Here is a 72,089-nt window from a genome sequence, read left to right on the forward strand (position 1 = left end):
ACTATCTAATTAGTACCACTCAACATCTACCATTAAAGGCCATACATATTAGTTAAAAACAGTGCAAAGTGCTTGTGCATGAATAAACAAGTATACAAACAATACATGTTAAATAATAATCAAATAGGAGACTTCATGTTAAACAAATCAAACTCCATATAATAGGTGACCTTTTAAAAACTATACTTATACTGGTATAACATGTAGATGCTTACATAAAAATAGAAATATACAATATTCCTAAAAAAGTAATACATTTAAAAATATAAAAATAACTTTTATTTTATATGCAGAAACATTAATAATAATAATATATATATATATATTGCATTACAGAAGAATGAGCAAATAAACCACATGAACACATTTACAATTTAGCGGCCCTCATTCTCAATATAGGGGCAATGGAAATGTGTTCATTAAGCCCAGGGAATCTATTGGCTTCTAAAAATAATTGCCAATATACTTCTCTTACTTCTATCCTATTCTCCCATGGGCCTCCCCTAGTATCCTGATGCACCATTTCAATTACAAAAAAGCCCCACTTAGCATTGGGACATAACAAGATATGCTTATATAGTGCATTATTACCATCCTCCGTTCTTATGGCATTTAAATGTTCGTAAATTCTCCTTTTTAGTTTTCGTGTAGTTTTGTCAATATAGAACGCACTACATTCCTTAAAAAGACCTAAATAAACAAGCCCTTCGGTGTTGCAATTAACAAAACTACTACTTTTAGCCAAATAATGCCTGTCCTTAATATATACTGAATCCTGTCTAAGAATAAATGAGCAGTGAGCACAAGATCCACAACTGTATGTCCCTGGTTTTCTTCCTTTCTGCTCCTTGTATTTATTCTCCAACTCCTTGAGATTCTTACCTTTTTTATAGGTAAATTTCACTGGGTTCTTAAACAAGGTCTGTAGTTTTGAATAACTACTGAACCTACCCCAATGTTGTGTTGTAACGTTTCTAACCTTATAAGTATTCTGGTAATAAAACATCACATAATTGCTCGTAAAGGTCTCTCCATTATTCAAGACCAACCCTGTCCCATCTCCTTTACCATCTTCTTGGCCAATTATTGGTATGGCTTTCCCTTGCTGTCCCTCCATTCCGTCTGCACCTAAGATGGGGGCGAATCTAGAACTTCTTCCATATTTCACTTCTGCCATAACCTCTTCTATTAAAGCAATGGGATACTTCCTGACCAGAAACATGTCCTCAACCTTCTGGCTTTCCTGTTCATACTCATCATCCCTGGACATCATCCTGCAACTACGAATAAATTGACCCTTAACAATACTCCTCTTTTGTTTAAAGGGGTGTGAGATGTTAAAGTACAGGTAGGAATTCGAAAAGGTATCTTTCCTGTATAGCTATGAGGTAAATTCCTGTTTTAAAGGATCATTTTTAATAGTGACGTCAAAGAAATTAATCTGATCATGAGAAATATGGTGAGTGAATCTCAAAAATACTGTGGCCTGATTCAAATATTGGATAAATTCCATTAGTTTGGCCTCAGTCCACCTCCAAAAAATGCAAATATCGTCCAGGTAACACTTGTAATATACCCAGTATTGTGCATATTCTGACTGAAGGACGAACTTTTGTTCCCATACCATCAGAGCTATGTTAGCATAGGTGGGGGTACAACATGCCTCCATTGCCACTCCTTGTCTCTGCTTAAAAAATTTGCCTTCAAAAAATTCTGCTCCAAAACCAGGTCCATTAATTCAGTATATAGCAGGAAGGTGTTGTGGTCTAAATTTCCATTTTAATTAATAGCTTCCTGGAACCATTCAGAGCCTAAACCATGAGGAATTACATTAAATAAATCTTGTATGTCCAAGGTAACAAAATAATAGAATCAGAATACATATTCTTGCCTATATTCTTTAAGAAATCCCAGGAATCCTTAAGTATGCCACTGGAATTTACCCAGATGTTTTTTAACCTTGAGTCTAAAAACTTCGCCAAGGGATATGTTTTTGATTCATTCGCGGCCACTATGGGTCTCAAGGGGGGATCCTGTATATTTTTATGCACTTTAGGGATTCCAAATAAGGCAGGAATCCTAGGTTTTTCTACACCAAGGTATTTGTAAATTTCCTGATTGATTAATTCTTCCTCCAACATATCTTTTAGTGCAAAATCTATTTTCCGGTAGGCCAGATTTATTTAATTCCTTGACACTCTGATATATCTTGTAGTGTCATTCAACATATTCATCATCTTACTGGAGTATAAAATACTATCCATAAATACCACCCCACCCCCTTTATCCAGTTGCATCACCCTATCCATCAGAGGAGGGTATAAAAGCTGCTTCAATTTATGGTTTGATGTTACATCTGATGAAGTCTAGTGGATGAAAACGCTTTGGAGATTGTTGGCATTTATGCATTAAACCTATTGTGACTGCTACACGTTTACTTCGTGGTTATTCTGACACCTCCAATTGGTATCTTTTGCTACTGTTTTTGGTTACCTAGTAGTTTTGTGTTGGAATCTGGAGAGATAATGGTACCATCACTAGAAGTAATATTGAAAGAGTCAGTGTCTACGTTGGATTTATTTGTTTTGAAGATTAGTAGTTTGGTCTTTTTTGAGTTCAGTAACAAGTTTTTACTGAGAAACCAGGCTTTAGTGTTATTGAAGACCATTTGGGTTGTGGAAAGGAGTGTGAGGGGGTTGGTGGCTGAGCAGACTAAGGCTGAGTCTTCAGCATATTGTATTACAGTTGCATCTTAGGTGATCTTATTCAGATCATTGATGAATATGGAAAATAATAGAGGGCCTAAGATTGATCCTTGTGGGACTCCAGTTGTAATAGGGACCAGTGTGGAAAGTTTGTTATCCCATCTGTCTGCTTGCTATCTATCTATTAGGTAATTTTGAAACCAGGCCAGTGAGTTAGTGGCTAGACCAAGGTCAGAGAGGGACTCAAGAAGTTTGGGATGGTTGACCATGTCAAATCAGTGGTGGCTGGTGACTTCAAATTAAAGGAGGGCTGCAGGAGACAGCTGAATGGGTGGGGCCAATGGGCAGGGGTGTGGCCAACCAGAAGGGGTGGAGCTATGCTCAAAACCACAACAATTGGAACTTTAATTAAATACGCTGCCCTGGGTGCCAAACAGTCATTACGAGAGTCCAATTAAGACAATATGAAGTGTAGAAGACAAAAATATTTCAATGCATTGGCTACATGACAGCTTACTTAATATCCAGATGGAAACCGGTTGTCAGGCATGAAAAAATACATTACTTTTTAAATACATTACTGGAATGCCAGTCAAAATCAATTATAAAAAAGCACAAAATCAAGTATAAAAAAACAAGCAGCACTCAACTCAAACCACTACTCCTTGCACTGCAGTTCTAATTATAATTTATATTCAGCTTTATAAAATTACCAAGTAACATGCTGAAAGTAGCAATCTCTGTGATACCCCCACTTGTAAAAATGTTTCTTATCTAAAAAAGACCTGCTGCCTGACACAACTATCTACTTGTTTCATGAGGAAGACATGATCAAAGTAAAAAATGAACAGCAAACAAGAAACAAGCTCAAGATAAATTGCTTAAAGGATTCCTGCAAAAGTTATGGACCACACATGATAGATTGGTATTCTGTTTAGTTTACGGGTAAGTCTGCAAAGATGACTGCAAGTCTCCAACAAAAGATGACTGCAAGTCTCCAATAAATGTAATAAGCTTCTGAAAATACTGTAATCCTGTCCTTTTATTACAAATACTGTCATATGCATTTCAATACCCAAGGCTTATACATTATCTAGTTATGTAAATATTCTCTGCATGGCAACAATGAAAAGGCTTTCAATGCTGGTAATTCTTTAACAGTATGCTTATTAAAGCTTACTTGCATCTTACAATCTCTGACAAGCTTACCTGATGCTCATTAAATCATTGCTACTTAAACAGAGCAACAGGGCACTGTGATAGCATGCATTTCCTGAATAATAAGAAGCATAAATCAACAGTATAAAAATCTGACAGAAAACCAGAACATTCTGCAAAATCAAAGACAGATGAAAAGCCACGGTCGTACTTGTGGTCTACCTTGGATGGGGGAATACTCTGCACACTTACACTGAATAACTGCTCCTTGCCTTCCTTGGACACATCCAGAGCCACTACAATGGGGAGTGGGGTGCAACAAGTATGTCACAATTTGAAATGTCTCTGGCTGGCAGTGATGGCTCTGACACTCATACCTCTCAACTTCAGAGCAAGAAATCTGGACAAAGCCATACATAGAACTAGAAGTGGGACACAGGCCCAAAAATAAGTGCAATTTTTAAATATTGCTCTTATTAACTTAGATAATAGAACAGTAGTAGGTCTTGCATTAGTACGAATTTTCTGAAGGGTATGAAATCTGAAACTCAAATGTCTGCTATTATTTTCTAACTCCAGTCTTTAATGACTTGCCACTAATTTGCCAGAAAACCACAATTTTATGAAAAACAGACCAAAAATGTGATGCAAAAATATAAAGTTGCCACACAATACAGCTGGGAACCTGTCAAAAAGGGACACCTTTTTAATATTAACACTGTTAACTTGAGCAGCTAACAAAATAAGAGCATCTACATGCATTTCTGAAATAAAAGTAATCTATAACTCTGATCATTACAGTTATATATAATTGTAAACCCTCCAAGTTTTCTTCCAAAATTGCCATTTTGAGGAGGGATTATTAGGGGAGAGCAACATTTTGAGCCAAAATTGGGGACAATTGAGAGGTTTGAATTTGCATGTACCTCTCAACCTCTTAATGCAGGAAATCTGGACAAGGCCAAATATATTGGGGGAACATGCAAACACTACTAAAAATTGCACTTGTATAAACTTAAGACAGTTGATAGAATAACAGGTCTTGCATTAGCATGCATTTTTCTGAAGGTTATGACTTCTGAAACTCAATGTCTGTCATTTAGTGACTTCATTCCTAAATGATTTGCTAGAAAACCACAAAATTCATGAGGAACAAACCAAAAATAAGAAGCAAATATCTATTCCTTCTGCAAAAATATGGACAACTGAGAGGTATAGTTTAACCGGGGCTGTCTTGAGTTTGCTACCCTTCCCCCCTCACAAAATCATGATCAAATGGAGCCTCCCACCTGCAGCCATTCCAACGTCCCATTTCTTGGTTATTTTGCCCCATTTACCATAAACACTGTAATGTGCATATTGCTTTACTTCTGTGATGATTTAGATTTCATTTGAAAGTTTTATTTTGCATTTTACAGCACAAATCCTAATAGATATCTGTTAAACAAAACAATGCAGTCTCACACTGAAAATAGACTTAGCATTAAAACTTCTCTGCCCTTAAAACTCACATGCATTGAAACAGCATTAAAACTTTTCTGCCCTTAAAACTCACATGCATTGAAACAGCATTGAAACCCACATTCAAAGAAAATACACTTTGCCAGTTGCAGATAAAGATTAACTCTGGGCTGTTTTCAAAATCATAGGCCCCTTGAACATGAAATATACACATGTTCTTTGATATACCTTCCTGACTGTATTACATTATATTGCTTGTACAATACAGTACAGTTGTTAGAGGGCATTTTAAATTTATTGTTTTGAACATTTTTCCAGTAAACAATGAAACAAAATGCATGCACCAATGACAAAACTGCCCAATCATAAAAAGTCTACTCAACCTTCTATAGTCCTCCGATATCAGTAAATATGCACAATCTCTGAAATAGTAAAATCCACATTAAAGAAATTTGTAACTAATAAATAGGTTGCTGCTAGCAAACAACTTTATATGTCATTGTTTCATCTAAAGTGCCTGTTGCCCTTGAAGAATAAATTGCCTATGTTGCATGCATTAAAAAAAATGATAAGCTAGTAATACCACAATACGGAATGGATGGCAAACTGATAACAGGTTCATAGTTACTAGGTATCTTTGCCAAAAAGGACTGCAGCATCCACCCCCTTAACACAGTACAGTATCAGCAATGCATCTACCTACTGTGGGAGTAGACACCACAGCCTTCTGCATCAAAAGCAAGTACACTACCTGTTGTGCTATTAACAATGTAAGCAGTGTTAGCATAAGCAGCACTAAACTTTTGTTCCCCTGCAGCTCTCAGCTCCTTGTAAAACCTACTGGACACTCAGCTGTATCTCTGAACTTTGCAGCACAGGAAATCTGGAAAAAGCCAAAACTTATTGGGGGGACAAAGCCCAAAACCAGGGACACATTTTAAACATTGCTTGTATAATGTTGGAAAGTTGCTAGAATAAAATGCTGTGTTACCACCATACATTTCACTGCCATATCTTAAACCCAGGGGACCCTGTGCAAAACAGTCAGAGAAACATACCACTATGCCATATCAGCTGTTTTGTGAAACAGAGGAAGAATAAAACTTAAATGGCTACTATTTAGTGAATTCAGTTCTCACCATAGCTGTCAACCTCTTAGCAAAAAACACCTGAAAAAAGCCAATAATGTAGAAATACAGCTGCCAAACATATTCATTGAATTCAGTTCTCACCATAGCTCTCAACCTCTTAGCAAAAAACATGTGGACAAAGCCAGTAATGGGGGGAATACAGCCACCAAACATTCAGTGAATTCAGTTCTCACCATAGCTCTCAACCTTAGCACAAAATACCTGGACAAGGCCAATAATGGGGGAATACAGTCCCAAAAATATGGGCAAATTTCAAATATCATGTTATAAACTTAGACAATTGCTAAAATAAAAGGTTTTGTGTTACCATGTACTTTCTGTAGAATATGAAGTCTGAAATTTAAATGCCTGTTATTTTTAAACATTTGTTAACCAGGAAACTAGTCTGACTTGAAACAAAACAAAGCCAATGTTCAGCAGAGCAGGGAGAAACACTCCAGACACATCTTTGTAAGAGACAGGAGAACATGCAGACTCCACTCAGAAGGCACCCCAGCTAAGAATTAAACCAGAGAACTTGTAGCTGTCAGGCAACAATGCTACCAATGCACCACTGTACTACAGACCTTTGAAAGGAAATATGACGATACAGAAGCCACAGATTTTATGAGGAACAGAACAAATATGAGGCAAAAATCTGCATTTTTTTTTTTTTTTTTTACAAATAGTGGTGGGTAGGGAATTCAGGTCCTTGCCACCTGCATCCAAGGTACAGGGTTCAAGCCTGAGGATGTCTACCCACCACTATGTGTTAACTGGGGCATTTTACAGACACACACAATGTGTTAACTGGGGCATTTTATATACACACACAGTCCTATAGCACGAGCCGCCCCTGGATATAAGGTGTTTCAGCCATTTTTAATTTCTCCAAGTCTTTTGGGTTTTTAATACCATGAAGGGAATAGACCCCACTCCTAAGTCAAATTATGATTAAAGTTCATGAAATTAGTATTGTTTCACTCAGCCAAAAAGTCAGCCAAAAGTGCTCTTTGCAGCACCCACAATGTGCCTAGTAATGACTCCTTCTACAATTCATACGGTGTTACATGAATTGGTAACCTATCTTAATATGCTTGTTAATTATTTTTTATAAGACCTGTTGCTCCTACTACTATTGGAACTGTCTGGGTATCTTTCTTCCACATGGCTCTCGTTTCTGCCTGCAGATCCAGGTATTTTATGACTTTGTGTCTCTCTGTATGCAAGACACTGTAGTCACTGGCTGTGGTGATTTCAAAGATCAATGTCTTCTTTTCTTGGACCACTATATCCAGTTTTCTAGCATCTATCTTTTGAACTGTTGATATTGGGTGATCCCATGTGATATAAACTTCATCATTTTTTATGATTCTTTGTGGCTTTATGCATGTCCACAGCTAGTGGGGTTTGGCTTTTTTGGCCTGAATTTGTCCATAGCAGACTTAAAAAGGAACAAAAAAGTCATGGGCATTTAGAATTTCCATACAGCCGAAACACCCGATGTCCTTAAGGGGTAATTTGCATATATCCCATGTTACCTCTAATACAAGAGGTTTTAAGGAATCACACAGTGGAAAATCTAGCTTGGCTACATTTTCTTTTAGTTTTTAAGAATTCAGAAGCAGTAAATAATTATATTCCCATTAGGTGAAAATGGAACAAAAAAGTAATTAAAAGTGAATTCCTAATTGGTGGACAAGAAAATGTGTAAATTATATAAAAGGAAGATGTACACTTATGAATTTCGTAATGCTTATCTTACAAATATAAACAAAAATGATATCTGATCAAGCTACTAACAGCTTTGAGAATGTGTTGAAACAAATTTCAATCAAGGTGTGAATACCAGCTGATTATCCTTGGTGTGCTTGATAAGAAACTGATGTATAATTACTTCAATTCAAAACTTAACAAACTGACCAAATACTAATCAGTAATAAATCAGTAATTAAGGACAAACAATTATTCCTCATTTAAATTCACAGTATGCAAACAGTTTCACAAAGCAGAGTACCATGATTTCTTCAACTCACTCTATATCAAATACAATTTGTCACCACATTACTGTGTCGAGGTGGTATCTCTGGAATAAGCGTCTACACTAAATATACATATAATTGTTGTTGTTTGTCTTTTCAGCTTTTCATATAGTATTATATCTATACTCTGTTTAACATATTTGACAGAAATGTTATATTCTACCTCACTGATTAAATGTTAAAAATCAGACCTATATATAGGTGAGGTACAATAACTTGTGGAAAGATTAATCAGTCTTAATAGACATTTTATGTAATATTTACAAACATATATTACTATTATTTGAGTTTACTGGCTTATGAAAATGAATGCTCACATGGTATTTCTGTACAGTGACATGGAGTTACACTTACCAGATCCTGAATAATCTTATAAATATTAAAACACTGTGGTCATGGCATTAGTTCAATGACTCCGAATGTAATTCTTGTATCAGTATATGATAAAAGCCTTTGATGTCATTCCTCATACAAATATCATAATAGGTATACAATCTTCTAATATAAATTCATATATTAGCTACTGCATAAAACTATAACTGTCAAATGTGAAGCAGAAAGCTGGGATAAATTAATTCAGCTATGTATAACTAGAATTAATGACCAGAATTCTGCAGATTATACTGTTTAATTTCTTTTTTTCTGATATGTTATTAAAGCCAGACGTGTTTGATGAAATGCTCAAATGATGTTAAGAGATAGAAAATTGCTAACACCGTTGAGGATAAACCAAAACTGCAGAATTATTTAAATTATTTTTACTCCCGATACATGGAACACAGACTTATTTGCGATAATAGGTAGAGGCAAGTGAGACCTAAAAACTCCTTATTTTTCTCACATGTGATGACTCTAATTCTACCCCTAACCCTTACTTAATACATTATGTTACTAAAAAACGTTTCCCTAACAGAACCATTATCAGACTACTCTTGATCTGATTTTTATTTTTTTTTATTTTACTTACACTTGCAAAGGTTGGCTTAATAGTTATTGTGTTTACCCGACAGACTCCAGGTACAGGGTTTGATTTTCACCTTCCACAGCAAAATTAGCTAAGCTTAAATGGACTGCACTAACAATCAGCCTAGTAATTACCTATGAAGTTGTCGGTCTTTCGTGATACACTAATTTTAGTTGTCACTCATTTGTGTTGCTTACCAATGCTGATATAATCATAGATTGCATAGTATTTTAATGTGCTTGAAATACTAAGTGCAGTCTCAAGAGCTTTTGAAAAGAGATTTATTTTACAAGGTTAGGAAATAAGAAATGTTTCTTGCAGAACTACAGAAAAGAAAGTTACAAATATTCTTTCCAGCTTTCATTTCAATCCAGATAGCACAGTTTCAGGCTTTTTTCTAGACTTAGTCAGTAAACAAACAGAAATTAGCTTCATTCTAAGATGGGAAGAAAACAAACAATACTTGGCTTCTTTCTAAAGTCCCCCCCCCCCAAAAAAAAGGTACTTACAGATACCTTTCAACACACACCTCCAAACAGGAGCTGATTTTTTTGTATGTATTTATTTATTTATTACATTTGTTAACTGGGTTATATCTGACTGGGCCAGAAGCCCATTTTCAGTGGAGGCCCAGGAAGAAAAGCTCCACAAGCAGTAACAAAGCTTACAATAATTATAATTAATATAATACAGTAGACAGTATAGAAAACAAACAATAGTACACACATATACAGAGTTTGTAAGCTTATACAGAAATACTAATTACAAAGACAGCATGCACTAAATAAAATCAGAAAAGATACTAAAAATCACTTGACAGTCTATAAAAAACACTTCTCCATCGTAAAATAATTTCATAGAAAAAAGGCCACTTTCTGACATAAAATTAAAAAGTGGAAGTTTTTTTTCCACCAGAAGGGTACTTATCTGTCCAGCAATAGAAAGTGTTAGCCAACCATTGATCCTTGAAAGTCCATGAGACAAGGGGCCTCTTTGGGGGTAGGAAAGTTCTGAATGGCTTGGGACCCAAACCACTCTTCAGCTCAGCTTGAGCTGAGTAATGTTTTTGGCATATGGAAAGTGCCCTTGAAGCTTTAGAAGCTGAACAGCTGTTATATCCTTAGAAGGATATAACCCAAATAAGATAAGACTACTGCAGCAATGATCAAATGATGAACACTGGCAGTCATGGTGCCCTTGCAGAAAGGCAGTCCTTCTACTGACCCTGAAAATTACAAACCTATTAGTTTCACTAGTATTATTTTCAAAGCTATGGAATATACTATAGCTGAATGAATAATGATATATGTGATACTGTATCCCATTCAGAAGATCGACTCAACGGAAAGTTTAACATCATACAGTCAAGACCAAATGAGACTTTCCGAAAAGTTCAATGACGGAAAAGTACAAAAATCTACATTTCTGCAGGGGGGAAGGTAAGCCCCCCTGCACATTATATATGCTAACTCCGGGATCGTACTACATTGGGAAGGGGGGTACATTCCCTGATGTCACCATACCACAATCTCTGTTCAAATGCTTCAAATTTTCAGAAAATCAATCATATTGTCCAGACCACGTGAAATTCAACTTTCTGTTGAGTTGATCTTCTGAATAGGACCTGTTATATTACATCTCTGGATGCACACCAGTTTGGCTTTGTAAAGAGCAGATAATGCCTGCTCAACCTGGTTAAGTTGTTTGAAAAGGTCGCTGAGACTATGGATAAGGGGTATATAGTTTACTCTGCTTATCTAAACCTTGCCAAGGCCTGACACTATCCCCCCATGCTGGGATTACTGACAAACTCTCCCAATTCAACATTAACACATACATAAATCATTGGATTAATAATTGGCTGAGAGAGAACTCATACTATTAAGTTTGGGAATATTTACTCTACGCACACAAGTGTCACCAGTGGAATCCCACAGGGCTCTGTTATAGGTCCCATCCTCTCTGATATACCTTTCTGTGACATGAAAGCCAATGTCTAGAGACCATGGCTAACCAAGTTTGATGATGACAGCACACTGTAGGCAGTAATAACATCCCATTCCCATTCAGATACTAAGAATCTTCAGCAAGGAAATAACCAAACAAATGCTTAGTGTTAAGGGATACACTCATGATTAATAAACTAAGAAATGCAGCATAGTTTCCCTTGTTAAATCTAGCATCACAATTGCTTACAATATAGAAAACATTCCACTTAAATGTGACACAGTCATCATTAATCCGGGTACATACACTGACAACAAACTTGTTTGACCAATAATTAAAAAAATCAATACCTTGCACAACTCATCCTTCATGGTACAAATCAAGCCATCAAAAGATATTATAGTCCTGCATTTTCCATCTCTTATTATGCCAATAACCGAAAAGAATTATTAAACATTTAAACCGGCTTAAAAGACGTCAGTGTTTCCATACCAAAATGATCTCAGTCTTAGTACCTTTAGCTACTGGGATAAACTTAAAGCCCTTTCCTTCTACTCGCTGTCATGCAGACCTCCTGATGGGTGCTCTGACTATCCTTCCATGCAATGAATGGCCCACTCTGAACTTCGTCACTAATCAGACATAGTGGTAAACCAAACACCTGTTGCACAGACCTAAACTTATACTACCACAACAACTCTAAATGGTGTGATAAACACCTAATTCAATGTATAACCCATTTCTGGAATATGCTGTCCTTATCTATCAGAATTCGTCCTTAGCAACCTTTAAAGGCAGGATGGGTGACTAGATGGGTGATTGCAAATTTTCATAAGGGAATACGTGGAGAAAGTTGACATATTGGGGTACACAGTTAGTTTCTCCAGTATTGGGTGCTGTGGCTAAGTTTCATGATGGTTTCTTTTGGCTATAAGTTTAGCAAAAACCTATGAAACTATGTATATAGCAGAATGATAAATCTATATGATCATGATTCATTCCTTTTGCCATTAGTACTGAAGTGTCAGCTTCCATGCTTCTTGATACAGACCTAAACCTAAACAAACTTCAACTTTGCCACTTTATCCATCATGTCCTGTACCCTGCATTCACTCTTCAGGCCTGAAGAAGGCTGCTTATGAGTGGAACACACACAAAAATCAATGTGTACATAAACCACCTATGCAGAGTCCTCTTTTTATCAGGCCAAGGAAAGGTGGATGGCAATTTGAAAAGGATTACCCACAACCATGCCAATAAATCAATATGGAAAGTACATGGCTTTCCAATTTGCTGTGATCTGGTACATACTCATGACCACAAAAGCAGTCGCCTGAAGACTTCCTCGGTGGTATCATGAAAAGATTCCATGAATAATTGTGGCATCAAAGGAAGACCTGGAACAAAAAAGACCACATCCAGCTTCCAATGCCTTTTGAAATTATTCAGAAAGGTAAAGTTGCAGCAGCAGAGATGTCATCTAGGTAAATACTCTTAAAAGACTGAAACAAAAACAGCCCATATAGAATGAGCTGCAGGTTGGGCTTAACCTTTTGACATGATTTCCACAGCAGCATTCATATTTTCAAAGCCACTAAGGGAAAAAAAAGTGTTTTTTGATACTACTAATAAATTCAGTAAAAGGGTATCAGGGGAAAACAAAGGCTGAGATACTTTGTCTTGACCTGGTAAAAGCAAAGCTGTCTGTGCACATCTATTTGCCTTTACTGGTATAATTTTATTAATTGGCATATGTTTACCAGGATGGTTCACTGGGTCTTGGGAGCCCATTTTCAGTGGAGGCTCAGGGAGAAAAGCTCCAAAACAAGTAATAATATAGAACAATTAAAATGTATACAGGTAAGTTAACCTCAACAATCTCAAAGTACAAACAGAAGTGAATTCATACAAAAATGTTTACATACGAAGAGTGTGTGAAATAAACAGAGAAAGGAAAGTATACTTATAGCAAGGTTACTGTTGGCTGATAATAATAAAAGAGGGTGATTGATCGTATGTGTGCTCTTACACTGACATCGTCGGTGTAGAGAGGTCAAGAGAGGTCATGTGATCATGCACCTTATAATAAAGGAGGAAGCAAGAGTTTTCCCCTCTTCCATTTTTAACCAGATTGATTGCCTTCACGTGTTTATTTTTCCTCTGTAAATGTATGTTTAGCTCAGTTTTCCTACCCTTAAGATGATAGTGCCAACAGGTTATGGGCCCAGGAAGGAAGGAGGAAGCTGATGGCATAGATTATGTTTTGATGGAGATGAAAAGAATTACGAGTTGTGGGAGACAAACTTTTTGGCAGACCTGTGCTTGCTGGGGCTTAAAGATGCCATTTTGTGAAATGTGCAACAAGACGCAGAGGACGACGAGAATGATGAGGAAGGTGACACTGAGAAAAATGAGGAGGCCTATGCAGAACTAATACAGTTCTTAGATGACAAAAGTTTGTCCCTCGTCATGAGAGAAGCGGCAGATGATGGTAGAGAAGTGCTTCAGATCCTGAAAGACCATTATGCCGGGAAAGGGAAGCCATGGGTAATTAGCCTATACATTGAATTGACAAGCCTCCAGAAGGCTACCAGTGAAAGGTCACAGACTATATTATTCAGGCTGAAATGTCCATTACGGCACTTAGAAATGCTGGGGAAAAGCTCAGTGATGGATTACTAATTGCAATGATTCTGTAAGGATTGCCTGAAACTTTTAAACCATTTGCAGTCCACATCACACAAGATGATGATAAGTTGAGCTTTGGTGAGTTCAAAACAAAGTTGAGAAGCTATGAACATACTGAGAAATTTAGTGCCAACGTAAGTAATGATAATGTGATGAAAGTGAGTGGCCTTGGAGAAAGGGTAAAAGCAGAGATAACATGTTATAGCTGTGGCCAAAAGGGACACAAGGCACGAGAATGCCGGAGAGAATATAAAGGACAGAGACAGTGGTGTAGTTTGTGCAAAAACTCCAGCCACAAGGACAGTAACTATAGCTGAAAGAAGAAAGATAATGTGAAACATGCAACTGACATGGATGATCACACATTTGTCTTCAGAATGAATGAGCACCAGATTCATGGATTAAAACAGAAAGGATTAATGGTGGACACTGGCGCCACACACAATTATTGACCTGAAAAAGTTTAAATACTTTGATGCAACTTTCCAACCGGAGGAGCACATTGTGGAATTGGCTGATGGGACTAGAACCTGTGGTGTCACACAGAAGAGAGGTAATGTGGAGGTATGGCTGCTGAACACAGAGGGCTGCAAAGTAAAGGTGATGATGACTCGGGCGCTGTATATCCCGACGTATCCACAAAGCATTTTTTCTGTTAAGGCAGCAACGTCCAAGGAAGCCTCGATCAGCTTTAAACAAGGATGAGACCAACTCATCTATAAGAACGACACCAGGTTTGACATAATTGAGTATGATAGACTCTATTACTTAGACACATATGAAGAAAACAAAGTTGAGACACATTATGATGCATCTCAGAGCTGTTATGACATTCAAACATGGCATAAAATTCTTGGTCACTGTAATTTTGAAGACGTGTCAAAATTAGAAAAAGTGGTAAAAGGAATGAAAATTAAACGTAAAGTTGAGAGATCTAACCTAGATTGTGAAACCTGTACGCAAGGGAAATTTGTCCGGAGCAGAAACAGAGAACCAGTCGCAAGAGCAAAAACTGTGTTTGAACTAGTCCATACTGATTTGGCCGACCCAATTGAGCCAGTAGCAAAAGACGGATTTAAGCACACTTTAGCATTTACTGATGACTACTCAAATGCAATATTTGTTTACTTTCTGAAAGCCAAGGGTGACACAGGCAAAGCGACTGAAAGGTTCATTGCAGATGCAACCACTTATGGGAGGGTAAAGTGCATCAAATCAGATAATGGCACTCAGTTCATGTCAAAAGATTTTCAGTCACTTCTGAGTAAAAATGCTATAAGAAATGAAACATCAGCACCTTACTCATCCCATCAAAATGGGACAGCAGAGAGAAACTGGAGAACACTATTCGAAATGGCAAGGTGTATGTTGATAGAGAGTGACTTACCTAAAGAATTATGGACATATGCAGTAATGACTGCTGCTTTTATTCACAACAGATGTTATAACAGGCTTGTGGGGTAGACCCCATTCTTCACGCTAACAGGAAAGAAACTTTTTCTTTCAAGGATGAGAGAATTTGTATCGGTGTGCTATGCATTCAGACAAGATAAAAATAAGTTAGACCCAAGAGGTGATAAGGGGATCTTTGTCGGATATGATACAAACAGCCCATCATATCTGGACTATTATCCTGACACAGGATGGGTCCTTAGACATAGGTTAGTCAAGTTCATTACTAAGAATGTAGCTGAATGCCAAATTCAGACAGATCCAGAAGTAATGGATGAAGAGTTTAGTACTAGAAGAAGTGTGCATGTTAAGACAGAATCAAAAGCTGACAATGAAATCACAAAAGAAGTACAAGTAAATCACACTGAATCTACAATAGAGGACAAAGACACAAAAATAAGACAGGAAGAGGAAAGGCAGGATACTCACTACTCCAAAAGAGAGAGAAAAACACCTGCATACTTGAAGGGCTATTAGTGTAAAGTTGAAAGGGACGATTATGTGACAGTTAATGTCGACTATTGTTACTGACTAATATGCAACACACCGCAGAGCTTTAAAGAGGCCATGACTTCACCTAACTCGGAGAAGTGGGTCAAAGCTATGAAGGAGGAACTTAAGTCTTTAAAAGAAAACAACACATTCACTCTCACCACACTGCCAGAAGATAAAAATGCAGTGGGGGGTAGATGGGTTTTCACTGTAAAAGACAATGCAGATAATACTGAGACTTAACAAAACTAGATAGGTGGTAAAGGCTACAGTCAAGTTGCTGGTATAGACTACAATGAAACATTTGCACCAACTGCAAGTATGACATCTGTACGAAATCTAATGCAGATGGCAGCTCAGTATGATTTAGAACTGCACCAGATGGATGTACAAACGGCCTATTTACATGCTCCTGTTAATTGTGAGGTGTATATGGAGCAACCTGAAGGTTTTGAAAAGAAATCAAATAATGATGAAAAATTGGCTTGTAAACTGAATAAGTCATTGTACGGATTGAAACAATCTGTCAGTCATTGTAATTGGAATAAAATGTTGCACCTTTGTGAAAATAGTTTTGTCCAAAACCCAACAGAACACTGTGTATACACTAGACAGGCTGAAAATGAGAAAACGGTCCTAATTATATGGGTTGATGATCTCATTATAGCAGCTACTGACAATGAATCACTGAACAATGTAAAAGAAATGCTCAAAGTTAAATTTAAAATGAAAGATCTGGGAAAGCTAAGACATTTTCTAGGCATTGACTTTACCCAAAACAGTGGTGAGGTAAAGATGAACCAAAAGAGGTACATCACAAAAATTCTCGAGAAATTTGGTATGTCTAATTGTAAAGTAAGAAGTACCCCTTCTGAACAAAAAACAAACTTCGAATGTGACAGTGAATCTACCGACCAAAGAAAATATTGTGAGCTTGTGGGTAGTTTGATATATGTTATGACATGTATAAGATCTGATCTTAACTGGATTGTAAGTAAAGTTTCACAATATTTGTCACAACCGAGTGAATCTCATTTAACCATAATCAAACATGTGTTAAGGTACTTAAAAGGTACATTGGACAGAGAGCTGTGTTACAAGAAAAGTGAAGAGAAACTTCAGCTTGTAGCATACAGTGATGCAGATTGGGCAACAGATCAAAATGATAGGCGTAGTACAACAGGTTATTGTCTTAGTCTTAACAGAGACAGGCTTATTATTTCATGGAAATCAAAGAAACAACAAACGGTGGCTTTATCGACATGCGAGGCAGAGTACATGGCATTAGCAGCAACGACACAGGAGAGTTTGTACCTTGTGCAGCTGTTGAGTGGAATGGATGGAGAGTGCAAGTATGTGCCAGTAACAATATTTGAGGACAATCAAGGAGCAATCGCTTTGTCAAAGAATCCTGTAAGCCGTCAGAGATGTAAACATGTTGACATTAAGTATCATTTTGTTAGATCAGCACTTAATGATAACAAAATAAGCATTGAATATTGCCTGACAATGGACTTCGTTGCAGATATCTTTACTAAACCTGCTACAAAATCGAAGATTGAAAGGTTCATGTATTACGTATTTGGTCATGTGATCATGCACTTTATAATAAAGGAGGAAGCGAGGGTTTTCCCCTCTTCAGTTTTTAACCAGATTGATTGCCTTCACGTGTGTTTATTTTTCCTCTGTAAATGTATGTTTAGCCCGGTTTTCCAACCCTTAAGATGATAGCGCCAACAGTTACTGACTTTGGCGGTATAGCAAAATTATGAAAATGAAAGTCGTACATAACATTCAGGAGGTACATGCATAGAAGTAGAGGATAAGAAAAATCATTTGGGTGAAAGTGGTGAAAGTAAAGAGGTAGAATTAGAGGAAAAGGGGGATATGCAGGAGCATTTTGAGAGGGGGAAGTAGGCATGTATAGGTATAGAAAAGAGAACAGAAAAAACAGGGTGAGTGCAGGAAATAGAGACTAGAAGGGAAAAAATAGAATATATACAGATAAAGATAAAGTTTGTTATAAGAATATTAGTAAATAGATTACAAGATAGTTAGAGGCTAATTTAAGTTGGGTTAAAAGTAGGAGTAGAGAGTAAGGAATATGGTTGGGTTTTACATGCAGGGGGTGTACAGCAGTTACAATTCCAAATGGAAGAGAAATAGTTATGTAAGGAAGTTTTAAAAGTAGCAATTTGAGGGTTGGATCTAACAGTGAGAGGGAGGTAATTCCAGAGTCTACCTATTGAACAGTTTACCTTCCTTTGCATAAATATTGCACCATATCAAATCTCTTCTTCTCTCCCACGTCCATGTTTCTGTTTTATACCTTTCAAATATCACTGAGTTTTGTTCTTTATATTTTTGCACTTCTTCTGTCACTTGTTTTTCCAGGTGGCCCAAAGTTCATAGGTATATACTAGGCTAATGCCAATCAGGGCCTTTATAAGCTGAGTTGTGCATTACAACCCAACTGTGTCCCTGTATATCATGGACATTTATTAGGAGTGGCTATTTTAGGAAGATTTCAAGGTTATGTGTGTGGGGGGGTATGATAGTTTGTCATTACTGTCTGCCTCTGTCTATCAGAGAGATGGGGTTCAGACCTAGGGTGAATTTCCAATTTCCCATCCATTGGTCAAGGTTATTCTTAAATTGGGTTAGGGATGGACTCTGCTTCACATGAATGGGCAGCATGTTCCAGAGCATGGGGATCCTCTGAGACATATATCTGTCTCACCAACATGTCTTACTTATGTCATAAGCAAAATTTAAATCATTGGATCTAGTGGTTTTGATACTGTTCATTTTGTGAATGCGCAAAAGGTCCATCAGAGTTTGATCAGAGGATGACTTGTATGCCAGGCAAGGTTCACCTCTCAATGACCTGTAAGAGAGTATAGAGACAAGGCTTTATGGTGATCCATGTATAGCAATGTGTTTATATCTTGGATTCCCCTGGTAAAGAACTTTTGTGGAAATTCCAGTTGTTGCATATGTCCAGCCAGATACATGAAGAAGGCAGCACTATACTCAATTATGGGTTTGATAAGGGCCAAGTAAAGTGGCATTACGACTGCCTTGGATCTGGATATCATGCCCTTACATATAAGGTGGGCGACATAGAATGATGTTCTTATTACCTTGGACACATGTTGTTTAAAGGCTAGATTACTGTCTACATATGTTCTCAGATCACTGACTACTAGGTCAACACTTAGGGGTACTGATGGAGTAATTAGCCTTGGTGGCTATTTTCCCAAAAGGCATTTCCTTTCATCTACATATGCCTTTCATAAATCTGTTGTCTAATAAGTACAACCTTTTCTTTGAAGTATTTGACAGTTTTTCTTGTGCAGGTATTTTTCGTTCCTGTAATTTTGCTTTTAACCTTTGTCTGAAAACTCTGGGCTTCACACGTAATAGTAACAATATACAAGCTCTTCATTATCCTCATTAGTCCAGTTTGCCATTTTTGTGGCTCTTTTTTGGTGTGTCACTTTTTGTGTTTTTGTGGACGACTTACTTCTGCTACAGTAGGGAGGCTATCTGCATTTATGTGTGGTATGTCTGCAGAGGGTTTTTATCTTCACAGCCATAGTGATTAGTTTATCTGTTTTCTTAATGTCTTTACCACTGACCATCTGCAAGTAGGCTGTCCTCAGAGTGCAGACTTTTTTCTACTTTTTTTCTGTGTATAAATGGCATTGGCTTGATATCATCTCTTAAAAGTTTCAAACAATATTACAGGGACACTTTCTTATAAAGCATTATTAGATTTTATTAAGTGAAGAACAATACAGCATTTCTGCTTTGAATGTTAATTAAGAAACATTTAATGACATTTTTTGTGTCTCAGTATTAAAGAAAAAATGAAAATATAACTTTAATACAGATATGCATAGTTCTAGGACCAAAACCACAACATTATATATGCTTTGATTTTTTTTTTTTTTGCAACTCTGAAGAGAATTGGTAGCTAAACAAAGAATGGGCAGGCTCCAGAAAGATGCATACTATAAAGGAAGGCTTGTCCATGGAGCAGATATAGTCCACAAACAGTCTGATCAACAATCAGAGGTGAACTTTTTAACTTGTAGCTACACAAGGTACACCATGTTATTAGAAATAATGCATGGATATGAAAGGGTTAGCAGACAGTTGTGTTTGTAGTGCCATGAGCTGGACAGTCTCTGCAAGACAGAGAAGCAGGGAGAGTGACATGAGTTTGCACAGCATGATATGGGTTCAATGTCTGTGTTTGGGTTTGAACCCAAGACTCGCATATGACATTTTCTGAGTAGTATAACTGCACCAAGTAAACAGGAGTTCAAAAGTTGACAGCACTATCCATCTTGGATGGTAGATAAGACCCAGGAGTTCTGAGATTTCTTGATTGTCTTAAATACAGTAGCTCTTTACTTCTTTTCTAATTTCCCTTTGAACAGTTCTTGGCACCTGCTAACCTATTTGCTGTGTGGGTGCTTGTTCTCTTGTGTTTGTATCGTGCTTGTTCTCTTGTGTTTGTATTGTGCTTGTTCTCTTGTGTTTGTATCATGCTTGTTCTCTTGTGTTTGTATCGTGCTTTTTCTCTTGTGTTTGTATCATGCTTGTTCTCTTGTGTTTGTATCATGCTTGTTCTCTTGTGTTTGTATCATGCTTGTTCTCTTGTGTCTGTATCGTGCTTGTTCTCTTGTGTTTGTATCGTACTTGTTCTCTTGTGTTTGTATTGTGCTTGTTTTCTTGTGTTTGTATCGTGCTTGTTCTCTTGTGTTTGTATCGTGCTTTTTCTCTTGTGTTTGTATCATGCTTGTTCTCTTGTGTTTGTATCATGCTTGTTCTCTTGTGTTTGTATCGTGCTTGTTCTCTTGTGTTTGTATCGTGCTTGTCCTCTTGTGTTTGTATTGTGCTTGTTTTCTTGTGTTTGTATCGTGCTTGTTCTCTTGTGTTTGTATTGTGCTTGTTTTCTTGTGTTTGTATCGTGCTTGTTCTCTTGTGTTTGTATTGTGCTTGTTTTCTTGTGTTTGTATCGTGCTTGTTCTCTTGTGTCGTGCTTGTTCTCTTGTGTTTGTATTGTGCTTGTTCTCTTGTGTTTGTATCGTGCTTGTTCTCTTGTGTTTGCATCATGCATCATTAAGGCCTTACTTCACATTTGAAACTAAACAGCGAATAAACTCTATACTGTCCTTATTCATTTCATGGGTTTAAATTGGCAAGCATCTGAGAAGAATCTGACCATAGAGGCCTACTGTTTCATTTTTCAATGACCACTGAAGTGAATCTTCTTTATCTGTACCATCCACAAGGTTACATACCACAAGCACCTTGCCTACCCTGTTGTTATTGGGCTGTTTCATGAATGATCTATTCTTTCAGCTAACATGAAGCATGTTATTTTATATATATTTTGCTGACTGGATAGCTTCCACTTTGGATCAAAGTGGGAGGTACAAGTTGCAACAGTGTTTGCTTGTAGTGATGTACATGTCAGATGCTCTGGAAGTTGAGTAACATATGGATAGCCAGCAAGAGTAAATGTATGCAGATTTTGAGGATTTATACAAGAGCTTTGTAGGTGTTATTGTACTTTAGTAGAGACACTGTGTTAAAGAGCTTTATCGTAACTGCAACTGATAAGGCAGGTGCATAAGTTAAGGTAACATTCCAGGGGAAATTGGCGCTGTGACTATGGGGCCTTCAGAGGTTGATAGGTGTATACCAGGCTATGACATCATCAGACCATTAGGAGCTAAACCACTGCAATTCCTGTTAATATTCCCTGTATCCAGGAGTCCAAAGAGTTACACCAGAGCTGACTTTATTATTCACCATTCACTCATCCAGGCTAGAATTCAAGAGAGGGTTAGGGAAATACTTTGTTTGATATGGAGAGGAAGCATATTCTATATTTAGGGAAACCTGTGGGAGAGGTGTCTATACTACCAATAGGTTCTGTTAATATTATAATGCAGATTGGGTGTTGGCTATACTACCAGGTTTATGAACGTAAAAGGTCAAGCGGGACAGGTTCGTTTGCAGCCTTGTAAGCTCAACAGAGGTTGCTACACTGAGGCGTGTAGGACATAGAGAGGAGTGACAGGGCTTTTATAGGTTCATAGGTTCATAGGTTTATACTAGGCTATCTGCCCTAAGGCATTTATAAGCCTAGCCCAAAGTTTTGTGGCTTACGCCACCCCTTATATGAAAAAATACTGTGCCCATTAGTTTGTTGTGCCTCTGTCCAGCAGTGACACAGAGATGATTCACGGGGTAAACCTACAATCTCCCATCCACAGGTCAAGATTTCTCTTGAACAGAGCCAGCGAGGTGCTCTGCCTCACATGGACCGGGATTTTATTCCACAGCATAGGGAGTCTCTGAGTGATAAATCTATCCCTCCAGCACATCCTATTTATATCTGTGCTAAGGTTTAAGTCGCTTGCTCTATTTGTTTTGGTGGATTTGGATTTTTTGAGGTGGAGCATGTCCATTAATTCCGGGTTGGACATGGCCTTGTATGTCAGGCACATGTCACCTCTGAGCAGACGGTATGCGACTGAATAGAGCTGGAGTTTCTTCAATCTGGCAGCATATGACAGATTTTGGAGTCCCTTTATCCTTTTGGTGAGGAACTTTTGGGGTCTCTCCAATTGCTGCAGATGTCAGGTGAGATACATCCAGAATGGGGCATTGTACTTGATCATTGGTCTGATAAGTGAAGAGTACAGGGGAACAATGACCTCACTAGATCTGGATGTGAATCCCTTCATGATCAGGTGGGCAATGTAGAAGGTCTTTCTAACCACTTTAGCAATGTGAGTGTCAAAAGAAAGGCCACTGTCAACCTGGGTCCCCAGGTCCCTGATAACCTCTTCTGTGCTTAGTGGATTGCCACCTATATGGTAGCTTGGGGTTACCTTGTTTTTCCCGAAGGGTATGACTATACATTTTTTGGCATTTAACTTCAGGCCATGGCTCTGGCACCAGCTATCTGTTTCTGTGAGTCCCTTCTGAAGGATATCCGTGTCCGATGCACTTTCCACTATGGCGCCCAGTTTGCAGTCGTCTGCAAACTTTGTCAGCCAAAGTCCTCCCATGTTGGTCTGTACTTCTGAGAAGTAGATGCCGAACAATAGGGGACCAAGGACCGAGCCCTGTGGGACACCACTTGTGACCGGCTTGGAGTCTGACATAGCGCCAGCAACTCTAACCCTGTGGGTTCTGTCCTTAAGCCAGTTTGCAACCCATCTTGTGACATATGGGTTTACATTTAAGCTGGTATGTTTTTCTACAATACTCAAGTGGGGTATGGTGTCGAAAGCCTTTGCAAGGTCAAGGTAGGCTGTATGGACTGCCTTTCCGTCATCAATGGCCTTGGTGACTGTTTCGAAGAAGTCGACCAAGTTCAAAAGGCATGATCTGCCCTTGACAAAGCCAAACTGGGTCAGGTCCAATGACTGCAAGTCCCCTATATCTTTGTTTATGAGCTCCATTATGATCCTCTCCATAGCTTTGCAGACTAGACTTGTTAAGCTTATGGGGTGGTAATTACCAGGGTCTGTAGAGGCACCGCCTTTGTGGAGTGGGACCACAGTTGCCGTACGCCACTCCTTGGGCATGTATCCTGTGGTAAGGCTGAGATTAAACAGCTGCCTTATGTGCAGGTTTAATTCCTCATTTAGCTCGTGTAGCACACAGCCGGGGACACCATCTGGTCCCATTGATGCTGTGTTTTTAGCTTTAGAGAGAGCAGCTTTCACCTGCGCATTTGAGATGTCTGGGAGGCTACACTCCGCTGGGATAGTTATCTCTCCTTTAGGGGGGGGGGTGAAGTTTGCACTGAACCTGTCTGCCAGTATGTTGGCAATGTCTGTGGGTTCAGTGATTTTTGTATCATTTTGGACTAATTTTGAGCATATCTGGGAGTTTCCACCCAGGTTCCTAACATAGCTGAAAAAGGCCTTATGATTGTCCTTTGAATCCATGGCAATTTTTCTCTCAAAATTGGCCTTAGTTGATTTTATGAGTGCTCATAGTTTTTTACTAATAATGATCAGGAGTGACTTCCCTTTTATGGATTTTGTTCTATCATGTAATAGCTTTCTCCTCTTATTGTAAAGTTTGTTAATGGCTGGGGTCCACCAGACTGGATGTTTGCCCTTTGTGGAAAGAGTCTTGGTTTTATTTGGGATTGCCTGATCCATGCAGTCCTGGAGGTGTTCATAGAAGGCATTTGTAAGGGCTTCCGCAGCTTGGGTTGTGGTTTCCACTGGCTCAGGGGCCTTGAAGGATACCACACCAGTCTTGAGTAGTGTGAAGTTTGCTTTAGAGAAGTTCTTCACTGTGGTCTTTTTGTTTGGGGTGGGGCGGGATGTGGATTTCCAGTGAGATTAGTTTATGATCAGATCTCACCAATGAGGGATATACTTCCAGTGTGGAGCATTTTGTCCCCATGTTTGTGATAATGAGATCTAGTATATTTTCTCCTCTCGTGGGAACAGTGACTAGCTGTTCCATGGCATTTGAATTTATGAACTCCAGGAACCGTTGGGCTAGAAAGTTAGGGCTTGAGTAATGTTCCCAGTCTATATTCGGGTAGTTGAAGTCACCCAATATGATGGTGTTTGGAGATACATTTATACCCTCCAGTGTCTTCAGGAAGGCTGTGTGGGGTTCCTGAGTTTGAGAGGGTGGCCTGTAGCATGCTACAAATTGTAGAGCAGTTTTGCCTATGGTTAGTTGCACCTGGATGGTTTCCAAAGCTTAGGCGTTGCCACCAACCTGGAGGTGTGGGTATCCTTTATGAATATGGATACACCCCTCCTTTTGTGGTGTGGTCCGGGTTTTGGGGCGGAGCATGATATGAGGTAAAACCTAATAGTGCCGGGTGCTCTCAGGAGCCTTGAACCAGGTTTCAGTTACAGCACAGACATCGATGTTCTCCATACTGAGAAGGGCCTCGAGTGCGTGCATTTTGAGATTTAGACTTCTGGCATTGAGCAGCATTACCCTCAGTTTCTTCCCATTTTTGTTTTCTAGGGTGGTAGGTTTAGAATTTGAGCCTTGCCTAAAAAGGCACTATGGGGTGGCAAGAGCCTTAGCCAATATTCGAATCCCAGGGTGACAGGTGCAAGCCATCCCTTGCGAAGCAGCGTGGCTTGTCAAGCATGTCATCCCAGGCAGACAGACACTGGATCCCCTTTGAATGACACCAGACATTAAGCCAATTGTTAAAGCTGATCATCTTGTCTCTATATTGTGGCATCATTCTTGGTGAAGGAAGGATACTGCTCAGGGTCAGGGTCATACCTGCCTGGGCTACATAATCAGAGAGCTCCTCTATGTCTCTTTTCATGTAGTCCAGGGAGGTACATCTCAAGTCGTTCACAGCAGCATGGACAATGACTGTGTCATATTTGTACTGGAGTGACCTGAGTGCTTGTGTTATGTGGCGGATTCTAGTGCCTGATAGGCAGCTTACTGTGACCCTCTCCTTGTTCAGCCTGGTGAGTGGGACGTCAGTGTATCTGACTATGGAGTCACCTATGACAAGTATGTTTGGTGTTGTATTTGGCCTTAAGGGCTGTGACTGCTTTGCACAATGATTTTGTGGTTTATGTGTTGCTTGTGGGGTGTCTTGAGGTAGCAGTTGTTTGGTTGTCTGCTTTGGAGGCCTCTGCTGTTTAGGTAAATTTTTACTCAGAGCCTCCGAGTATGTCTTTGTGTGTTTATGTGTTTGATTCAGTGGTGTGGTAGCATTATGTGAGGCTGGTTTTGTTGTGTGTGTAGTTGCCTTCTCCTCCTGTCTGGTCTTGCCAGTCCTAAGTTGAGAGAGCTCAGCCTCCAGTTTGGCTAAATAGCTGCATCTCTCGCAAGTATTTGTGTTATGTGGGAGGAGGAGAGGGTTGTCTGTGTACATGAGGCAGTTATAACATTGCCTCAAGATTCCCAGATTCACCAGCTGGACCGGAGAGGAGATTGACAACTGACCTTTGGGCATGCTAGAATAATATTGGGAATTCCTTAATAATTGAAAACAAGGGCCAGTGGAGAGTGAGGGTGTAGTGCTTTTAATTTTTAGTGCTGACTTATATAATTGCTTTAGTGAGCAAGTGCCAGGTAACTTGAGTGTAATGTGTTACAAGTAACTAAATGCAAAAACGACAAACAGTAACTTTCTTTCAAGTGAAACAAGGAAATAAGTACAGTAAGCAATGCAGATATCACTAGTGATCCACAGAAGTGCTGAGAAGCCACGTATTAGGTGGAATTAGTGTTCCAGGGAAATAACAAGCAAACAAACAACAAGCATATAAACAAAGCTAGATTCAGCAGGCCTGGATCTAGTCTATGCTACAAACAAGGTGTACCAATTTCAGTAAGATACAGTTCAGATATTCAGGCACTATAAACCTTTAACCAGAAATTCCCAGCTCAGAAGGGCAGAGTCCAGCCTCTTCTCCCACAAGAGTGCAGACCACGAACCTTCTTAATGTAAAATAACTGGCCTGAAGCCCAAGTGCTTAAACCAGAACTAATACACTTGGAAATTCTTCTAATTTTCTACATTGTTTGGTTACTAATACACTTGGACACTGGACTCTCAATCAGCAGTTCCCAACTTAGAAGGATGAAAGCTACCTGTCCTGCCACCACAGTGCTTGCCACAAACCTTCCTAATGTAAAACAACTGGTCTGAAGCCCAAGTGCTTAATCCAAAAGACTTAGAATGATAGCTACACTTTAATCAAGTTACAACCAAGCAGTAATAAATACAATTGAATACTTTAGAGAATGTCTGGATTAGTGCTCAAGTTACACAAACAAAGCTAGATCCAGCAGGCCCAAATCCAGTCTATGCCACAGCAAACAAGGCGCACCAACTTCAGTAAGAAGCAGTCCAGATATGCATGCACTATAAGCCTTTAACCAGAAATTCCCAGCTCAAAAGGGCAGAGTCCAGCCTCTCCTCCCACAAGAGTGCAGACCCCGAACCCTCTTAATGTAAAATAACTGGCCTGAAAGCCCAAGTGCTTAAACCAGAATTAATACACTTTTAGAATAACAGACACTGAGCCCTCAATCAGCAGTTCCCAACCTAGAAGGATGTAAGCTACCTTTTCTGCCACTACAGTGCAGACCACAAACCCTCTCAGTGCAAAACAACTGGTCCGAAGCCCAAGTGTTTAAACCAAAAGGCATAGAATGAGTTACACCAAGCAGTAATAAATGCAATTGAGTATTTTTAAGATGATGCAAAAGTAAATGAAGTAGGTAGAAACACAAGTACAGTAAAAGCAGATGAAAATTTTTTTTTTTTTTTTTTTTTTAATCTGAACAAGTGCTGAGATCAAAGAAACAAATTTGAGTGCTGAAACTAGAAAACTGGCTAGTTATAAGAAAAAAACAAGCTAGAAGGCTTCCCTCAAACACAGAAGGGCTTGGGGGCTCAGAAGCCTACAAATAGTCTATACCACTTAACAGGAAAGGCAGGAAATAAGCTTAATTTTTTTTGTCTGTTTCACAGATGCTCTCTTTGTACACAGTAGGAGTGCCTGAAATCAGAATATGATCTCACTGCACTCAGTTGAGTGAGCAAATGAGATGGGCCCAGAGGCAGGCTGAGGAGCGGGCAGTTTCAAGGCCACTAAGGTTAACACCAAAACAAAAACAGAGAGGGTGGGTGGGAATAACTGAAGAGCAGAGTTAAAACTGCCAGTTCAGTTAATATTCCTTCAACACAGTTTAAATCACCTTCAACACAGTTTAAATCAAATTAAATACTGTATTTTTTTTAAAAAAGTGCAGATAAAGGTACTTAAATTCTCTCATACGTCCAGTTGAATATAACCAAGTTCTTAGCCAGCCAAAGCTGAGGTTTTTAAGCAGAAAATATTTCACACTGTACCACTTAAATAGGCAAGGACAGGAAATCAAAGAATGTGGCTACCCCCACACCTGTAATTACTAGCAAATAACAAATTCAGCAAACACTAGCTTCAGTTCAAGTTACTGAAAATTCATTCATTATTATTCATCAGACAACTCATATTCCACATTTTCTTGGTGAGGAAGTGTTTTGGCTTTTTTTAAGAAACGATATGTCTTGATAAATACATGCCAAAGGAGGACATGTATTATGTTATGTGACTGATAAAAGAAGAGCAAGGAGAGACAGCAATTTTCTTGGACCTGGAGAATATATGTTTAGTTATTAATTGCACTAGGCAGAAGGATTTCCTAACTGATATGTGATGATTAAAAGGAAGCTTGCTGTTCACAAATGTACTTAGGGATCCTATGACAATATGAATTTCTGAAGGGAATACCTTTAATGTAATGAATGCAGGGGTTGTTTTAGCATCCCAAAGAAAAAAAGACACAATAAATGGCATACCAGGTGGATGAAACCAAAGCTGAAATCACATCAAAATCATCACTAGACTAACCATAGAAAGTAAACGTATTTAGTGCTTTCATCTGAGCATAAACCAGAGTTTTTCAGAATAAATCAAAATGTACCAGCTCACTTCAATAAGGAACAGGCAAACATGTCAAAGTCAAAGTCAAAATAATGTTATTGTCGATCAGATATACACAGCAGTGCAAGCTGAATGAAATTACATTGCTTTGGTCCCCGTGCAAGACATAAAAATGAACACATAGTTTGAATGACACAGTAAGACTAATGCACATACAGTAATAATTATAATCTCAACAACACTATAAATTACCACAATTGGACAGGAAGACATTAGACAATATTATACTAGTAGGTATTGCAAAGACTATGACTTCACATTATGATTGCTTGGATATTGCACTTCATCAGCTATAGTATGATATATTCTGATGATCATATTGCACATGTGTGGAATTGTGACTCACTCCTGACTTTTGCACATTCAGGAAGTAATAACATACGAAATCAGGCAAACTGTACTAGTTACTGATACTTCGCAGCAAGGGGCATACTGATTGGATTATTTGCTGCCATGCCTGGCATTCAAGTTCAGCAACCTTATGGATAGAGGAAAGTGTGTGACCACCTATATAGCATCTTATTGGTTCACGCAACCCCCCCCCAAAATTATACTAATAATGCCCTATGCAGGCCACTCTTGCTTGGTCTGGACTAAAGAAGAAGTTTTTGGTCATGGTCATTAACCATGAACCATGCGACTATGGGGGTAATTGCCATGAACTATGCGACTATGGGGGTAATTGCCATGAACTATGCGACTATGGGGGTAATTGCCATGAACTATGCGACTATGGGGTAATTACCATAAACCGTGTGACTATGGGGGTAATTCTGAAACTGTGATTAGAAGTTAGGCAAACTAAATGACAACTAATTTTGCATTCTGATAGACATCCAGGTTTGAATGGTACCATAAATATTATTTTTTAAACGAAAGATGAATTTGTAAATCTTAATATTAAATATTTATTATGTATTTTGTTTTTATTAACATTATGATTATTTTGAAATTGTTTAAATGTTTGTATTTGACATTATTAAGCTGGGTTTAAATGATCCAAGAAGATATTACATAGCAGGTCACATATTTTCTAATGTTGATTTTTTTGAGTTTTCAGCTTCCTAAACAGAACAATTTTGCATTTCTTTGTATGGAGCTTAAATTAAAAAAAAAAACACTAGTACCATAGATTGATTGAATAATATACCAGGCCCTCAAGACATGGTACACATAGCTAGAGTGGGTTTGATACTGTATGTAAAGAAATACTGAAGTAAAGAAGGAAAAATATACTCTCTAAAGTAGGTTGTGCATCAGGCCTGGCAAGCCGGTACGTAAAAATCAACTGCCAATCATTAGCGGACCGGAGTTCCGCTGTGGCGACCCCTAACCAGGAAAAGCCGAAAGACGCAAACAATATATATATATATATATATATATATATATATATATATATATAAATAACTCTGAGACCTGAGACTACACAATACTAGGGAAAGGGAATATTCCCAAACCCTGGGAGGGAACTGGGAAAACTCACCCAACTATCGACCATCTGCTTAGTCAAACAGATTGTGTTGACTACATAGTTTTCAACTCCACACAGAAGATGCTCTAGCTGAGAATCAAACGGGACAATGTCTTGCTATGAGGCGACAACGCTGCCGCAGCACCACCAACAGCACACCTACAAAACCTGTGATTGGTGGTATTATCAATTAGGTATCAGGAGATTTTATAAAGTGTTAATTTTATTCTAATTGTTCTGAAACGGTCCTGTTTGGGGGGAGAACGAGTTTGATGTTTTTATGAATAATGTGTTGGATTAGTGACGGCGGCTCCCTTCTTCCTCTTGTCTGCTAGCTGCGCTGTTTAATTTGAGGTATACCTTTCAACTCTCCAACTTTGCAGGATGTCCAAATTTTTGTCTCAGATTTTTGGTTTGTTCCTCAAAAAAGTGCGTTTATCTGGCAAATCTTTGAGGACTGAAGATAGTAAACAATGACAGACATCTGAGTTTCAGGCTTCACATCCTTCAGAAAACGTATGATAATACAAAACCTTTTATTCCAGCTACTTTCTAGGTTTATAAGAGTAATACTTAAAACCTGTCCCTGATTTTGGGCCTTGAGCTCCTCATTATTTTTGGTTTTGTCCAGAATTTTTGCACTAAAGTGGACATGTAAGATTTTAAGACATTTTTGTAATGAATCATTTGTATTTTGCCCTGAAGTAACAATATACTTGCACAATAGGTTCCTAGATTCCAAGGTGCAGTAACAAGCTTGATAGTTGTTTTCCCATGTTAAATCTTACATGTACCCATGTATTCATTAACATTTTTTAAACATGTGAAGGGATTTCTACATTTCAGTACACTAAAGTGCAATGCTTAAAAGTCTGCTTTCACTCTGTATCACATTGTACTTTTTCCCTTTAATCTGCCTCACCTAAATCAGTTTATGTGAGATGACAGACCAATCATTTTAAGCTCCTCTATAGGGGAATCAGAATGGGAACATGATGTTTCTTGGTAGGAATAGTGAACCAAACACATCTCTTTGAATCATAAATCATGCAGACAACCAAAGGCACTACCCCAAAATCAATACAAGCTGCTCGAAATGCCAAAATGTCAGAGATGGTCAGAGGTAATTGTAGCATGTAGATCTCCTCCCACTTAGCATTCTCTGGTGGCTGAAAAAATTTGGTGACTAGGACTTGATGAAATCTTTTTTGCAAGATATATACTTGGTGAATTATAGTGGATCCAATCAATAATCAGTAGTGATTATTTACACAAATGCTAGTAGTTTTTATTGCAAGTTAGTAAAAGTTTAATTCCACTAGCCATGTTTTTCTTACGATAAAGGAACATTTCAGTATGCACACCACTCTAGCTAATGGAATGTACTTGTAACCAGTGTTACCTTTCAGAGCTACTATTCAAACTGACCAGTATATAAAATATTTTGTTTTCTACCACAGCTTTGTCAATCTAAACCTGTCTTTGTGTTTCAGCAGCTGTCTTTATTGTGCACTGACAACATTTAAAATGGGGACTGAGGACCTTAGGTATTTTGTTGTTTCAAATGTGTTTTGCATTTTTCTCCCTTCATTTTCCCTTCTACCTTAGACATCTAACCTCTAGCCCTGGGACATCAGACACAGTGTAATGCTATGTGGCACTGCTCACAACATGGCAAGATACCACACTCAGTGGAACATATCTGTGCTGCAAACATGCTGCAAAGTTTTTCTTTAACACCTTTATTACATTATCTCTAAAGACATAGGCACACATGCAATAATAGAAAAGAAAATAAGCCATATTAACATTTTTTATATTCATGCATTACACAGTCCATGTTTTCTTTCTTTCTTTCTTTCTTTATAATAATTATTCACTTCAGCATTACATAGACTGATCAGTTTCTGTCTTCCCTTAAACCTCTCTCTTCCTGAATATTATTCTGCATATGTTATTCCCATATATTCCATTTATTGCTATGTAATTCACTCCTTCCCTTTTTAAAAAAATCCCACTTTCAATTCTTTTATCTGCTTTATGATATTCAGTACTTCAAGTCCTGTTAGTTGATTTCCATTTTCTACAAATTGCTTTTTTGGCAGCCAGTAGCATTTAACGTAATAAGGCTTTATGTACAGGTAATCCCATTTCTATGTCCCAGCTCAGAAGAATAATTTCCTTAGATCAGCCCTTTGACTCCCCAACATGTTCCAACATTTCTGATCAATGCTCTGCAGGGAATATGTTACAAAGGGGTCTGCATTTATCAGGTAGGTACAGTGGTCTAGCATAAAGTGTTTCTAATCATGTTCCAGAACAGTATTTGGAGTAAATGGGAGACGTTTAGCTGGGACATCAGGAAAAGTTTTACTTTCTTCAATAAACTAGTGTCACAGGAGCTGACTAACTGAACATCTACCAATTTATTCATATGGGACCTCAGTTTGTTATCTCCTTTAAATGATGAATATAATAAGACTCATCTTGATATAGGAGCAACATGGCCCCAAATACCAGATAATGTATGAATCTTGCATAATCTCTTGTGATTCAGTAATTATGTATAGGTCATGGTTTGCAAACTGGTCCCGGTACAATATGCCTATAACAAGTGAAATCATATTCATTTGAGTTATTTTTTCAGTACTGTCTCTGACACACTGTTTATCATTTGCTTCCCAGGTACATCTGCAGATGTAATTGGAGGTATTGTGGGGGGAGTCCTATCAGGGATCTTCCTCATCCTCGTCATCATCTTTGTGTGCTGGAAGTATGGGCCATGTTGCAAAGGTGCGTGAATAAAATCAGAGGTGTTGGTTAATATCACAACTGTAATTTTAACGTTGAATATATTATTTACTCTAGTATTCAGTTATGTGGAATCAGGCACGTAATAGTGCCTTCTAGTGGGAGGGTAACTGTTGCCCTCAAGATGTAACAGGAAAGTGAAGTAATTGACATTAAGCATTTTAGGAGTGCTCTATAAAAATGTTAGAATAATAGAAGGTGCCGATATCCTTATTTTTATGAATCTTTTACCCAACTTTTATCAGTTGAGATCAAACTACAGTAAAACAAATTCAACATGTCATCAAACATAGATTATGCAATGTGAAAATAATCCAATGAGTGCCTCAACGGGGCAAATGCTTCTCTGTTCAAAACCCAAACAGTCAATAAAAGAAATAAAGCCAGAGATAGCAAACCAAGTACCGACGCTGAATATAGCAATAAGTCCAGCATATAAACAGTCTATGCGTATTCACCAGGCACAGTCTCCAGTAATCCAGCAAGTAAAATATTTATTCAAAACGAATGAGTTAAAACAGGTTAGCGCTTTCACCGATGTGGCTTCTTCAGACCTTCTCATTAAATTAATTTACAAACAGTTTATATACACCATTTAAGCGGGAAAACCATTCAGTCTTAAAGGTATACTACAAAAGAACAATAAAAACTTAATAAAATGTATTTAAACATGTATATAATCATTACTATACTTACTCTAAATACTGCACATATTATAAATACTTAAAATAGTCAGTTCAATTCATCTATGTAGTTTTTTTATTCTCAAAAATGGTTTTACTGAAACCATACCATTCAGACCAGGTGGGGTATCAGACCTCAATCTAATAATCCAATTTGCTTCCCTTGTTTCAGTATAGGTCCTAATGTCCCCCCCTCTCGGTCCTGGTGTAATCTGCTCAACTATTAAAAATTTAAAAGCATGTTTGTCCCCTCTATCCTTAACATGTCTCGCCAAAGCATTCGTTTTCAAACCAATCCTGATGTTATAAACATGTTCACGTATTCTGTCCCTCAACATCCTATTTGTTTTACCAATATAGAATGCATCGCATTCCATACAGAAGGCTAAATAAACAACATTGGATGTTAGGCAAGTCCCTCTTACTTTAAATTCATATTCTCTTAGGGTTGTTGGATGTATAAATATATTATCTGTAGCAATATAATTACAAAAATTGCATTTATTGCACTTCATTATTCCATACACTTCTATATTATCACCACTCGTTTGTTCTCTAGGATAACATAATAATCTTTTTAAGTTCTTCTTGTTTCTATAGATGAACTTGGGTGCTTCACCAACAATACCTTTAAGTGTGTGATCTACAGTTAAAACATCCCAATATCCTCTAATAATATCCTTTATGTTCCCTACATCACTAGTGTAGAATATAGAGCATGCCATCCCTCTATCAGTTATCCTTCCATTACTTCCTATTAATGTCTCCTGAACCATACTTTCCTCACGTGCATACATGTCACTAAAGTAGGGTGCGGCTCTATTCTCTCTGAATGTAGTCATATCTAGAAATCCTTTGGAAATTTCATTGACAGAGTAGCCCCTGGATAAGAACCTATCTCCTAGGTCACTAAGTTCTTGTTCATACCCTGTCACAGTAGGGTTATATCTAGAAATTTGCATTGCTTGTCCTTTCACTATATTTTGATAGACATATCCTGGGTGCATGCTTGTCCTGTGTAATAGGGAAGCTGCTGTAGCTATTGAGCTTCCGTACACTATCAGACAAGCTGAGATGACGAGAGATCCGGTGCGTCCAACCGCGGAGAAATTCAAGGAGATGATTTCCTCTACGTTTAACCCTCTTACACTGTATCATGCTGAGTTAGATGAACAAGAAGAAGGAAGCGTCGAATTTATCGATCGTGAAGGAATGAGAAGTTCATTGGAACATTTAGAAGGAGACCTGTTAAAACTCAAATGCATGCAGACGCAGAGACAGCATTTTGATGTCTGCTTGCAGCGTAAAATCATACCGAGAGGGTTGAGGGTTTTGAAAATGCCGACGACCGGTACCCTATACCCGAAGCTCCTTTATAAGTGGCAAAGACTGAACATTCAGGTAAGCCTCAGTTATATGGAGCTGCTGAATGATTTTTTCAAACCACTTGATGAATCTTTGAAAGCTGATGTCGTTAGACAACAACATGATCTGTTTGAACGCTTTCCTGATAAGTTTTTAAATGAACATTTTAACAGACTATTAGATAACGTTTCCCAATATGAGAAACGCCTCTTGGATCAGAAAAGATCCAAGTTAAAAAGAGACATCAACGATTTTTATAAAGGGAATATCTTTACTTGGCCGAGATATGAAGGAAGAAGCACTGCTACTTCCTTGGGACATTTTAATAGAGACAATTCTGCTATTAATAAACCTACTGTATGTGATGTATCTGTAACAATGAATAGTAGTGATTTAGCAACAGAGAATAGGGTTATAGATAGTGGTCATACGAACAGTAAGACCAGAATAGATAAGCACACTGAAGGAATAACTGTAATAAATAGCATGGATGGCAGTAGGAATGGCTGCATAGTTAATGAAGATATGATGAATGAAATTATACCTATCCAACCTGTGAACAGCAATGAAATTAATAAGAGCAACAGTTTACAAGAAGCTAATAATGTTAATGAAAATGTTGATGTAGTAGTAGTCCGCAGGAAGACTAATGAAGGGTACACATCACAGAGTGTTAAAAATAAGAATAATGTGATAGTCGATAGCGGCCCAAGAGAAGTTCATAATTTTGATATGGCACACCCTTTCCCCATCAGAGTAGAGAGACAAGAGGGAAGGATGCGTTCAATAAGCAGGGGAAGGCAGAAAAGAAAGCACTCTGCAGAGAGATACACCAATCACAACATAAAAAAGATGTGGGAAGGGAGGATGAACAATTAATTTTTAATATCTCCAAACATGTATTGACAATAGACGAAATAATAGTGTTGAATAAAGGTCTTTCCTTTATTCCTACCAATGCCAGCAGGTATGAAGAAACCGTAAGGGATTTTAAACTTTTTGTTCGAAATCTATCATTAAAGATTTTTTTCAATGGCCAAAGCTCTCAACCGAGAAAGGAGTTTAGAAAACCAAGTGTATTCACACCACCTTTACATCCCCTATTGGCTGCATATAGCAAACTGGTTGAGAATGAGTTATCTAGGATGCATGAGAGTGACATCAGAAAGACAACTAGGAATAGATATAACCTGTCTTATAATCAGAGGGTATCATTGAAGAACTTAATGAATGACCAGTCACTGGCCATCAGACCAGCAGATAAGGGGGGTGGGGTAGTATTGATGGATAAGGAACAATATGTCAATGGGATGAGAACTATGCTATCTGATGATAAATATTACATGCATATAGAACAAAGTATGATTAAGATCATTGTTTATAGGATCCAACATAATCTAGAAGATTTATATAAAGCTAATATTATTGATTTAGAATTATATGAATATATGTGCATAGAATGTCCCCTGATACCAATTCTTCATGGACTCCCCAAAATTCATAAAAATATGGAAAACCCCCCGTTTAGACCTATTGTGGCCGGTAGAGGGTGGTCAACAGAGCCACTGTCCATTTATGTAGAAAATCAACTTAGACCATTAGTGGAGAAGAATGTCTACATTCTAAGAGATACCAAACAGTTTTTACTAGATTTGAATGAGTTTATGGGGAATGTACCAATAACAACTGAGTACATCTTTGTTACCTTAGATGTGCAATCCCTCTTTACTGTGATTCCTAATACAGAGGGCATAATAATGTTGAGTGACTATTTGAAACGTAATTCACAGATGATAAATAGTAAGATTGAGATATTAATGTTCTTTTTGGAGATGATATTGGAATCCAATGTTTTTTACTTTGAGGGTGAATTCTATCTACAGAAGGATGGCGTAGCTATGGGCACTTCTTGTGCCAATAGCTACGCCAATCTATATATGGCTGAATGGGAACATGTCCAATTGTTTAATAGGAAATTGTATAAGAAATATGTAAAATTTTATAGACGTTTCGTGGACGACTTGTTCCTGATTTGGATGGGTACATCTAGTGAACTGAGTTTATTTGTAGATGAAATGAATTCCAGTAATGAATATCTTAAGTTCACATATGAGTCGTCAGGAACTAAGTTACCATTCCTAGGCGTTTATGTAGAAAGGCTATCCAATGGAATGATAAATACGGGGGTATATAGGAAGAAATGTCATAAGAATTCCCTATTACACAGGACAAGCATGCATCCAGGATATGTCTATCAAAATATAGTGAAAGGACAAGCAATGCGAATTTCTAGATATAACCCTACTGTGACAGGGTATGAACAAGAACTTAGTGACCTAGGAGATAGGTTCTTATCCAGGGGCTACTCTGTCAATGAAATTTCCAAAGGATTTCTAGATATGACTACATTCAGAGAGAATAGAGCCGCACCCTACTTTAGTGACATGTATGCACGTGAGGAAAGTATGGTTCAGGAGACATTAATAGGAAGTAATGGATGGATAACTGATAGAGGGATGGCATGCTCTATATTCTACACTAGTGATGTAGGGAACATAAAGGATATTATTAGAGGATATTGGGATGTTTTAACTGTAGATCACACACCTAAAGGTATTGTTGGTGAAGCACCCAAGTTCATCTATAGAAACAAGAAGAACTTAAAAAGATTATTATGTTATCCTAGACAACAAGGGAGTGGTGATAATATAGAAGTGTATGGAATAATGAAGTGCAATAAATGCAATTTTGTAATTATATTGCTACAGATAATATATTTATACATCCAACAACCCTAAGAGAATATGAATTTAAAGTAAGAGGGACTTGCCTAACATCCAATGTTGTTTATTTAGCCTTCTGTATGGAATGCGATGCATTCTATATTGGTAAAACAAATAGGATGTTGAGGGACAGAATACGTGAACATGTTTATAACATCAGGATTGGTTTGAAAGCGAATGCTTTGGGGAGGCTTGTTAAGGATAGAGGGAACAAACATGCTTTTAAATTTTTAATAGTTGAGCAGATTACACCAGGACCGAGAGGGGGGGACATTAGGACCTATACTGAAACAAGGGAAGCAAATTGGATTATTAGATTGAGGTCTGATACCCCACCTGGTCTGAATGGTATGGTTTCAGTAAAACCATTTTTGAGAATAAAAAAACTACATAGATGAATTGAACTGACTATTTTAAGTATTTATAATATGTGCAGTATTTATAGTAAGTATAGTAATGATTATATACATGTTTAAATAAATTTTATTAAGTTTTTATTGTTCTTTTGTAGTATACCTTTAAGACTGAATGGTTTTCCCGCTTAAATGGTGTATATAAACTGTTTGTAAATTAATTTAATGAGATGGTCTGAAGAAGCCACATCGGTGAAAGCGCTAACCTGTTTTAACTCATTCATTTTGAATAAATATTTTACTTGCTGGATTACTGGAGACTGTGCCTGGTGAATATGCATAGACTGTTTATATGCTGGACTTATTGCTATATTCAGCGTCGGTACTTGGTTTGCTATCTCTGGCTTTATTTCTTTTATAGATTATGCAATATTGTCAATCTTTTAAATTTACATAAAAAATAAAGTAAAAAAGACGGAAAGAGAATCAAGCGAATAATTTATTCATAAACATTAAACAGAGTCTGATGAAGTCTTATTTTACAAGAAGAAAGTGCTTGTTTAATGTTTATGAATAAAGTCACTGAAAAAATCAAATAGTGCAAGGTTCTTCTCGGAAATAAGCCCACACAATAGCTCCTAGAAAGGCTGTATGAGCACTTTCATTCCTTTATTCATTCATAAAAAATGGAACTTCATCAGATACAAATCATACATCATTCCCTGCTCTTTTTAAACACCATAAAAAATCATGTGATTAAGCATTTCGATACTCCCCATGATTTTGTCCCTTGTTCTTTGGAATCCATTGTCTGTTTTTGCTTTTCAGCCTCGCTGAACATCACGGAAGTTGTTGAAAATCCTGTCCGTTATTAGAATTGGTCTTAAGGTCTCTAAATACTTCCCTTTCTTCCTCCTCCTGATTGCAGGTTTCATCCATTGGTAACCCCTCCGATTCCACGAATGAAACCCTCGGTTGAATGTTAACCCTTGGAGCTGGGTACGCCTCTTCATCTCTTTTTAATTTTTTATCTTTCCTTATCTTAACCACCTTCTCATGCTGTTCCACCTGTGGAAAAATACTGCGATACAGACCTTTGTTTGCTGCAAACACCTCATGTTCAATTACATCCTGCTGTAACTTAATGATTTCCTCTTTCAGCTTTGCCAGCTGACATTGATTTTCTCGAATCAACAAATGCATATACTCCATCCCCATGCGGTCAAAGGGTTCCAGAAGCTTGTGGTGTAAAACCGACCCACTGTCCAAGTTGTTTGGAAAATTCCACATTCGTAGACCTTTTGGTACTCATTGTACTTTTAAACAGTCTTCAAAAAAGACAATGTCCAGTTGTATGCCCCTAAACTTTTTAAGGGTTTTCTTGAGTTTATAAATTTTCTGCCTTAGGTCATTTAGTGGGCCTGGTACATTCATCGCTTCCCCTTGGAAACTACTCATTGGTTTCGGCTCTCTAACCAATTCATAAAGTCTTCGTTGTTCATTGGGGGGGGGTACAGGAGGAGTATTCAGGACCACTTGCCTCCTCCTACACATCTCTTTAGCACCAATGTTTTCCTCCTCCTCAACCAAAGCCCTCGAATAGGATGCACCACTTCCACTGGCCCTTTTAACCACCAAGCCAGCTTTTTCAGTTGTCGCCATAGAATCACCTTTAAAACTAGTCATTTCCTTCATATTAGAGCAGACCACATCCACTTTAGCATTCGTTTCAGTAATCAATGCTAATAGCTGTGTTAAAGTCACTGGTTCATCACTTTCTGTACTATCCATCTTAAATCTAGCACCTATACTCCACAGTATACAGCGGGGAAACTGAATGCATTTTCTTTGTAAACTGACTTAACTGATCCGAATCCTGCACCACACAAATATCTCCAACACAGAATAAAAATTCAATAATCCACAAAGTCACTGAAAAAAATCAAATAGTGCAAGGTTCTTCTCGGAAATAAGCCGACACAATAGCTCCTAGAAAGGCTGTATAAGCACTTTCATTCCTTTATTCATTCATAAAAAACAGAACTTCATCAGATATAAATCATACATCGTTTCCTACTCCTTTTATACACCATAAAAAATCATGTGAGTAAGCATTTCATTTGATTTAAAAACTTTCATTTAAAAATTAGTACATTATTCATTCCATATATACTATAGTCTAAAAAGACATTCTAAAAAAAACATTCTAAATAATACACATACCCTTTCATCTGAAGCAAAAAACACACTTTTATACTTATATGTATTCTCACAATCCCCGCTGTCACCTTCGTATTAACAATAACAACTCCCCAATGGATACTATTCTAACTTTTTATTGTCAAAAAGACTAACTCTATACATTTATCTGTTTGTTTCCATATTTATATAATATTTATTTATTTATTTATCCATATTTATTTAATATTTTTTATGGTGTATAAAAGGAGTAGGAAATGATGTATGATTTGTATCTAATGAAGTTCTGTTTTTTATGAATGAATAAAGGAATGAAAGCGCTTATATAGCCTTTGTAGGAGCTATTGCGTGGGCTTATCTCCGAGAAGAACCTTGCACTATTTGATTTTTTCAGTGACTTTGTGGATTATTGACTTTTTATTCTGTGTTGGAAATGTTTATGAATAAATATTTTGCTTGATCATCTTTCCGACTTTTTTACTTTATTTTGTTTTGTTAGTTCGGTTTATTGCTTTTGTGGTGGAAACTTACATACAAGTTTATTTTAGTTAAATGTTATATTTATTTCACCCATTCATCTTTGTCTTTGATGATTGCTTACTAATGTTGATTCTGTGGAGTGCATAAAACTTGGTTAAAACTTGTACAAAGCTGAATCCCAATATTTTATAACTCTTTCTGTTTTCAATGTTTTGTCTTACTCTGCATATATTATCAGTATTTACCAAAATAATTTGTATTACTTTTAAGTTGTCTCTGCTGTTCATAATCACCTGCATGTGAGCATACTGTTTCTGCTTCATAGCTCAAGGTGTATATAGATATGGGTCTATTTGAGATTACCAAAATCTCAGTAGACCGACACACGAAACACCGAGCCGAAAGGCACGACGTGTTAGATGACTGACACGTCAGAATGCTGACTTGTGGGCGTTGTAGTGTGATCTCTGTATATTTAAGTTATGGGGGATATGTTGGGCAAATCCCCCAATGTGTTGTGCAGGGGGGCACAGCCCCCCTGTGAGAATGTGAAATGTGAAGGTAAGTATTTTAGATTTTTTATTTGTAGTGTTTGTTTTGTTTTTGTGGTAAGGGTTTAGTTTAATGTAGATGGTGGGCAGGGTGTGAGTGAGGGGAACTAGGTAGTTTTATGTTGAGTGTTGTGTTTTTTCTTGTGCATGTTGTTTGTGTGTGTTGCTGTGTGTATGTTATAAGGAGGTGTGTCAGGGTTTTGATGTGTTGGTATTGTGTGTGTCAGGTATGTGCAGTGTTGGTGTTGTGCAATGTCAGTGTTGTCGGCTCAGTGTTTTGTGTTTCGGTTATGCAGGATGTCAACTAAGTGAAGTAGACCCATATATATATATATATATATATATATATATATATATAGATATATATATATATATATATATATACATACACACACACACACACACACACACACACACACATACACACACACACACACACACACACCCCCACACATACACACACACACACATAGATATATATACACACACACACACACACACACACACACACACACACACACACACACACACACACACACACACATACATATATTTACTGTTCATCGATGATTTCTTCTCAGCCTTTTGGCTGAAAAGGGTTATGTACCAGCCAACTCACCAACTTACAAACAGACAGATAATTAAATAAATCCTATTTAAATCTCAACTAAATGTTGTTATACAAAATACCTAAACTATCTAAAACTATTTACATGATCTACAAAATGTTCTCCCTAAAACACTAAATATCACTAATTCAACAGTATTCTTTTTAACCCTCAGACATACTCAGATACAGTCAGAGACCAAGGCCTGATACTTTCAAATCCTGGAAAGCAGATTGATGTTTTTTTTTACTTAAGCAAACCTGAACTCCATCCACTTATCATCAAAACCGTTTTCTGCAAGCATGTATGGTATCATTTCAATTCTTGTGGTGTCCAGATGTCTAGCACTAATATAGTTCCTATATTCTGTATACTTTGGTATCATAACCCACTGTTCCATCAGCTGATTATTCTCAGCTTAATTTTGTGGTTGGGGCTTTCTTACTGGGGTCTAGCAACATTGCATTGTGAAGCATTGGGATCAGGCAGGGGTTGATTTCATTTTTTGTGTGAAATAAAGAGGATAGTTAGTGGTTGGCTGAAGGGTCCCTCATTCAGGCTTTCTGTTACTTTCCTAAGTTTGAATATGTAGCAACACATGCTCCTGTATGTACTCTCAGAATGCCTTTCAGTTGACACACAGATCCTTCCTGAAGGCCCTTTATGCACTAGACCCACCCAACACCTGAGAGGTAAAACAAACCCATCAGTCTATTGATACTTGATACTTTCCTGCCCTACCAGCTGTGTGATTCTTGACACTTGGCCCTGAGCTGAGAGCATGGATAGTGTATATACATAATTGGTCTTTGTACTAGTGGACAGACTAGATTTTATCCATTTTAAGATGAATATAACAATATATAGAAATATGCTATTTGATTCTGTCTCATTAAGGTACCACAGTGAAAAACAAGCATTTTATAAAACCTAAGGAACTAGCTCCAGTAGAGAAATAAAGCCCAGACTATGGCCTAAGAAAAAGCAAAGGGTGAGTATGTGGCTAGGCCAAATAGTGCAGAACTTGTTATGCTTTATGCAAATATGCTCAGTGCTACATGAAAGTAAACTGACATGCCCACAAGTGTTTGAATCGTCATAGTAATGTCATAAAATGAATTAAAACTAGAGTGTATGTATATGCTATTGTGACCGTTTGAATGTAAAGTCACAATTACTTTTGGCTATTTTGAGAATCAAGAGGGTCAAGCCCACATATGTTGTTGGAGCTCAATTAAATTAAAGTGTATTGGTAATGTTTGGAAGCATCTTTGTTTTATAATTAATTTAATTTCCCATTATTCACCTCATGATAAAGGTGGAAGTAGTTTTGCAAAAAAAAAAAAAAAATAGCATGCTGTTTGATGTTTTAGTTTCACTGTTTACTCAATTTTTGTATAACCACACCCACAGTATGACTCCACAGTAGGTACTGGCCGATGATTTAAATACAACTTGCAAAGCATTATGAGTAAACAAAAATATTTCCTCTTTAGGGGAGCAGCTTCTTATTTACATTGTGGTGTGACTATTACATCATCAGTGGGTAATTTTTAGCGTGAGGTGTTCAGTTTGCAAGAATTAATTGATAATTTGTCTTTATAAGAAGTAAAAATCTACTACTGATGCATTTAACATGGAAATATCATAGTCGGTGCATTCATTTATTTAATGAGACACTGTGGGTTCAGTCTTTCATGATGCCATGGCAGGGTGTTTCAGCTCTGACAAAAATATTCTGAGGGATTTCCTTACCAATAAAATAAAATGGAAAGACAATATACTTTTTGTATCAAAAAAATGCATAATTTGATGTTGTATATGAACGAGGTTATATACAACTCTAAAAGTTTGTTACATGCATATGCTTCAAAACATGACCAATACACATTAAGGAAAGTGAAACTTGGTGCTGTTGTGTAGAAGTAAATTTTAAAAAAGATGTATGGTGTTACGTATTGAATATATGGGTTTCCTTAAGTGGACACCGTGATATATGGTCTTATGTACTGAATATATGGGTGTCCTTAAGTAGACACTGTGACTGGGTCTTTATAAGGCTGGAAAAGGGAAGAGGATGATGGCATAACATTGCAGCCTGAAGGGGGGCACCATGTAGATCAACACCAGTCTCTTGTGAACAAAAAGAGCACATTCAGGAAGATGCTACCATTTTGACATCTGTGCAAAGGGGTGCCAGGCAAAACCATATGTCACAGCTAGCTCTGAAGACACCCAAGGTCATAGCTGCCCAGTAGCAGATGGGCTGTAACATTGCTCAGTGTCAAGCTACTGAAACAAATAGTCAGGTAGAGAGAGTTAGAATACAGCAGTATATATGTGAAGAATTTTTATCAGTAAATGAGAATGGTGAATGCCAGGGACAATACCATGGTGTTCATCATGTGCATTGTGCTGGCACACACAGTATCCACGTCCATTTCCAAGTGCAAATTAGTAAAGACTAGACTCACACAGGAAGCGCAGCTGGATGTAGACTGAGGAGTGTCCACACAGGTGAGCTCCACGTAGGCTGCATACCATGTGATTCTCAGGGTAGTGTTACAACTACCAGTAATGTAGCACAAGAGAAGGGAGACAGGACTCTTCATAATGAACCTCTCTGATGTACAATAATAGTAGGTCATGCACTGTGCTGCAGAGTATAGCCCACAGCTAACACTGCAGGCATCAAGTGTAATGTATGTGATATTACAGTGAAGGTACAACTAACTTCATGTCAAGGCCACAATGGGGGATTAAACACTGCCTCTTTGTTTTGCTGCCATGTACAATGAACCTGATGTGTGGGATCCAGTGTTGCTGCTGTTAGATGGCCACTATCACTGTGCAAAGAACAATAGTGGGAGCTGCACTGCCATCAGGGGGCAGTTGAGCACCAGACCAATGCATAATCATGTTGTGTAGAATGCAGCATGTGGTAAACATTGCACATGGGACTACAGCAGGCCCAACACTCACTCAGTGATCATCTGTGTCTGGGTCAGTAATGTATTGAAGCATTCCATACCATCTCCCTTATGGTTATGGACTGGTGTCATCATCCAGGGATCAAGTGGGTAGTCTGCATCTCCTGCAAAAGATAAAAAGGGGAGACATAACAATAGAAGGGGGTTTACTACTAAGCAAAACATTTACCAAATTATGCCAACAGAAATTAATGTGACTGGGGACATTTGCACTTACCAACTAGGTGACCATGGAGTATCCTATCATGTAGGAAGAGGCAGTAGAATGAGCTTGTGTGCCAAATGAGAGAACCAACAGCACTGCCAGGATGCTGGGCCAACGCATTGGTGATACACCCCTGTGTGTCACTCACTTCTTGGCAGTTGTTGGAATGGTAACCCTTCCTGTTCCAGTACCTCTCCTTCTATGGTCCAGATTGATTCCTAATGGCAACATGGGTGCAATCTGTTACACCAAGGACCTCTGGAAAATGTGCCATCCCATAGAAGGGACTCATGGTACTGGGGTGACAATGGCAGAGGAATAAACTAGTCAATACATGTCAACAGTATGTTGAGGAACTGCTGAAATATTCTCAAGGCAGAAGCCTGAGAAATACCCAATGTGTCCTCAATTTGTCTCTGGAATGATGGCTATGCATTCCATGCTGTCCGCGGATATCGTAAGACCATCCATTTTCCCAGTCTCTGGAGTACAAACTTACTAAAGCTTCAACAATATTCCTGTCCAATCTATATCTCTCAAGGATTTCTTGGTCAGCAAAGCTATGAGTCAGTCTTTGTCTATAGAAAAACCAAATGCTTCGCAAGTTGAGTATGCTCGGCCAAACCATAAGCTCATAAAACACCAGAGGCCAGCATGCGCAGCTTATAAATACTTTTATTAAAGACTGGATGTCAATAAGGCATATAATGCCGCAAAATGTAACAAATCAAACTGGTTTCGGCTATGTAGCCTTCATCAGTGAAAAAGCATTAGACATCCTGAAAATCTCATTACTATTTATAGATACCATCAATCAATAGTAATATGGTATGGTCCAACCCTAAGGCCGGTTTCCCTTAATAATGAAGCAACGAGTGTCATCACCATCTGAATATTACAGTCAAAAAATAATAACATATATATTCTAACCATAAGATAAATGAACAACATAAAAAAGATCCCTGTGAATAATGTACTAATTTATACACTTTTTAAATGTACACATAAACAGCTATCTAAACAAACTGTTGTAAAAGAGACTGAAAACCAATTACCACTTATATAGACCAGTATAGTTTTGAATATTCAAAATTGCCATATGTTACTATGGCTAATACAATAAAATATAAAAAACAACTAGTCACAAAGGCAATAACTTGCCTGTATATGGCCCATTTCTTTACCAGATCCATGATTTAAAGACATTATCTAATCACAATGATATATACCATGAACATAATTTGAATATATCTGATCAATGGTTATAAAACCAAACGAATATTATGTCTCATGAACATGAAAAACATTATCAAGTTCATGTCTATTTCAATGTTAACACATATGCTATGTTCAAACCATCATATCTTATGTATCAGATAATTTTGAGTTTATAAGTGATCATTCAACCCAAGGGGAAATAAGGCACCAAGATGAATAATTCAATATTTTTCTTTGTGGTTCAAGATACTGTGCCACCCTTGTTGGTTACTTCTGTCTCCCGTTATTTTGTCTATGATTATAAACATAAACTTGGCATTATAATGTTTAAGTGTGTGTCTGTACAAAGCATTGGTTTCCTTTTTATTTTTTATGTCACTTTTATGTTCACCCATCCTAATTCTGAGTGATCGTGATGTTTGTCCCGACATAAAATGCTGAGGATTGACACTTTGCCAAATAAATAATCCGGGTACTGCTGCAGTTACCAAAAACTCTAATATCATAGACCCTGCTTGTATTGGTACTAGTAAACTGTTTCAATTTACTAACTTGATTACAAGATGCACAATGACCACATGGAAATGTTCCCACAAGTTCATCCCCAGATATTGTCAACTGTTTGTGAATAGCACCTCCACTTTCCTTGTGTTTATAGTGTGAAAACATGGCTCTTAAATTCTTGCCCTGTCTATATGAAAATTGGCATTTCGGGCCCAAGATATTTCTTAAATGATCATTTGTAGTAATATATTCCAGTTAGAATCAAGAATGTTTCTAATCACATTGTGATTCCTACCAAATGTGGTGACAAACCTTTATGAAGACTCTACACCTAACGGTTGACGTTTCTTATATTCCAATAATTTGCTTCTATCTTGGTTGCCAGACCACATACTAGCTGATATTATATCTGATTGGTGATAACCTCTATCTAGAAATCTGTTTTGTGGATCCTGTTTCAGTATCCCAAGGTCTGTCTGGGATGAACAAATATGTTTAATTCTCAAAAATTGAGACTTTGGTATGTTGCGGATGGTGTGGTGTGGATGCATACTAGACGCATGTAATAAGGTGTTATATTGTGGATATTTCCTGTATGTTTTGATAGCAGTTTGTTTAGATAGCTGTTTATGTGTACATTTAACAAGTGTATAAGTTAGTACATTATTCACAGGGATCTTTTTTATGTTGTTCATTTTTTTATGTTGTTCATTTATCTTATGGTTAGAATATATATGTTATTATTTTTTGACTGTAATATTCAGATGGTGATGACACTTGTTGTTTCATTATTAAGGGAAACTGGCCTCAGGGTTGGCCCATACCATATTACTATTGGTTTATGGTATCTATAAATAGTAATGAGATTTTCAGGATGTCTAATGCTTTTTCACTGATGAAGGCTACATAGCCGAAACCAGTTTGATTTGTTACATTTTGCGGCATTATATGCCTTATTGACATCCAGTCTTTAATAAAAGTATTTATAAGCTGCACATGCTGGCCTCTGATGTTTTATCAGTCTTTGCCTATGCCTGCACCTTTTTGGCTAGTGGGTGCTGCTGGGAGTCTTAGGTGATGGTGTGGCTTAGACAAGCTTCTCATAATGAGAAATAACCAGGTTGGCATCTTCACAGACTGTGAATTAGATGAAAATGCATGAGTTTGCCTTTTATAATGTGTATGTACACAGATCTGACACACATAAAAAAGCAACTATGAACTGCAAACAAGAAGGAAAATACTTCATTTACATACGTTTGAAATAAAAATGTAAGCTATTCCTCATTTACATCTCATTACAGTTTCATTGCATAAGGTTTTCTAAGGTTGACTAAATTGACTGTGTATAAATCTCACTTAGGTACAGCCTGTGCAAATTCCCACAACACATAATCACAGTGACTGTAACTACCACTCGTATTTCACAGTCAATATGAATACAAATCAAAAATAAAATAGTTATTGTTAATGATGAAATTGTTATGACAGGTTAATGGTGGGGTTTGGCACAAAAAAATGAAATTAAAATATTCCATTAATAATATAAAGTTAACAATGAAAGTGTTATGTTTACTTATGAATGGGTTTTAGAATGTTTTACAATGGTAACATTATATTATTAACTTAATAGTTTTTACTATTAGTTTTTATGCCAAAGCATTCTTAAAAATGAACTTTTTATATGAGCAGTTTATATGTCTGTATATATAATGCTTTAGATTAATGTCATGGGATTAGTTTAATTATCTTTATAAATGATGTGGTATTCACAGGAAGTTTTTCCTGACAAAGTTCTGATAAATAGAGCAAGTGCTTAACTCCTGTTTTTGTTTTAATAAAGTTCCGATTGTTCAACATGTTACAATCACAATTATTTTATTTTATTTCTGACTATTATTTAGCAGACCCAAGTTTGATTAGATCCACGTGATGGAATTGGCAGAAGTGGATGGATAGGTTCATGCTGGAGGAAGGGTGGGATAGAGGAGTGCACATACAGTCACATTCCCTTGGCGGAGGGGCAGCATCACGGTGCACATACGGGCATGACTTTTGGCTCTGCAAGCCACCACCTGGACATAGCCTTTACTAGTAATTGTACAGGAGAATGCCCTTGTAGGAGGAAAACTTTGTGGCTCCTGGAAGTGATGCAGTTAGCTCATCCTCCCACCAAGGGAGTGGAGTTAGGCCATACAATTCCTTTAGTGGTGGGATGCCAGGAAGGCACAAATAATCTTCATGGCTGCCTGTATGACAGCTCCCTCTGGATGGCTTTGCCCACATACTGTACTGGATTAATTCTTTGGGGCAGGAGAATAAATTTGCATGGTATAGTTGGGGAGGCTTTATGGTGAGTAGGCAGAGGGGCAAAATAATAGCCATGAAAAAATGTTCAAGAACCTACAAAAAATGTGCAGGAACCCATAAGCACTATACACTGAGATTTAGTTTGTTTCCCTATGCTCAATAACACATATCAGGAGAATTATGTCCTTACAGGCAGTATGTTCTAACTGTATTCTGCAATGACAAGCATTAGGTAAAAAATGAGAGTGTGGAGGACTGTGGCTTGTCAGAGAAATCAGACTGACAACTCTTTACTTTGAGGGTAATTAGGGGGATCTGGATTGGCAACTCTTTACTCTAAGGGCACTTAGGGGGATCTGGATTGACAACTCTTTACTCTGAGGGTGCTTAGGGGTTTCTGGATTGACAGCAGACCTTGTACTTGCATCACGTCTCTTATGTTAAAGAAGAACAAATGCTATGAAATACCAACAAGCATACATGCCTGTGAACCTTTGAAGATACTGCAGTCTACTGTTCAGAAGGGAAGAGGAGACCCCTATCCTGTTGTAGTGACTTGTGCACACAGAAGATACTATACAGCTGATGTGATACTCTAGGCTTTCAAATAACATGTGGTTCCTGGTAAATGAAGGACAAATTCTCACTTGACTGAGGATATTAATATGACAGAGGGGGTACATGAGCAGGAGCAGAAACAGCTGGTGACTTATACACAAATAGGAGAAGTAGAAGGTTCCATCAAACAAAGACATATAAACAGCCTGGTTTGTATTAGAAGGTTGAGAAGACTTTAGTTTTACAAAGCAGACAGGAACGACAAGGTTGTGCTCTCACAGAATGTGGCAAACAGAGCATTTAATGCCTGAGTACATGAACTGTGTGAAACCTCTGCTGAAGTCACATAAGACATTTTGGATAACAATACCCTGGGCCTGCTTTATAACCACAAGGATGGGAAATCGTTGATGATAGTTTGTAACCACATGATGAGGTGCAGGACTGAAGAATAATAAAAAGTAACACAGAACAGTCTTAGAATGAAGTTTTATATCCCAGCTAAGTCACCTCACATTGACACCTACTTCTGATAATGAGATGCAGTAGATAAACATTTGACAGACACTTAGCATTGTGTCATGTAACAAGTGACACAAACCTGTCTTTCTATCAGGTGACAGGTAGCATTGGTTCTTCCATATCCTTAATAGGTATGCCTGCTTTAATACCTCAGCAATCTGGACTCAGGAATGCCTTTTTATCCCAAGGACCTGAAGATCAAGTTAGAGGAATGCCAGGTTTTAAGGTTTCAGTTTTAGTTTGTGGCAGAACAGCTTTGCTGAAAATGTGCCACACAAGCAGACAATAATTTATTTTGTCAGACATTTATCATACTGTAACCTCCAGCAAATCAGGTCTCCTCCTTGAATGACACACTAAAAAGCTGGGTGAAACTACCAAATTACATTTCAGACACACACACACACACACACACACACACACACACACACACACGCACATTCGTGCGCACATACACACACACACACACACACACACACACACACACACACACACACACACACACACACACACACACACACACACGCACACACACACACACACACACACACACACACACACACACACACACACACACACACACACACACACACACACACACACACACACACACACACACACACACACACACACACACACACACACACACACACACACACACACACACACACACACACACACACACACACACAAAAGATTTGGTCCAAAACCCTTTTCAGCCATAGCTCAGGCTGTTATCCCAACAAACAGTGTGGTGGCTGAACAATATTGACCAGGAAGCTGTAACAATATAAAAGTAATCAAAATATAAAACAGAGAACAGAATGCAGTAATAAGGTAGGCTAAGATGTTGATATATAGTAGAGTGTGAAGAGTCTTCTGGAAAAGTTGGGGACTAGAAAAGCTTTGAATACTAAATGGAATGGAGTACCAGATGGGAATAGTTTAGGGAAAGCTTTTTCTGTTATCCTTAGTGTGAAAGTCGTTATTTGTAGTACAACATTACCTGGGAAGTTAGACCTAAAAAGGCATGTATGAGGTTTTTGGCTAATTTGTAGGAACATGGATATCAGAAATCTGTGTTGTTCAGTCTGTGTGCATTGGTAGCAATAAGAACTAGGAGCATTCAGTGATGGTAGGGAGTTAGTGAAAGACAGGAGAAGACAGTGGCACGTGTGTTGGTCACCTAAGTAAACAAATTGTCAAACTTTGCCTAGAGCCTTTTTTTAGAACAGATTTCTATCATAAGGGCTAACTTAGGGCCAGTAGGGGAGAGCATTTATTCATTTTGGCATCTGAATACATTTGGCTATAGATTTACATGATTTAGGTTAGCATAAGTTTGGTAGGAAATTTGCAAGTATATTTGAGAAGGGAAAGAACTCTGTTGAGTGTGATTTTTTCATGGCTTGTAGAAGGAGAGGGAATGGCTTATTACAATACCCAGATATTTAACCCAAGGCCCAAAAGTTGTAATACCTGAACTTTTGCAAGCCTTAGACTGGTACCAAATATTATAGTTTTGGTTTGCCAACATTATCTCAAAGTTTGTGTCTCATTAACTGGTGGAAGAGGCCTAGGAACTGTTTTAAAATGCTATTTTGAAGTTCAAAGGTATTATACCATTTATTTAATTGGGAGTCGATCATCCACATAAAGCGTACTTTTAAGAGAAAGGGAATTCCTCAGAGATTAATTATAAAAAGTGGATAAAGATCAGGACATAGGAATGACTCTTGTGGGACAGTTGGCTGAAGTGAGGTAAAGGTTAGAAAAATTGAAGTGGGGAGGGCACAGATTTATTAGAGAATAAACCTAGTGCATTGGTACAGAAATCTATCTAGCCAATTAATTAAGAAATAGTTTATGGCTGATTGAAACAATAGCTCACTTTAGGTATACAGAAACAGGTCCTATGAATAAGCCTTTAAACATGTTGTTCAAAATAAAATCAGTTGCCATATATAATGCTTTAGGTATTTTAAGAGAAGGACAGAAACCATGTTACTTATTCCTTAGTGGGGGGGGGAAGTGTTCTATGTTGGCTAGTATTTGCTTGTAGATGAGCTTTGGTAATGTTTTGGTGATTGGAGAGAAAGGAACAGACTCTGGTAATAGCAAAGGAGTGCTCTGGTGGGGGTAGGTTGTTGACTTTAGATTATAGAAGAATAATGGCTGATTTTTGGTTAGGGGTTGAGATTCCAGGTTGTAGGAAGGGATTGAAAATATAGGTGAATGACTTGGAAATATATACAGAGCTGCCTTTTCAGTAATTAAGGGTCATGGGCAGAGTTATTAGGATGGCTGAAAAAAGAGAGCAAATGAGATTTTAAACTGAGTTTTCATTGATAGGCTTGAAAGTGAACTGTAAAGGTAAATGTAGGAGTCTATGGGGGAGGATGGAGGTTGAGGTTGAGTGGGTGAGGACATTTAGAGGTGGAGGTACTGAGAAGGAATTAGGGAAAAGGGGTAAAGAAATTATAAAATAAACTATCAGAGAGCTGGCAGATAGAGGAGAGCATGGGGAGTCAGAAGAAGAGGAGATACTATTGAGGCTAGGAGGTTTCAGGCTGCTTCCAAAAAGAGCTTTCTTGTTTTGAAAAAGAGAGATTCTTTGTTACTGCAGTAGAACATAGATTCTTACATTATGCATACAGGTGTGGAATAGATTAAAATAATGAAAACCATGAGTGACTTTCCAGAGGAGCTAGTGTTTGTCTCTAATATGCATTTGGTTGTTAAGATCAACAGAAAGCCAAAGACTTTGATTGCTGTTTTATTTATGTATTTTAGTTGGATAAAGTAAGTTATTTAGGGATAAAATAGTCATGAAAGAATGTAAGTGACCTAGATTTGTAGTGAAATATGTTTGGGATTTTCTTAGTGAATGGAGTCAGTATAGTACTTTATGGCCCTTTGTAGGTTGCAAGGAGCAGTGTGACGTTATAATTGGTGCATTTTAGGCTTTCTGAACTCCCACTTGGAATGAATAAGGCAGTGAACACCCAAGCAATTTGGGAGAATGGTGATGAAGGAGCTTAGTTGGGAATGCTAGTGAGAATGAGGTCCAAGAGGAATTGGCTGCCAGTAAAGGGGTGGGGAAATGTAGAGTGATTGACAAATTATGTATTGTTGTGGAGGACAGACATGTCACAGCTTATATTTCAAAGGGCTAAGCCAGTTAGGTTTCATGTAACTCAGTAGCAGGAAACTGTGACAAGATGTACAAACGGCTAAACAGTCCATTAAAAGTGCAGATGTGATGAATGACAGGAGGAGGAAGGTGTCAGAGGCAATGATTAGTATTAGGTCCATTTCCAAACAGATTAACAACCCCGGTTAGGGTGACTATCTTCTACAGACTGAGAACAGAAAAGAAGAGAAACATTTTGATTCATTCTTTTAAGGACAAAAATAAAAACAGTTTGAATGAACCAACAGCAAACTTCACTGAGCAACAATAAAGTTTCCTGTTAGTTCACCCAAACTGTGTTTTATTGTTACTCACTCATTGATATATCCACCTGAGGCTTACTGCACAGAATTAGGGCTTTTACACATTTTATTGTTTTTTTCCGTCTTTGTAAGAAATAAATTGCTGCCTTCTGTAGTGAGTACAGTGCAGTTACCTCTAAACATGCACTAGGTGTTAGAAAGTGAAGGAGGAATAAGATCGTCATATTTTAGCCACATTTTAATGATAAAGAGGACATTAACACAGTAATTACTGATCCAACAGTTAAACAGTTCAGTTTTATTATTAATACTCCTGGTATTCACATCGGCAATCTGTACAAGTTTGTTTTGAGAGTGGATGCAAGAAAGTATGACTGAGGTACAAAGAGAAAGAGTCAGGGTTAAGTTGAGTCTCTCCAGATAGTATATTCAGTACAGAGCTTTGAATAACGTGGAGAAATTGAGATAAAAGTATATGACAGTGAGAGAGAGACATGAATGAGGAGAGTAAATGTCAGGATAAGATAGAAAAGGGGTGATGGTAGAAGGATAGGAAGATGAATTAAGAAGAATGGCAATCCACCTAAAACCGGTCAGTGTAAAAAAGTATGCTGGTGAAGTGAGTGATGAATGTAGGAGAAAGTTCAGAGAAAGGGATTAGTTATATGTAACAGCAAATTATTGATGGGAAGGAAGAAGGATGGAAAATGTGTAATGTAAGTCAGGAAAATTAATAAGATGGAGAGAAGAAATTAGTATGAGTGTGAAAATAAGAAAGACACGTCGATGAGGGTGTTTAAGAATAAGATGGATAGTGTTACAGAGGCTTAGTAGGGGATTATAAAGGTCAGTGATGAAGTGATACGGGAAAATAGAGTATGTTAGAACTGTATGTGAAATGAAAGAATAAAGGAGCAAGGGGAGGATTTAGAAAGGAAGAGACGTTAGAGTGAAGCGTTAGTTTAAGGCACTGGAAATGTAGGTAGGGTGAAGAAAAGATTCCCTATAGTTCCTTTTCTGCCATGAAAGGGGTAGTCCTCTGAGGTAAAACTGCCACACAGCAGTCAGAAGAGAAGTGAGGGTGTGTGGGCAGAAGAAGAGAGGTGAAGGCAGTTATCTGAGCTGCTTGGATGTTGTTATATACATTTAGTGCTTACTTATATCACAGAGTCAGTGCAGCACGGTAGACAGAGGAAGGATTATTTTATTACTCATCAGAAGTAAAAATAAACTTCATTATGTGATGCATATTACTTTTGTGTTATCCGAGGTACAGACAGAGTGCACTGCAGCTCTTGACTCCATTACTAATCCTAACAGAGTAGTAGGTACATGATTTAATAAACTGGATGATAAGAAGAGGTATAATAGTTAGAGGGACTGGGAGAATTCAAGTCCAAAGAAAAGGATTAGCAGAAAGTATGAATGTAAGTAGAAGAGATGAAAAAAATAGGTATTAGAATATATCTGTTTAGTGAAAAAGCTGTTTAATTATAACAAGAACTGGAATAAAAAAGGAAATGAAACAACTTATTTTGAAGCTCACTAATGTAGATGAGTATCGTGCAAAGGAGTGGTTAAAATATTTATGGTTAGTGTGAGTAATGGGAAGGGAAAATAAAGGAAGATAAAGTGATGCAGTGTAGCTACAGCCTGTGTATGAATGGGTGAAGAAAGAAACCGTTGTCATAAAGAGAATGGCTGTGATTCAGAGCTATCAATATTTAGAAATGGCGAAATTGCAGGAGATGAAGTCTGGAAAGGTAGCTGGAAAGTATTACACTGAGATATTTTAACTTTTTAGAATGGGCTGGAAAAATTCCAACTAAAAGGGAAGTATTATAAGAGAATGCATAAAGGGTGGTAACAGTTTTAAAAAGTTATTTTGTAAAAATTATGAAACTGGGTAGGTAACACAGACTGAAAAGGAGTAGGGTGGCTTAGATAGTGTGAAAGGGGAGATAGGGGGGTCTGAAGTTACTAATTGCTGATTAGGAGTGTAATATGAGAAGTGGGAGGGATTAAGAAGGGTATAAATTTGCCAACCTAGGAAGTGGATACGGATGGGATTAAAAGGGTGAGCCCAACTGGATCAGTCCAAAATTCTAAGTATCTCATTCCCTGGCAATAACAGATTGTATGGCTGAAAGCATACAGAAACTGTGCCTGAGCTCCTCAGATGATGTAAATGCCCTGCTAACTGTAAACACTTTCACAAGATAGCTGGAGCATGTGAATAAGTAGGCACATTTAAAAGAAACGAGACAGGGAGAGACCCGATTAAAATGTAATGATCAACAGACAGGAGCAACTACTTTATAAAAGGTTATTAAATTAAAAACAATATAAACTGATCCTAACCTTTAAACAAGCAAACAGTGTCCTAAGTTTTAAATTCTGCAGGGACTCACCTGACCCTGACTGGTTCAGAAAAGTTAGATGGATACTTCATGTCCGGGTATTCAGTGTGGTAATATCAAAGCACATGGGAGACGATGAAAGCATTAACATGTTTAACATGTGCTACACAGACTATAGAGACAATAAAATGAACAAAGGGGGAAGAATGAATACAGAGAACACAAGGAAACACCAGTTAAATTCATCTGTTTCCAAAAATCATGTCAGGCAATAAATCTTCAAAGTCGTTTAAAACAAAAAAAAATACAAAATCATTTAGTCAAGTAATACTGTGACAAAACTTCAATTAGGAAAGGCAAAACTTCATACAAAACTAGGTAAAAGTATAAATGAATTCAGTAAAGTAATACAGCATCAAAACTGCAAATAAGGATTAATAAAAAAGAAATTAGGGAAGGCAAAACTGCATAAACAAACTATACATAAAACAGGTTATATAAGACTGTAGTTCAGGATAACCAAATGAGAACACATGGCAAACAAACACAAAAATGTCAGTGCTAGAAGCTCACAGACTAACGTAATGGCAAAGCTTGTTAGGCTGCTGAGCTACAAATTCAAAAGCACAGAAAACTGTAAAACATTAATCACACAATCTAATAGCTGAGAATATGAGTTGGCAACCAAATTAAAATTTTCATAGCAAGGATGCTAGCACACAGGACAGAGCAGTACAATAAATACAAGTCTGCATGGTTAGAACTTCATAGCAAATGCAAAATGCAATCAAAATCTTCTGTGTGCTCTAAAAACTACTTCCTAACTATGTAATCTAAAGAAATGTGAACAACTAATCTGTAACTAAATGCCAGTTAAACATATCTTGATTGCAAAATAATTTAATCAAAGCATATGATAGACACTCAGCATAGTGTATAATATGAAGCACTGCATTCAATAAAGTCCACTGAGGGGTGAGCAGAAAGGATGGAGCATCTGAGGGCAAGACAGTTAAGGAAATATAGCACAAAGCCTTAAAAGGTTGCCAAAAGTTGACCAGAACAATAGTGAATGAATGGAAGATTTAATGCAGGCTGCATCGGCTTCAGATGCAGCATCTTTGGAGTGGAATGCAAGGATACAGGCAGACCTAAGGAATAAGTGTATGTCCACCCTCATCCTCAAGGCAGAGCAATCAATTCATATACATGCACAAAGAGTAAAGGTAGAGTCCATCCTCATCCTCAGCACAGAGCAATCAATTCACCCACATGCACAAGGCAAAACAGTCCAAAAGTAGGTCTCTTTCCTTCTACAAATAATAGGAAGCTCCAGGTACTGAAAATATGCAGAACACTATAGCTAAGCACCTAGGATGAGGTAATTGCAATGTTAGTTTTAAAGACCATGACATTGTGATATCTAGAGTAGATGAGTATGTAGGCATATTCAAAAAGAAAATTCTTTAGGAGAGAAAGAGGTTGGGGACAGGAGATAGAGAGACTTGACTAAAATAGAATGGATCAACAGACAGTTTATGAAAAGGTAGTTAAAATAAAAACAATAGAAAAAAGTATATAGATCCAAAACTTTTAATAATATAATAAGCAAGGCTGTATCCTAAGTTGCAAATTTAGATAGGGACTTGCCAAGTATTAAACTGCTTGAGGAAGATTAAAGGTATGCAGCAAGTCATATATTCACTGCAGTGACTGCAATCCGTTCAGACAGGGAGAACAGATAGTCAGGTAGTATAGTGACTGCAAACCATTCAGATAGGGAGAAGAGATAGTCAGGCAGTATAGAATAGTGACTGCAAACTGTTCAGGCAAGGAGAAGAGATAGGCAGTATAGTGACTGCAAACCGTTCAGATAGGGAGAAGAGATAGGCAGTATAGTGACTGCAAACTGTTCAGATAGGGAGAAGAGATAGGCAGTATAGTGACTGCAAACCATTCAGATAGGGAGAAGAGATAGTCAGGCAGTATAGTGACTACAAATTGTTCAGATAGGGAGAACAGATAGTCAGGCAGTATAGTGACTGCAAACTGGTCAGATGGGTAGAATGAAGTACAGATCAGGGAAAAGACACAGGTAAAACCTTTAAATGTGGGCTTTTCAGCATTGACAGTAACGCATTAGCTGGCATGGCATGTGATCAGAGACATATCACCTAGTCAGGTGTTTGGAAGAGCAAGTTTAAGTTCAACTTGTACGTACAGTATGCTGCAGTCTGCAAACTGTACTGTAATGTGTTTTCTGGAACATCACAGTATCTGATGTTTTTTGAGATGCACAACTAAATACTAAACTCACTTGGGGAAAACAGCTTGCTCTTTACTGTTTTTTTTTTCTATATTGATACCATGGTGGCCAGCACTTGAAGGGTTTGAGTGAATATGTTTATATCTTAGTGAACATAACCATTCCAGGCTACCATACATGTAGGTTTTAAAACTTACCAATCCAGACTATTGTACTTCATGGGTTTTGCAACCTGTCTACTTGTCTTTCCTCAAAACATAAGTACAGGATACCTTAGATAATTTGGATTCAGTGCCATACTTTGATGCGTTGTCAAGCAATCTGAAATTTTCTACTAAGACCGCATAGCAAAAGACATTCACTTTTGTAAGCAACTCTCTCTATACCACAGCAGTGACATTGGTTGAAAGGAAAAACAAACATATTCTAAATACCTTACAAGGTCTGAGCTGACAGCTAATTCAATTGTTGTTAACAAGTAATCAGCAGAATGATTACATGTTAGCAGGAAATAGATACAATGATATACTGAATCTAATACTTTGTAAGCTTAAATGCATATTAATGTCAACCTTTCACCTTTCTTTGTATCTACCATAATGTCGAGCTAAGACTACCATCATAAAAGCCCAGTACTAATGACATCAAAGTTATTTACAAAATGACACACCATAACTTCGTAGCAGACTACTGTATCATAAACTGAAAAAAAAATGTACTAACAGGTACCTTTGTGGGATTTGGAACATTATTCTGTGTAAATTTCCTCAGCACATAATGAGCAGCAGATAAATCTCCAATATAAGTATGATTCAGAAGATTAACTGTGCATGAACATTAGTTTTCTTTAATTTTTTTCAGACATATACACTTTTTAAAGGTAGTAATTTTATTTCCTTTTTTAATTTATTATAGGGTCTAAATTCTGTCTAAGTGCAAGCACAATGAGGTAAGTACAGAAGTTTGTGGTTTAGTGTCACAGTTTGTAACTTACTTGGAGGACAGTTACTTAGAAGCAAATCTTCGTAATGCATAGTGTTCTGTTTTCATCTACTATTTATATACTGCCAACAGATTATATATGGGAGAATGTGAAGACAAACAGGCAACAAACATCACTGGGCAGCTGCAGATACAGGTGTGCTTGGCAGGGGTAACACTTAGCAGCATGTTGCATGTTTTAACTGTTGTGGCAGCATTAGCTGTCATTTATGGGATTTTCTGCGACTGAGCATCTTTTGTGATTACCCATGTTCAATGTCTGATGCAGCCACGGGTATAAGAGGTCTCACTGGGACCCCGGTGGGATAAAGCTAAGAGGAGCTTCAGCTGCAGATTAGCTGAGCATGTCTCCTATCCACTGTCAGCATTACTTGCGGTCAGTTTTTATCATGTGCCATGCTGGATGTCCTGATGTCCCAGAATGGATACCCGTCTAACTATTAATTATTTGCACTTAACTGTCAGGGCAGGAGCATGACTCAGGACTAAGCATGGAGCTTTCTTAGAATCTGTCTGAGGTGCACTTAGTGACCTGTGTTCAGAAGCACTTGTAAGGGAAGTGGGTGACAGATGGCCAACTGACTTGTAGCAGGCCAGCCGCAGAATGACAGGTGGTAGTTATAAAGACATAAATTTCTGAATAAAAGCAATCTGGATATCCTGGTCTTAGTCTTGTGACATAGAAAAAAGATACAGTTTGACTAAAGAAGTGTAGCAGAAGTATAGCATTGGTTAAACAATTTGACAATCTTGCAGGTTCCTGTGACATGCTATTTTTATTATAAACAGTTTTGTCCACCTGTTTTAGTGGTGCATCCCAGGAACACAGTTATAAATCACAAATGCCTGCTACTGATAACCTCTTTTTTCCCTTTTTAGGAAGCTTAAATCTCTGGATGTGGAGTTGGCCCCACCTTTTTCCATCAGTGGACAAATTGGGAGTTCCTTAGGCCAAAGATACAGTGGTAGCACAGAGATTCAATACACGAATATGCCACCAGAGAATGACCTTTATGAGAATGACGGTGAGATCACAGCTATACCCATTCCTAATCACTGGATTCTGTAACCTTGTTGTACCTTAAACTGTCAGTGGTATACCTAATATTTAGCTGCAAGCATTTATTTTAACTTGTTAAAGGATAAGTCCTGCTGAAACACTGGCAATACCTTGCACTATGTTATGACAGAGGGCACTGTTATAAAAATAGTTTATCCAAGAAATTATTTTTTCTTGATTCAGTTCCCCTCCTGTCCTATTCCTTTACTATTCTCTTTCCTGGAGGTTCTTTGCTTCTTCTGGAAGATATTGTCTGTGTTGGCATGATTATATTTTTATGCATTCTGTGTTGTCTTCAGGTTGAAGCATTTGCTTCCATAAATGACTGTTCAGCACTTTGTATGTCATTTTTGTAATGTCAGCATGGCCATATATAACGTTACTGTGAGAACGCCTAACATTTAAAAACAAAACCCTTTGTTAAATTATGACTTGTGACACAGGCAAACTTATATTTATATAAATGTAATCCATATTAACAAGTTCACATTTACAAACTTTATACATCATATATATATTGATTTATACAATATAATCAAACCATTACATAAATTGTTAATTTTTTGCCTTCTCTTAAACCTCATTCCTTCTCCAAAACATTTTTCTGCATGTATTCTTCCCTCAATTTTCATTTTTTTCTATGTAATTTACTACTACCCTTTTGTAAGGATCCCACTTCCTGTTCTTTTATCCCTGTTATAATATTCACTACTTCAAGTATAGTTGGTTTAGACCTTGATTTCCATTTTCTAGCTATTGCACCAGAGTTAAACTTAACAAGCCTTATTATGACTCAAACGCTGTTTGCTAGCTCAAAAAATAATTTCCTTAGTTACACTCATTTGCTCGTCCAGTATTCCTGACAGAGTACTCTGTAGGGAATTTTTAAAGACTGCCAAGTAATTATACTCTGAGAACATATGCTGTCATGTACCTCTTTCTTCCCCATTACACCTCCAACATTTGCCCTCCCTCTGAGGAAAAATTCTTTTGAGTCTGATTTGGGTATAAAAGTACCTATACAAACACTTCCAGGCACAAATCCTAAATCCTCCAGATTCTGTTGGATACTTGGGAGGCATACATATGTCCTCCAATTGTTCCTTTATGAATTGCTTATCCAGTCTCTCTTCTCAATCTTTTCTAAACTTCTCTGATTGATTCCTATATTTATCATGCAATATTGTATATGCTCCACTAATTATCCCCTTTTTAACAGCAGCTTCTGTTCTAGATTCAACTAAAAATTAAACCAGTCAGGTTTTATGTTTAGGATTCCCCTATCCCTTTCTATTTGCCTCTACTCTGATATCAATCCCTGCCTGCAGTCCAAATGCCTTTGTGGCCTCTTCCCGTTCTATTTCTTTTCCCTCTGTAATTATTTGCTCCCAATATTGGTTCTTTTGTCAGCTTCCTCCAGTAAATCCCATCCCCCATCTTGCTTATTTTCTGTACCTCTATTTGCAGGCATCCCTATTGGCCGGATCTACTTTCACCATTCCCATGTTGGCTCAGTTCTTAGGTTCATAGGTAAGTACTAGGTTAGCTGCCTTGTGAATCATTTTAAGCCTATCCAATTTCCCTTTCAAAGGTAAGAATCAAACTATGTATTTTTTCACTGTGAGTTAAACACCTTAATTATTATACCAATCTCCAGCCCTAGTTCTTAGTACACTTTCTGCTATTTTTATGAATATAATATTCTGTATGACTGTTGTTATTCTCCTTAAGGATCTGGGTCCAAAATCCCACTCTTTCCTTATTTGTTGAATTAATCCCTCCCCCGCTTCATCATCATCCCTTTCCACTTTGAATTGTAGCTAAGAATGCCTAACATTGACTGTGAGCTAAGCACCTCATTTGCATTTGGAAAAAACTGGCATCTGCATCCAGGTGTGCTGATAATTAAAAGAATAGAACAAGTGCACAGTTCCATACTAATAAACAAACACAGCCTATGCTGCATAAGTATTTTTTTCTTTCTGAGCAACATTTCAGTAAATCTGGAGGGAATAGTTTGTCTTTTGATAGTGATATAATGTTGTCTTATGTCTGATGTAAAAAGCCATAGAAAGGACACAAGGTTGGTCCATAAAAAGCATAGAAAGGCTGAAAAGAAACTTGATAAGACTGAAAATGTGACCTAAAACAATAGCTTGAATTGAATGCAGCAAATGCATATATGAAGCTGACAGGTAGGGAAAGGAACAGACAGAAAAGTCAGCAGCATGAAACAATAAATGAGGAAAGGGACAAGGGGGTAGTGATATCAGATAATCTAAAGGTAAGCTTACTATCTGATAAAATACTGAAGAAGGATGCTGATGGGATGCCCCTGCACTGGCCCAGTAATCAGGGAGCCTCAGTCCTCACCATTGGCAACAACTAGGGGATGTACACCCTGGGAGGATGACAAGTACACACACAGTAAAGTAAAATTTCCCTTAAGAGCACACAGAGATCACAGTGAGTCAGGTGCTGGTTTCTCCCTCTTTCTCCACATCCCCAATAAGACTATCCACTGGCACAGCTATAGAGTTGAGATCTCATTTGAGTGGCCAAGATAAAACTTCCAGCACCCTCTATGTCCAACCAGTGCTTTGTGTCCCTGCCAAAGTAGCTGAAACACACTAACACTCACACACACACACACACACACACACACACACACACACACACACACACACACACACACACACACACACACACACACACTTTGAGGTTTAATTTATATACAAGCACACACACTCCTGGGAAAGGCTGGCACAGGTTTACTAGCTATGCCCCCTTCTGCCCAGACTATAAGGTAGTTCCCTCTGCCACCAACCACTCTTATCAGCTACTTTTAAGGCACTTAACAAAGAGTGCCCAATCCTATACAAGTACTCTAAGAGCTTAAATATGTCTCACAAATATCAGCCACAAAGATAGGTTCAAATATATTTAATAATAAATAATAAAAGAGCAAGACAATACTCAGTAAATCAATACAGTAACTTCAGAGTTCAAAATTACAGGACATATTTAAAACAATATTGCAGGACAGTCTCAAATAAATACAGAAAACATCTAAACAAATCCTTACTAGATTCCTATCTGAATCTAAAAAGAGTTACTATGCCCTAGAAACATACTTACAGCAAGGCAAGTGCAGAAGGTGGTGATGAGTAGATGTTCTTGCAAGGCCCAAGGCAAAATACAAAATACCCCGTCTCTCGCTGAAAGAGTTCTTAAATTAATATCAAATATTATTGCTGGGTTAACTTGGATGACATCACTTTTTGTACACCTGACGTTAGTTCCCAAGCTACCCCCATTGTCAGAAAGTACAAGCATTTTTAACATATCTCTGTGAAAAATACATATCTCTCAGATGTTTGCATATCTCAAATGTCATAAAACAATAAAACACTTCTGCATCTCAATCCTAGTAATTACTTATCTTCCAAGACAATACAAAAACTTCTAGCTCTAGACATTGTGTCTGCTACACTGAAACTGAGAGATAACTTTTATAGCACAATTGTGCAACAATTTAATTTCAACTTATTTTCTTGAAGTTAACCTTTTATGTCCCAGTTTCTACTGTTAAAACATATATAGTTACAGAATTACAATAGTTTATATACATTTCTGTTCTAAGCCAGCAGAGCATGCTGTGGTTATATTTTACCTCAGTATATAACATACAGTTCTGTATAAATCATATCAATATTATTTATCTACAAATGACATAGAATTATTTACAAAATTCCAGATAGCTGGGCTGGCACTGTGACAGCTGGGATACTGGGATACAGAGGAAAAGACATCACAAGTAGAAAAACACATATTTTAGAGTTCTCTATAGCTAGTATTTAGCAACTAAATAGTGCAGGATCTGTCCCAGAAGTGTACAAAGAGAGAGAAAGAGAGAGAGAGAGAGAGAGAGAGACAGTGAGCAGCTCCATATGTATCAATTCTGAAGAAAAGCAGTGGGGGTGTGGGCAAGAAGATATATAATGAAAGCACTTGCATGTTAAAGGAGAATTGCAGCCTAAAAACAGACAAAAATATGCTTTTCAACATATCTTGAACTTTCTTGCATTATTAATGCATCAGTATCAACATAAGGGGTTATTATTATTTTCTGTTTTATTATACCCAAAATGGCTTGAAAGGGGACTGTCATGCTGTATGATTTTGTAGTCAATGCTTTCACCATCCTGATGTCATTTTATAGGGAAAGAAAGACATCAGTGTGATGGGAGGATCATTTACTATGATTTTCTCTTTCTCTCTTCACCACCTTACACAGTTTATGATTTTGTTTACTTAGATTTTTTTAACGGCTATCTCTGATTTAGCATTTTAAAGAAAATGTGAATGTCAGGCTTGAAAAAGTAGCTGAGTTAATTGCTCTTTCAAACTGAAACTGTAGTTCAATATCAAAGTGTGAGAAATCTGATGCCTATGATTAATAGATGTTACTGACCTCCCCAGCTCATTGACCTGCCTAAATCAAACACTGTATATAATGCATAACTGCCATAATAAACTCGTCTTTAGATATAGCATGAAGTTTTATAAAAAATGCAGTCTATGAAAATAGAACCCAAATACCGAGAGAAAATCAGGAGAGAAAGATGAAAATATTTTTCTTCTTTGTGGAATACTTAGGGTTTGATTATAGGGAAAGACTACTAAATTGTTATAAGGAAAAAAACACTAAAAGACATCACAAGTAGAAAAACACATATTTTAGAGTTCCCTATAGCTAGTAGGTATTTAGTAGGTAGTATTTAGCAACTAAATAGTGCAGGATCTGTCCCAGAAGTGTACAAAGAGAGAGAGAGAGAGAGACAGTGAGCAGCAGAGCTTTCTTGTTCAATTACAACTGTTCTGACTGAGAACTACACTATTTACATGTGGAGTGGTGCTGGTAATATGTGACAGGTGAAGCACATTTTAATACCCTTTTAAAAGTATTTTTAATAGCTCTGTATTTATAATCAATGTCCTAACCTAAATTACTAAGTCCCTCCTAGCCTTCACAATCTAACAGAAAATGAAGCAAACATGAGAAATAAAATGTAATATTTCACAAAAAAGCAAACAGGAACAAATTGAAGCACACAATGAATGTACACGTGTTAAATTATGTTTTTTTCTGTGTTGGACTACTTGGAGGGAAAAATCACTTTTTGGAAAGAAGAACTTGACATCTGGGTGGAGCTCTCATTTAATACAGGAAAGTAATCCATTCATACAGTTAGTGAATTTGTCCTTCAAGGACTCACTTTCAACCCTAATTAGGGCCCAAAAGGGCAGAGTGAATAGAATATGTATAGACAGCTTAGATTGGAAGGAAACCATTGGAGCTACGTGCAAACACAAAGAGAGTATGCAAATTCTACACAAGCATTAATCAGGTATCAAGGTTGAGTCTCACACCTTGGAGCTGAGAAGGGTAAATCTTAATCACTGATCCAGTGTGCTGTCCACTGTGTGTGCATGAGTGGCAGGTCTAGGGTACTAAAAATGCTATCCAGTTCCACTTTCTCTTAGTTGAAATGTCTTAGCATGTCCTAGACGTTTGAGAGCATTTGTGCTTTGGTTCTGTCAGAGGACTGCTAATGGGAAACTGGATGTGCGGATTGCTACATGTCTTCTTGTTCTCACAACAGACCCTGCCTTTCTTGGCACAGCTATGGTAAGTTGCCCATTTTTTTTTTTTTTACACTTTATGATGTGCATGTTTAGGCATTTCCTCTTGTTAACATTATTGTAGTGCACTGAATGCACCTCTAAGGCTGTATCCTTTGGGGAAAAGGACATTTTTTTTTTAAATAAATTTTCAGTGTTCTCTGAATTTGTTGTTCATGGAACAACATCGTATATACATTTTTCTGATTTTTTGATTTTGTATATATATTGATCCTTTATGCTTAGGCTTTTATATATATATATATATATAGCAATTTCATATATAATTAGATTTGTACTTGATTATTTGATATTTATTTATTTAATTATTTAAGAAATTAATATTTATTGTAGAATTTGATATAAGCAGTCTATGCACTTTATATTCACTTTTAATAATCGTATATATACAATATATTATATATGTTTTAAAATATTTTTTAAAAATATCACAACAATACCTTGTAGTTCAGTTCTACTTCGTCCATACATTTTGTTCTTTATAAACACTCTATATTGGTGCCTGACTATCTTATTTGATATGCAAGAAAAGGTTTATAATAAGATTGGTGCTCTATTTGATCCTTCTTCGTTATATTTTATTATATTACTTAATTCATATATGGTTACTGTGAGAGTTAAGAGAAAGCGAGCAAAAAATGTTTATTATTTCTTCACAAAATGTATACAAAAGTTGTCTTTATTTTAACAACTAAGTATTATAGCATACTACCTATGCGATATAGCTTTAAATAAGTTTGATGCTTTGAGAATGAATGATGTAATTAAGCAATTAATTAATTGATTAATTAGTTATGCTATACTGTTCTTAGATATATAAGACATTGGTTACTACATTGTTTTAAACTTGTCTGAAGAAGCGTGCATTGGCAGCACGCGAAAGCGCTCACTTTTTTGGATTTTATGAAATAAAAGCTGTTACATCGTTCGTGGTGGTGGTCTACCTTCTTCTTTTTTGATCGTTGCTGGGGTGCTGGCAGTGACAAAAAAAAACAAAAAAAAAAACAAAACAAAACAAGCACCTCCTGTTGTCACACTGAGGACTCACTAGTGGTGAGAAGACTTGATTTGGAACAGGCATGAAGGCAAAAACACCTGCAAACAATTTTTCACTGACATGCTCTATCACACACAGGGTTTTTTATGATGAGGAGTTGTTTATTTGTAATTTTCAAAACAATTGTAAGCAAATGGATCTCTCCTTTTATCTCACTCTATTAAATGTATTTTACAACTTCTTAAGCTTTTAAAGCTTCCAGTGTGCTTGTTGATACAGTTTGTTTGATTACATGCATTATTTATCATTTATGTTTTACTGTTGTTTGCTTTTCATACCATTTTTTTCTTTTAACTCATCTGCATTGTATATTGCGCTTAATATTTGTAAAAGCTGCTGTGAATTGTTTGCAAGTTAGTGTGATATGTGAGATGGATTATTTAAATGAATACTATCTGACCTCTCTTGTGGGGGAGAGTTTTGTGTTTCAATGTGTACAGTGCAACACATACAACCTTATAAAGCATTATTAGTAAATAATGGACTCATTTATGAACGATTCCCATATGTAGCAGCACTTGATGAAAGACTTAACATTAAGAGAGTAAAATTCCTGCTGTTGCTTTGTTTGCTGTACTTTTATATGGCAGATTTTCATTATTTGATTTGGATAAAGATGGTTAGGAAATACCATTTTCATCATAATTTAGCGAAAAAAAATGTGCCACTGAATCATCTAAGGGCTTACCCAGCTTTTGTCTGGTCAAAGGGATATAAAGCTACCATGCAACAGAAGTAGCTAGAATGAAGAAATGTAGAAAACCGCCCATCTGAGTACTCAAAAATATTAAAACACAGAATTCTTGGTAGAGGATTTACAAGCTCTACAGTGCAATTCATGATTTATTCATTGTGGCTACATAAGTGTGCAGATTCAAACCTGGCAGAGAGGTTTTGCTACTAGGTAAGTATTTTAATTAAATAGGTTGGTTCTAATGTTACAAAAATGGATTAACATAGGAATTCTGTGACTATACCTTCAGGTACCAAATGAAAGGTATTATAACAGCTTCAAAGAAGCTGAAAATGTATAAAGAAAAATGTAACTTATTTATTAATAATCAGTGGTGGAATTGCTCTTTTTGGAGAGTAAAACCATTTTACATTGGCTTATCAAACATTTTATTTAATGATATGCACTTATTTCTCATTGATGAAGTGATACACTCCCACTTCAGGTCCAAAGCTAATATATGACGCTAACTGGTTAAACACTGGCTAAGGTTGTGCTGTTGTAAGACTAAGATGGCATTCTTTCATTTAGAAAATTTGCTTATCAGGTAAAGAGTTCTTTAGTAAGGAAAAGGCATCACAGCCATCGATAAAATATAGACTATAAAATATCTTTTTGGGCTCATGTGATCCTAAAAGACCTGACATAAAGTCAAAAAAGGCTCTTAGATGTATTATTAGGCTGGGAAAATTTGGGGCTAAGTTTTAGTTGGCTAATATTGGCGATATGCTCTCAGTCTAAAACATGGTTTGTCATTAAAGGTCCTGTTCATCAAGGCATACAGCAGGTTTCACCAGAGTAAGATAGACGAAGCTGGAGCTGTACGATCAAAAGAAAAAGATATAACTAAATTCCAGGTGATCGCTTTTCAGTTTAGCAGTCTGAGCACAAGGGAAGCTGGCCAGGGGAGAGAGAGAGAGAGAGAGAGAGAGAGAGGAATGATAAGGTAATGCCTGCTCACCTCCCTGAGGAGATGGTTGGGGATTCATACCCTAGACGTACACTATGTTCTAGAATTCCCAGTAGTGACCACATACTATAGAGTGGAGCTTCTTGCAAGTTTGACAGAGCCCCAAAGGGTGACACCCCTCACAATGGCTCATTGTCCGCCCATTCTTGGATTTCCAGGCATAGGCATAAGGAAAACATAGGTCTATAAAAGAAAAAAAAATTCTCATCCTCTATGCAAATAGCAGCACCACTCCTGGCATTTTGTCTTCCCCACAATGGAAATGAATGGTCTATAAGCGCCGCCCCTCACAGAATGAGTGGGTCAGTGCAGCATGCAGGAAAAAGTTTGATTGTCAGAGGAGGACTGCAGCAATAAAGATAAAAAGAGTGGAACACAAGAGCAAGGATGTATGTCAGTGCATGGGAAGGATGTGTTCATTTTATGTGTAGCTCAGGTTTCTGTTTCATAGAGAGTTAATTTCAGAAAAATGTAATCGCTTTGATTGCTACAAGGCTGTTTAATATTGCGGAACTCATTGCAGAAGAAGCTTTTCAAAAAAAAAAACAACTTTTCATAATGTTGTGCAACCTGCACTTGGTTGATATAACTTAGGGGGTGTAGGGGGTGCAGTCCTCACAACACCTAGGGCAGAGGTTTTTATTTTGTTAGAAAATAGAGGGAGGAGAAACTATATGCCTTAAGATTTGCTGCAATGATGCTATTGGTAGCCAGCTAAAACAGCTATTTGCAGATAACCTAGTTTTTTAAAGCTCAAATTTGAGTTTCTCATATGTGATCTGTGTTCTGTGCCATTAAGGTCAAGTTGTATACTGCATGCAGATTTTAATTCCACAGAATCTGTATGGTATAGCAATTACTTTTCATCTCTGCTGTTTCATCTTCATTTGATCAAACATTTTTGTGATCAATGTGGAACCATAAGCTAAGGGGGCATCTTGTGGTTTCATTATTTTGGATACTATATTTTAATAATGAGAGTGCCTATAAAGCAATCGTAGGGATCTCTGGTCACTGCAAAGTCTTTCTTTTTCTTCTTCTTTTTTAAAGATTTATATATAGAGTGTCTAGAAATAATATTTTGCTTTTAGAAACTCTCTTGATACTGGCTGTATTTTAATTAAATTTCTACTTATATAGTGGGAATGGATTTTCGATTTTTCTGGAGCAGATATTGGTGAGAGCTGGAAATTATCTTGTAGAAGACTTTGCCCACAAAAAGATCATGCCTTTCTGTGCTGAAAATCTAAATTATTTTTAATAAGCAAAACTATTTTGGAGAAACTACAAAATTAATTTTTCTGAGGCAGACAATTAAATGAATGGTCTTTAAATCAGAAAAGTAATCCCTTTAAAATATATAAAAATATTTCACCAACAGAAATGCAAATGTACAGATCATCTTATAGACAGTTATCACTATTCTGTACTTCTAAGTGCTGTAATATTTTTTGGGACTTCAAGACAAGGAAAATCACATGCTTCTCCTATTGTGATATGGAGGGCTAATCCTCAAACACAAACAGTGCTTAGTATGGAACTCTTTGCATGCACAGATTGGAAATATAACAAAAATAGCTTTGCTTTTTATAAATATGGGCAAGAAATAGAAGGCCAGAAGAAGTTCATGCAGGCAAAGTCCACCTTACAGGTGGATCTCTTTGTGGTGGCAGGTGGCATGACCTAAAACAATACAGGCACAAAATTACATCACATCAGATGATAGACCAACAGCTTCAAGACCATCTCTGACTGAACCTAGATATCATACAGGAATTACTTCATCTGTTTGGCCTATAAATTGTATATGAAGGAATGTGCAGCTTTCCCATACAATTAGATAGCAAAGTAAGTGTAGCTGTTACCATTCTAGCTAGAGAGACCATGCAAAGACAAACAGGATACAGAATCGATATTTCACATCAGTCTATAGAATACTCAATATGTTCCTCAATAAATTGCTGAGAAATGTGGATGAGCATATCTGTTTTTCGATCATAGCAGGGGAGACAGACGCTAACATGCTTGGCTTTTATGCCATCATCTGTCTCCCTGAAGTTTTGGGAGCCACAGATTGCACATATGTTCATAGGTTCATAGGTTCATAGGTAGGTACTAGGCTATCTACCCGAGGGCATTTATAAGCCTAGCCAGAGTGTGTCAGCTTTCGCCTCCCCATTGATTAATTAACCGAGCCTCTGTCAAGAAGAGCCAGTGAAGTGATCCCAGGGGTGTATTTTCTGTTACCCATCCACTCATCAAGGTTTCTCTTGAATAGTGTTAGTGAGGGGCTCTGCCTAATGTAGTTAGGAATTTTGTTCCAAAGCATGGGCAGTCTGTGTGACAGGAATCTATCCCTCCAGCATGTTCTACTTATTGTTGTGGCAAGGTTTAGCTCACTAGAGTGAGTGGCTCGCAGTGACTTGGATTTCTTTAGGTGGAGCATGTTCATCAATTCTGAGTTGGACATGGCTTTGTAAGTCGGGCAGAGATCACCTCTGAGTAAGTGATATGCAACTGAGTACAGCTGGAGTTTTTCCAGTCGGGCTGCATAAGACATATGTTTGAGGCCAGTAATCCTCTTGGTGAGGTACTTTTGTGGTCTTTCCAGCTGTTGGAAGTGTCTTGTGAGGTACATCCCAAATGGGGCATTGTACTGTATGATGGGTCTGATGAGTGATGAGTAGGGGGGTACTATAACCTCTTTATTTCTAGATGCGAACACTTTAGTAATTAGATGGGCTACATAGAAGGATTTCCTCACTACTTTGGCAGTATGAGTGTCAAAGGAGAGATTACTATCTACCTGGGTCCCCAGATCTCTTATTACCTTTTCTGTATTAAGGGGGCTCCCACCAATGTGGTAATTCATGGGTGTTTTGTTTTTCCCAAATGGGATGACTATGCATTTTTTGGCATTTAGCTTGAGACCATGACTTTGACGCCAGGTGTCCGTCTCAGTAAGACCATTTTGGAGAATGTCCATGTCAGCCAGAGAGTCAATTATGACTCCCAGTTTGCAGTCATCGGCGAACTTGGTTAGCCATAGTCCTCCTGTGTTTGCCTGTACTTCTGAGAAGTATATGCCGAACAGTAGGGGTCCCAGGACCGAGCCTTGTGGGACACCACTAGTGACTGGTTTAGAGTTGGACCTGGAGCCCGCGATTCTTACCGTGTGAGTTCTGTCTGTAAGCCAGCTGGCAACCCATCTTGTGACGTAGGGGTTTATGTTCAGGCTGGTGAGTTTTTCTATAATTCCAGAGTGGGGAATGGTGTCAAAAGCCTTG

General features: G+C 37.5%; 1 long non-coding RNA gene across 1 annotated transcript; it reads left to right on the forward strand.

Annotated features, from left to right (window-relative positions):
- Window positions 1-32,738: 32,738 nt before the first annotated feature.
- On the forward strand, window positions 32,739-60,295 carry LOC122808094. The gene is made up of 3 exons (XR_006365787.1): window positions 32,739-32,845; window positions 59,190-59,223; window positions 60,156-60,295. It is a non-coding gene; the product is annotated as an uncharacterized LOC122808094 (long non-coding RNA).
- Window positions 60,296-72,089: the final 11,794 nt, after the last annotated feature.

This window comes from Protopterus annectens, chromosome 8.part0 (assembly GCF_019279795.1).
Source record: "Protopterus annectens isolate FY-2018-M chromosome 8.part0, PAN1.0, whole genome shotgun sequence".
Lineage (NCBI taxonomy): Eukaryota > Metazoa > Chordata > Ceratodontiformes > Protopteridae > Protopterus > Protopterus annectens.